At 44.1% G+C, this 66907-nt stretch overlaps 1 protein-coding gene and 1 long non-coding RNA gene across 2 annotated transcripts in view; one reads left to right on the plus strand and one right to left on the minus strand.

The window, feature by feature from the left end:
* Positions 1-16800: 16800 nt before the first annotated feature.
* On the minus strand, positions 16801-53733 carry LOC149919118 (uncharacterized). Its single transcript, XR_016464443.1, has 3 exons — positions 53504-53733; positions 19349-19410; positions 16801-18450 (listed from the first exon to the last, which is right to left on the minus strand). It is a non-coding gene; the product is annotated as an uncharacterized LOC149919118 (long non-coding RNA).
* Positions 53734-63089: 9356 nt separating this feature from the next.
* Positions 63090-66907, plus strand: part of AKIRIN2 (akirin 2) — a 16404-nt gene continuing 12586 nt past the window's right edge. Inside the window, exon 1 of the mRNA XM_031610897.2 lies at positions 63090-63707. Within this exon, the coding sequence (XP_031466757.1) occupies positions 63509-63707 (199 nt within the window). The 5' untranslated portion in view covers positions 63090-63508. The remainder of the gene's footprint in view (positions 63708-66907) is intronic.

Raw genomic sequence — 66907 nt, forward strand, 5'->3', positions numbered from 1 at the left:
CTCATTTTCCAAGACAAAAGACTTTATTAATGCATCCCACAAGAAATCCAAACCTGCCAAGCTTTGTTTTATTTTGTATGTCTCAAAGTCAGAAATGTCTGCAGTGAATTTTTATTGAATTCATTCTCTGCAAGAGATCCTCTGAGCAAGACTTCAGCTCTTGAAGAAATTGTTTTTCCTGAGGAGAATGAGGAAGGCAGTGAAAACAGAAGATGAGGGTGGCCTGGTCTCCTAAAGTCTGGGTATATTTGTAGGGGGCACCACTCTCATACACTTTATTGAGGGATTCAAAGGATGTTTCAGTAACCATGAGAACAAAGCTCAGGGGTTTTGTGTGGAAACTCAAGGTGCAACAGCTCTAACATGAAATATACATTAGCCACGAAATCGGGTCATTATGCCATATATCTCTGCAAGGCTTTTCATGAAAATTCATGTCTGTTTTGAGGCAAGCCTGGACTTTAGAAAGACAGAGTTGCTGTACATGAACAATCCCAGCTGGGCAATCAGTGACAGAGAGACAACATGCTGGATGCCACATTTCCTCACTAACTAGTCTGGTCCCAGCAATGATGAGATGCCAGCAACCCCTCCTGCTGGCACTGGGGAAGAGGCCTAGAGCAGATACCACATGTAGAGGATCCCACCCCAGCATTCACCAATAGTTCATGCAACATATGGTCTGGCTTCTGAGCAGGTCTTCTTGTGTCTGGGGGTACCTTTGGTGACCCCTGTTAATAACAAAAGTAGGTCACTGTGGAGGCCATCAGGCACATGAACATGGCAATGGCTAACATCCTGGAGGAATTAAACATGGCCTGTGTCTCCATTTAGAAGAAGCGGCTTAATGAAGGGTAACAACAATGACTTCAACTGTAGTTAACCAAGGTTTGAATGGCATGGAGGCAGTAGGATCCCACGTGGACTTAGCCCCATGCTCAGGGAACAGTGTAGAAGAATTGGGAAGACAGGAGAAGGCAAAGGGGGGGGGGGATCATGGGGGGCACGCTGAGGCTACTGCCCAGTGCAGACTGCAGGGAGAACTCTGGAAAAGTGATGGGCTGCAGTCCCAGGGTCCTTGGTGGGGGGAAACAGGTGGATACCTCTTCCTCACTCAGCCTTCAGCCACTGCTTAGCTACCCACGCGTAGGACAAGCAGGATATGATAAAGGCAAAATATTTTTGAAACACATCTGAATCCTAGAGGCTGAGTTGAACCCTCCAGCACACCAATAAGCATTTTATATCAATATAAGGTGCATGAAAACTTACCTTTAAAAATGAAACTGCTATAGATATCACACAATCTCTTGTTCTCTATTTCTTGACTGCAGGATTTCTCCCCTAAACTGATTTTTCTCAAAGTAGAGCATGGCTGAGGCCCAATATCAAACAAGCAGTAGATTTTTCTGTGTATTCTAAACAAATTACTCTGTCAAGAAAATGCCCCATTTCAAGATTGCATCTCTCAGAGTCCAGTAATGGCAAAACCATTGATAATGCATCAGCACCCACTGAAGTAGAAATAACTTTTAAGGGGGGTGAGGAAATCTAAGTTAATGCTGTTTAATAATGCTTTTATGCTTACTGGAACTTTTCCACGAGAAAAGGACTGTACCCCAGTGCAATACAACTACCCTCACAGGCCCAGAAGCCACAAGGGTCATTAAGGAAAATAAAGCAGGCTAAAAAGTCAAATCAGTTGGGGTCTGATTTATCCCACCTGACATCACTCATCTACTAATTCAGCTCTTCCTTAAGATAAGCACTTCCAATTATTCCCTCCTAAAACAGATGAGAACAGCAGCTCTCTAAGAGCTGCTCATCTCTGCTTGCTTGGAGAGGAGACTTAGGCATTTACTTCAGATGAAGTGTTCAGTGTTTCAGAAGTTACACTTCAATGAGAGGAAACTAGGAGCTGATGCCATTGGAGAACTGGTGAGGCTGTGATTTTTAAATGTCTCATTCAAAACACTCCAGCAAAGAATAAGAGACTCGGAATTCCTGGAGAAAATAGATTGAACAAGCACAGCTGACTTCAGCCCTGTATCATGAAGTAAGTAGTGGGAATGCAAAGACGTCATGTAAGGAACTCTGTCCTCCAACAGCACATAGCAGAATGAGGGACCAGGGAGATGTAAGCAACTGGTGAATGCATTCCCTCACTCAGTTAGCCAAGATAGCAAGATTTGCTCTGGGCTGAAATAAAATCAATTTTCTGATGAAAAAATGACAAAACATTTGAGTTAAATTTCTATTGAATGTTTCACTAGTGTCTGATTTCCACAGAGATCTTGACTTGGCATTGCAAAAATTCACAAACAGGTACAACTAAAGTATTTAGATTCTGCAGTACTGCTACCGTGTTGTACAAACCCTGGTTTCCTAACACTCCCACACTTCAGCATCAGCAAAGCCTCTGGCTAGAGCATCCTTTTCATGAGATGTCACAGGCTTGCTGATGCCCCCATGGGTGATCCGTCTTAGCAGAGATGGTCACGTTGTAGAGGTGTGTCTCACCTAACCTAAGTAAGTAATGCCTCAGATCTGGAGTACTCCAAGATTTTGTCAAAAACACAGGCATTTTCTGCTGAACAGTTTTGCCCACCTCCCTTTCACTTATTTTGAAAAATGTCATAGGAAAACATCCATTTAGCTAGGTCTAATTTGTACACAGGGCAGATCTCTGATTATGAATGTGCAAATGGAAATCTGGCAGAGCTTTTCACTAGATTGAGCCACCAAAGCACTTTGTGCCTCCAGTTTCAATTAATGTTGGCAGGAACTGCCAATGTGTGGCACTAACAGGGCTCAGAGCTCTCCAGGTCAGCAAGGGCCCAGCTAATTGCAAGGTTTACTGTGGAATGGCGGAGATGAGGAGAGGTGGAAGTTCATCTATTGCACTTCCATAGCAGAGCTCCATGCCAGGCATTTATAGGCCTATCCATTTCATATACATATGTGCTATAGATACAGTGCAGTTTCCATTATGCAGTCCTTTGGGGTTGATGTGAAAATCACATGGCCTGATTCTAGGTAAGGTGCTAAAAATACCATCCCACAACATCTTGGTAGCAGCTTTAACACTGCTTTGCAAAAGCCTATGAACTCCTGTGAAGAGCCAATGTTAAAATTTTCTTTTGGACCACAGTTCAGGGAGAAAAACAATCATGAATCGTATGTTATTTTTTAGTTTTCTTTCTCCCAAAAGTGTAATGATTTTTTGCTAGCTAGACAAAGCTTTTACACATCAAAACTAATTTTGAAAGAAAAACATTTTTTTTAAAGGACAATAAGTACACTTGAGGTTTAAGAGCAATTTGAAGACAGAGATAAAGACACAAAAAAAGATAAAATATTCTCCAAAATACTTCTGTTCCTGGCTCTAGAGTGGCACCATTCACTTGGAAATTAAGTGGAAAAGAAATCTTGAAGAGCAAAGAAAAAGAAAAAAAAGAAAAAAGAACATAGCGTGTGCAGTGTGAAAAGTCCATAGCCTGAAGGTAAGACTCAAGCAAAAATCCTCCCTATGGCTCCATTTTAAGATCTGCTATAGGATTGATCCTTTTCCATCTTGGATGATGGGATTTTGGCATGGAAGCAAGTCCTGAGATCTCTGCAGGCTCAGGGCAGCTGGAACAGACCTCACAGACCTCTGGTTGATGGGTGGTCTTGCAGGTCAGGCAGCTCCCTGGTCTTGTTTTCCTATGCCAAGGAGGACCCCTGTCACTTCATTGTGGCATCTAACAAGCAAATTTGGTACCTAAAGCCTCCCAACAGCTACAGCTCACAAGATTTTTTGGATCCTCTGCATCTTCAGAGACCAAAGAGACTTGGATGCCCTGGCAGTTACCAAGATACCTACTTTCAAGGAGCTGCTGTTTACCAGAAGCACATGGTCGATAACTGCTGTTGACAGTCAATTGGTTTAAGCACACAACTGCCTGACATCTGAAAAATTTGGCCCCACTTCTGAGTTGAGCTTCCTCAGCAGCAAAAGGAGTGAACTGTCCACCCATTCCAGAGCTGCTGGTGAATGTATTCATATTCAAAGAAAATATGGGAGCACTGAAGAGCAATTGTTCTTGATGAGAATCCACTGTCAGCAGGGTGACCAATCATACCTTACTTGTCAGCTCTTGGGGTTGTTCTTGGACGGTGCAGATCTCAGGGATGCTGCCTGGACACTAGAGAAACTTGTGTCCAGCAACAGAAGCTGTGAATGGTCAGAGAAGCAAGGTATAGTCCGTGCTGAGACTACAGCTCAGCAAGCAAAAGCAGTTTGCTTAGAGGTAGTGGCGGGTATTTAGGCTCCTGTTTGGTGGATATATTATACGTGCATGGACATGGGACATGTTGGGATGAGATTAGATTTGTCAGGGCTGCTAGAGCTGGAATTATGACTGTGAGCTTGGTCATGGCTGTGAGATGAGGCTGGTAGGATCAGGGTGCATGCCTGTGCACAGCCAGCTCAAAAACGGTTGGATGAGTAGATGCATGAGTCTGCATGTATTTCCCATGTGCACAGACATTATGCTGTCGTCACTTGGCCCATGGCATGACAAACAGAGCCTTTAAAATGAATCCACACACACACAGATATTTATGTGCATGCCTTATACATAAGGCACGGGCCAAACAACTTTCCCATGCAATTCTGAAACGTACCCTTTTAATCCCTTTGGTGCCAAGGGAACATGGTTGACTACAAATGGTGACAAGGAGAACTGCACAATCCAGTCCATACATACAAAAACCAGCAGGCTGAACCTAGATGCCTGTTTGAAGGCATACAGATGAATCAGTAAAGATATTAGAGTGATTAGCCAACTGCCTTAATTGATATGTACAAAACCATATGTGCTTATAAGCTTACAAATGCTAACTCACACTTATCACCATCTGTACAGAAATCCTCAGTAAATATCCTTTTCCTAAATGCAGGTTTGTCATTTTGGGCTTAGGGGAAGCAAAAGGCTATGCCCTGAAATATCCATCACGACTGGCACATCTCTCGGAGACCAGATTTGTTTTAGTGACTATGGTAGAGGTTGGTTGTTGTCCAGGAGAGAACAAAGACGTGAGAGAAATGTAATCACCAGCTTTTCAAGCAGAAAAATGAGAACAAGTTCCTGCGACAAATAAGGAGGAAGGCCAGTTTTACATCCGCTTCCATTCCTCTGCAGCTTTCTCCCGGTTCTTTCCTGGTCTTAAATGAAACTGCAAGAGAAGGCCAAGGAAGACCAATCCAGCAGTACCAAAATGACTTACAATTCCACAGGCAGGTCACTGGTCAACAAAACTGCTGGAAAAGCAGCAACGGTGGGAAATGATCAAACTTTTTTTCCCCAAATTTATCACTGTGAGAGAAAAAGCCTTTGCTGCCCTTATCAACACAACTAACTAGAGTGTGAGTCCCCACCATATTGCTTCAGAATGGTTCACATCTATGGTTTCTCATCAGCTTCAAGCTAACTCAGTGCCTTTGTTAAAACTCAGGTGGGTGGCAGTTAAGCAATCTGCAAGAACTAACTTGGAAGAACAGCTCCACTGCCAGTGTAAGGATTTGGTCTGACTTTTATGGTGTGCTTTTATGTCCATAAGCCATCTCTGTTGTAGAACCATCATGCAGGAAAAGATAAGTTCATGAAAGGACCAATTAAATCACCAACTATATTTGCTAGGTGAGTCCAGAGACAAGGAGAACCAAAGGTGCTTCTCACCTAACTTCAACAGCAGAAATACGTATGTTCCCATGTGAGTCTGGTTTCTTCCTAATTGCTGCAGACCAAGCTTTTCCAAGCTCTAAATTCTGTGGCCTGTTTTAGTTTTTGCATTAGGGTGAGTGGAAATTTCATCAGTTATATCGGCCAGATCTCATCCAACTACAGAGGGCCTCTAAAGGGCCTGGCTCTGGTGCATTTAGTGTGTCCCACATGGAATGTATTTTCTGTTAGAATTTGTTCTGCTCTCTGAGGTAGTTCAAGCAACAGTAGTGAAAGAAAGTATTTTTGCTGTCTTATCTTCACTGGCCATACAATCAGCTTTGCATATGTGGTTATAAATGCATTTTTTTGTGTGTTTGCAGGGTCAGTCATATTGCAAAAGTGGTTGGAGCTGAAGGTTGAGGTGCCATACTCATCCATGCCAATGTCTGTGTTTTTCCATCCCTTGGCAGCATAAATACGCTCCAGATCATTCATGGTCAAGGACAATCTGACATATTTCTGCTAATGTAACCAAAGCACACAATTGCAGTGCTGATGCCAACTACATGACTGGCCCTAGGGAGATAGCTGACATCCAACACAGCATAAGTCTCACAATATCATTTTGTCCCTTTGATTCAGCAGAGTGCGTTTGGCACTGGTTTTGTCAATTACCAGGTGTCCTGTAATGTTATGGGACAAATCCAGGAAGATATTTAGGAGCTTAAATTCTGCTTATAATCAGGAGATAAAAGGGAAAAAACACGCACCTCTGTGACCCTAGGCTAATTTACTTTCTTAAGCAGCACAGCTGAAAGTTTTATCCTGACTGTCTTCACAGAAAGATCCATCAAGTTTTCCTATACTCAGGTCTGCCATTTTTGGCTCAGGCTTCATGGCAGAAGACTATTAAGAGAGAAAAATTGATAAGGATTCTCCTGACACTTCTGAAACACAGAGGACATGCTTGTGTGACAGGGACAGGTGAGTTACTCTCCTTTTAAAAATCCTGACAGCGCTGTGCATTAATAGTGCCATAAATATTGTATCTGTGCTGCAAAGGAAGCTGAGAAATTGTTATAATTTAGTTGTCACCATTGTGCTGGCACTGTGTTGTGGCTGGGTGACCTGCAGGCACAGAATAATAAGGAGGGCGATTCATCAGACCCCACAAGCGACAAAGTGAAGAGCGAGTATGTGAGGGGTAAATGCTTTGATCATATTAGACAATACCAGCTGAAAGGAGGGTTGGATGGGAAGGTGTGTGTGAAAAATATGATTTTTAGACAGGTCCCAGTAGCTCTCAAATGACAGGAAATCCCCAAGTGCCAGCAATAAATGTCAGTCACTGCCAATTTAACAGGCACACCTGAAACAACTCACTCCTGGCGAGCTGGCAAGCACAACAGGGGAGCAAATGAGTAAAACTGACCTGGGGGCCCAAAAATGCTCTTATCACACAGGGTGTTTCTGGTTGATGCACCTCAGGACCAGCAACGTCTGTTCAAGCAAAGCTGGTACATGGGTCAGATTCTGTTGGGCAAGCTGTGCTATGGGAGTAGAGTTACCAGGTCACGTTTGGTGGGCAACAGCACCTTGTGCACAGAGCCAGACCAACACAGTTTTGTGCCTCCTGAGTCAGAGCCAAGAAGCCATCTCAGGTCTGAGCCTGCATGGGTGCTTTGTCCAGCTGGGGTATCCCGCCTTTCTCATCTCCCTGTCCCCTACTGCCTCCAAATATAGAAATTTGAACTGAGGATTTCATAAGCCCCTGAATAAGGTAATAGGAACAAATCAGCTGTGATGACTACTGTGAAAAGGAAGCAGATGCACAGGTGCTGAACAGAAGTGAACTTAGCCTCCATCCCATGAAATCAAGGGAGTTTGCCCTGGTACAGAGGTGCTGGTTTTAGAGAAGGTGTTCAGCATTGCAAGCATACAACAACATCATGTGAAGGAGTGAGGTGAAGAGAAAAAATGTCTTCTTCCATCCACCCCAGCCTAGGACCATGCCTGCCCTGGTACCTGGGGACACATGAGAGAGAGAGCACAAATATGCAAGGAGAGAGATGAGAAAAGATTTCATGAGAAAAAATAAGGCTGCAGTGCTCAGGTGCAGGGCTAAGCTAGACAAGCTTACTAACCAGACCTGCTTTACATTCTTTTCCCCACTTCCTTTTATACCCTTTTTGACCTATTTCCCCTTTGTTCTTCCTGCTTCCCATTCCCCTGTACACCCCTCACAGAGCTCTGCAGTTCCTGTATGTTCCAATTGGAACCTAGCTGGTTCCCAGTGCTGCCAGCTGCAAAGTCCACATTGATCTTTTGGCAGTGACACTTGTAGCTTGATAGCCCATCAACTAATGTGGCTGTGGGTTTGTTTTTTGTCATATTCTCCATTTTTTCTTTGCCAGGTCTGCGTCTCAGCATTTTTTTTTATTGCTTCTTCTCCTTTTTCTTCTTCTTATTCAGATTTAGCAGTCCCTATTCAGATAGCCTTGCTGGAATAAATCTTCCCACATTTCATCTCTTATTGATCAGCACAATTGTATCTGGCATTGTCTTTGTTTCCAGCAATTGATCAGCTTCTCTCTCTGTAAATGTTTGTTTTTCCCCCCTCTCTTTTGTTTTTCTGATTTTTTTTTTTTTATTTTTTTTTTGTGAATCCTTTAGTCAGACAATTTTTCTTCAAGGAATAAATAGTCTCTAACTCCATTTATCTTTCCATCAGAATCTGATGGCAGTTTTTAAAGGTGTTTAGCAAAGCTTGCCTGTGATCCTAAAACTCAATATAAGCAGTAAATACAGCATATAAATCAACAACAGGAATATATGTCAGTAGTTGTGCCATAGAAAAAGAGGACCATAATGAACATGAGAGGTCATCCAAATCACCCTCATCCTAAGGGGGGATCAACAACACTTTTATCAACCCCAACAAATATTTTTTAACCTGATTTTAAAAACCTCCAGTAGCTACAATTTAAGCTCTATACTTTGTGTCCTACGGACAGGACAAGAGGTTATTCTTTTTCTCCTTAGGGAGAAAAATTTTTAATATTTGAAGACTGTTATTAGCCCTTCATTCTTTAGACTCTGCTGACCTAGTTAGTCTCATATTTCTATGGAGCCCAAGCTTGTGAGATTTGTGAACATTGTTCTCCTCTTCATTCTTTCCAGCCAATTCACATTTTTTTTTGAAGTGCAGCATCTGAAACTAAATGTAGAGCTGCAGCAGAAGCCAGGCCAGCACTGACCAGACCAAGAGGAACTTTTCTTTTAAGCTGCGAGCTAAAGAACTGTCTGTATTCCCCTCTGTAATATTTACCTCTTCATATAGATAACGCTGACTCTTATTGAACCTGTAACCTATTGAAAACAGAATCTTTTCTGTGAATGTGCTGAAAATTGAGCAATCACCATTAGATATTTCTACAGATGTTTATCCCTACCCAAGTATGCTACCTTACACTTTTCTTTTTTGAAACCACCCTCTTTATTTACAGATTATGCCTCCCATTTGGGAGGACTGTTTTGAATTTTCAATCCTATCAATATGTTAGCAGTTCCTCCCAGGTTCATATCACATACAGATTTAGCAAGCATACATATTCTAGTCCATCACTCCAGTTATCAAGTTAACACAGAATAGAGCTCTGACACCATCATAGCATCTCTTTAAACATCTAACATTTTAATCTAGAAGAAAATCTGAAGTCATGATTGCTGATGTTTACAGGTGGTACAAATAGTACCATACTAAATAATAACAAGGCAACTACACAAAAGAATCTGGATCATTTTGTAAATTGGATTCTGAGAAGCATAAATTTTAATTGCTAAAATGCAAATCACAAACATCTTTAGAAACAAAGAATGCGGGTCACACCTGTGGGATGAGGAACTGTCTTTTGGAAATTGTGACAAACTGATTAACTCACTGAAAAGGGATTTTGAAGCAATAGAGCAGCCAGGCATGACAACCCTTGCCTAAGCAAGCAGTGAATCAAGGAGCAGAAAAATCCTCCTAGGAAGGGACCTTGTAGATTCAGCATCTCTCCTACATATAAATTTCCCAAGTTAAACTTACACTGGCAATTTCTCTTTTGAAAGTCCAGCAAATGCACGTTTCACATATTTTCCTACCTGAAAGATACCATGTGATATCTAATGCATACCATTGCATAGGATCTGCAGTTAATGTGATTGCTTACTCAGTAAACAGAGAGGAGATACTTGTGCAGTTGTTAGAGCTGAACTCAGATTTGTGTAATCAAGGCAAAAGATGGATGTGTGGGACAATGGACAAAAAGCTGTTATTCCCAGAGAAGTGTGCAATGATCCACTTCAAATGATCAGTGATCCAAGGGATGGAACATCTCTCCTACAAAGACAGGCTGTGAGCTGGGGCTGTTCAGCCTGGGGAAGAGAAGGCTCTGGGGAGACCTGACAGCAGCCTATCAGTATCTGAAGGAGAACTACTAGAAAGAAGTGGACAGACTCTAGCAGGGCATGTTGTGACAGGATAAGCGGAAATGGTTTCAAGCTTTAAGAGGGTAGATTTAGGTTCAACATAAGGAAAAAAATTTTACAGTGAGGGTGGTGAGGCAGTGGTTGCCCAGAGATGTGGTGGATGCCCCATCCATGAAGACTTTCAAGGTGAGGCTGGATCAGGCCCTGGGCAAGCTGATATGGCTGTGCGTGTCCCTGTTCATTGCAGGGAAGTTGGACTAGGTAATCTTTAGAGGTCCCTTCCAATTCTAAGGATTCTGTGATTCTATGAAATGTCCAAACCACTGGTCTCCATTTCTGAAAGTTTTGAATCGAGAGGCCTTCTTCTGTAGACCAGCTTACACATGTATCACAAGTACCCCTCATCAGAAACTAGTACAGCTTCCCAGCTGCGGAAATGTGGGTGCGAACTGTTCTGTGGTCATTAGTATTGCACAGCTGAACAGAGATCACTCTGTGACTTGCTCAGAGAAAAAATGAAGAACAGAATGAAACTTTTCAGGGCCCGAACCAAGAAGATTCAGGGTGATATTCTGATATTGCTGAAGGTTTATCATTGGCTTTATTTATTCTACTGACAGAGTAGTCAAAACAAAAAACAAAAAACAACAAAAAAAAAAAAAAAAAAAAACCACTAACAAAACAAGTATTCTGAGGGTTTGTGAAAGCAGAACTCTTCTCAATTCCTTGATAATGACTTTTCACAAACAGGAAGGAAGATTGCAGGGAAGAGGTGCAGTAGACCCCAATAGTAGCACTATCCACAAAAATGAAAGAGCAGCAGAATGCTTTCACTGGTGTTGGTTTCCATGATAGCCGAGCAGAAAGGCAATGTCAGTCCCAGGAGTAGCCTCAATAGATCAGTAGTGCCACCCAGCTCATGAGCTCCAAGGAAAGCTGCCTTAGAATACTTCAGAGTCTGGTATAAGACTCTTCCTACGCCAATGCGTGTGATTTTGCAGGGTTATGCAAAGTTGTGCTCAGAAACACTGTCTATTTTGGAGAGAGTGTTGCAGAGGAGCTCATCTGTTGAAAGCCCACAAGCAGTTTTATTCATGAAGACTTTAGGACTCAGGACCCTTGGAGAACTCTGGAGAATTTCAAAAAGCCAGATGATTTCTCTTCGCTGTTCTATGACACTAAGATCTACAGAGCCATTCTTCCTTAGCTGAGGGGAGCTCTGAGGTCTCCTTTGTTTCCACATTTTTAATGCCTAATTGCCCGAACTGGCCCTATACAGAACAGTACAGCTCTAACTACTTTCTAATGTATTTAAATGTATGCAATAAAAGTGTGGCTACAGTGCAATTAAAGTGCCATTTCTGTTCATTTTAAATGTCAGTGTAATTTAAGTTCACAGATAATAATATTCATAAATCTGTAGAACTTCCTATGGATTTGCTCAGGCTCCCCACTTAATATTTTTGGAGATTTCCATATGTGAAAATTTCAACTTCTGTTATCACTAGTGCTTGATTAGATAGAAGTACTGTCTTTGACCCAAGGTTTGCCTATGCTGAATATCTGTTGCAGGCTGATATGTGCTCTATCGTGTTAGACTTCTTGTTCATCATTTTTTTGGTCAAAAATCACCTGACACTTTACAGTTCTTTAACCTGAAAGCAACTCTATTGAGATGGAAGGATAATGCATTCTCTCTGTATTCTGAAAATGGACAAGTATCCTTGAAAAACAGCTGCTGGAAATGAAAATGGAAAGCCAGCATCTGCATCTTCCTGAGAAAGATGCTGAAGCTGTAAAATGTTCTGGTTGGGTTGTGAGGAGTTTCTGATTATGGCTGTAGGCAATAATAGGACTTCAGGGTGTTGGTCTCAAGATTTGTAGCTGAAAGGTGTATAAGAACCTCAGGCCATAGACACTAAATATTTTACCCCCAATAAAAGTACTGCCATTGTAGATCAACAGGATGCAGTCCAGAACGCAGACTCTAAATCTACTGTCCTATCAGCATGGAGGCCATGAAACAGGAGTGCCCTCGATCGCTGCTAGCAGATTCAATGTGTTAATGTTCAGTCTTCTTGCCACCTCAGTTGCTCTACTCCAGCACCATCTCCATCCACACCAGCTACTACCCCCCAAAGTGCAGTACTCAGAAATGTCCTGGTTCTGTTGCTTGCCTTTTTGAATAGCTCTTTGCTCCATTTCTTAGGGGCAAAGCTCAGAAAAATGCCTCCAGGGCAAGTTCAACCTAGAGAGAAGCTTGTGCAACAATTAACTTACAGAATGAAAAATAACATTTTCCTGTACCTCTCCCCATCATATTTACGCATCCTGAAGTCACATCTTCATTAGTATTTTCCAAGATACACCAGCACTTGGTAGTTTGCATCTTCTATGTTATCTGTCAAACTTCCTCACATGCCCAAATCCCACGTGGCATGCACTGATTTTTCCTTCAAGTTGGCACACCCATCATGAGTTATGAAGCCCTTCTGGAAAGGGGAAACTAAAGAAAAGCTAGTGCTTTTACTGCTGCTGATATGATGACTAGGACTTCTGGCTTAGGTAGTTGTCCTTTACTGTTTAGCGAGTGGATTTCTCTAGCAGCCTGAGGAAAGAGCAACCTCTAATCTCTGTCTCAGGAACAAGTGGAGGACCTTCACAGAGAAATAATTCCCCAGGAAGAACGGGAAGATTTCCCAGAACATAATAAAGGGCATGGTAAAAAAGGAAAGGAGAAAATGAGAAACACTTCTGTGAAGGAGGAACAGACGGTTTCTTGTGGAGGGCATGGCAGCTCCCTCATGGCCATCTCACAGCCTACAAGTGAACCTCCTTGCCTCCAGTACTTTTACAATTCACAAAGAAAACCAAGTTCAAGGGCTATTATGGACAGTAAATGCTATGCAAGAATAAAACGAACAAGCAAACACACAAACAGACAAAAACACAAGAGGAAACATCGACTCAGCCAACAGCATGGAACAGGCAAGTCTAGATCTATTCTGCTGGGACACTACTGACAAACATGACAGAAAAGCAGCAGTATTTGGTTTCATATTTCAGAACCCAAACTTAGTCCCTACATGGGCTGCTGCAGAAACAAGTCTGGGAGAAGTGTCTGCTTGGTTTAGTCACATCCTACTCAGGAGCTTTACTCTGAAATCACTGTGTGAATATAAATGTGGTTGCAGCACCAATATACTTCCTCACTGCTGCTTTGAACTCACTTGGGAAACGGCTGTCACTTACTTGCAAAAAAAAAAAAAAAGAAAAACACAGAAGAAAATGAGATAAAACAAAGCAAGTAATGTGGATTATTTCACTGGCCCATAAACTCCTTAATCCTGTTGCTTCCATGTACATAAGCATCCCAGAAATCCAATGGTTTTATTTCAAAACACCAGTGTGATTCACATTAAAGCAGTTTAATCACCAGGGCAGGATTAATTTCCGCTAAACCTGGCTGTTCAAAATTTGGGTGTCAAGCTGTCTCAATCCTCCATGCAAACAATAAACAGATGGGTAGTTCAAGACAATCGTGACAGTAGTTAGAGCCTAGGCACCCAGGCAAGGCTCCAGGCTTGGGGCAGAATAGCTGGAAGACTGTGTAGAGGAAATGGACCTGGGAGTATTGGTCAGTGCTTGGCTGAACATGAGCCAGCAGTGTGCCCAGGTGGCCAAGAAGTCCAATGGCATCCTGGCCTGTATTAGAAATAGTTTAGCCAGCAGGAGCACTCCGTACTCAGAACTGGTGAGGTCACACTTTGAGTACTGTGTTCAGTGTTGGGACCCTCACTGCAAGACAGACACTGAGGCCCTGGAGTGCATCCAGAGAAGGGCAGTGAAGCTGTGAGGGCTCTGGAGCACAAGTCCTATGGGAAGCAGCTGAAGAAACTGGGATTGTTCAGTCTGGAGAAGAGGAGGCTCAGGGGTGACCTTATCACTCTCTACAACTGCCTGAAGAGAGGCTGTGGTGAGGTGGGAGGTGGCTACTTCTCCCATGTAACTAGCAATAGGACTAGAAGGAATGGCCTCAAGTTGTGCCAGGGGAGAATCAGGCTGGACGTCAGGAAATACTTCTTCTCCAAGAGTGGTCAGGCACTGGAACGGGCTGTCCATGGAGGTGGTGGAGTCACTGTTCCTGGAGGTGTTCAAAAAACGTTTAGATGTTGTAATGAGGGACATGGTTTAGTGGGAAATATTGGTGATAGGTGGACGGTTGGACTGGATGATCTTTGAGATCTTTTCTAACCTTGGTGATGCTATGGATTTAGGAAATCGGGTCAATACCACAGGAAAGTAAATGTTAGGTTTTATGGGCTAAAGACAAATCCTTTGGGTAGACCGTTCTATGCATCATAAATAATGAATAAACAACCCGCTACCAAAGCAGACAACCGTGGAACAGTTTACACAGCCTTATAAAACAACATTTTTCTTAGGCTGTTTTGCCTTATAGTAATGCCAGTGGGAAAGAAAACCTGTAGACAAACAAAAATGACTCAGACATATTTTCCCTGAAGGCTTCTGGATCCCAAGGGAATTTTTTCTTTTCAATTTAATAAAGAGAGTCTGAATTCATATAGAGATCCTGAACTAAAATTTCTACTTTGCTGAACTTGCATTCAGCCTTGCTACCTACGCCTCTGATCTTGGTTTAGGATGACGGTTAATTCAGATAAGTCCAAAAAGAGATAGCTTGGTAATTGCTTATGCAAAGAAAACCTTATCTGTTTCAAACATAAAGTCTGACAGAAAACTTACAGCTATGAAGGGTAAAATGCATTTTATCCTTGTTTATACTACTTAAAGCTGGGGTAGGGGGAGATGTAACACAGGGTGTTTGTTTTGCTCTGGGAATGCAGCTCTTAAAAGAATTAGTCATCTCAGAGAAATTAAATAGAAAAAAAATAATAAGACTGAAAGGAATTATTCGTGCCCATGTAAAACAAAACATTCTTCAATTAAAAAAAAGAAAAGAAAAACGAGGAGCTATTATTTGATTCTAAAGCTCACTGATGCAAAGTAATGCAAACAGCTCAAGGATTTCCAGAGCTAATGTGTCCTTCATGAGTAGAGAAGGACAGGGCACATACCCAGGCAGGAAAGCTGCCCTCTTCACATGTTAGCAATGCCACCAGAAAATGCCACCTACACAGCTGACAATACTAATATTCTGACCTTAATTCCTACATTCATATTCTGAAGTTAACCAACTAAATGAGTTTAGGTTAATCATCCTCTAGGAACTCCACAGCAGGACTGGGATATGCAACACATGTGCAACATAGAAAGCTTGTCTGACCCAGAGCTACAAATATGCCTTAGAATGTGTGTATCTTACATGGTGTGAATTAATAACAGCTTGGGCTACAAGGAGATGGTCACTGTAGTGGCCAACTCCAGTTTTGGCATCACACTCACCCAAGTGGGTGCCTGGATCCACATCATGAATCTATTCCACAGAATCAGAAAAACACAGCTGGAGATGAAGGAGAGGGAGATGACTTTTCCATTTCCAACGCACTGGGAGGTGGAGAAGAGCCAAGAGCCCAGAGTGGCCAAGTGCCTTCTGGCTTTGCTGTGTGAATACAGGGACAGTGTCAGAGCCAGAGAAGGGTGGAATCTGCCAGGAAGGAATGGTCCTCGTGGCCATCACACGGGGACCCCTCAACTCCTGTCCCACATGGAAACGATGGACCTTGGGGCTAACCAAAGAGCCTCCCTTTGCCTCTAGTGAAATCAGCACGAAAACTCCTTCCAAATTCAGCCAAAAGAGTACTCCAGGCACTGCTGACAGTCTCCATGCACTGAGAGATACCATAAGGAAAATCACTTTTTTATTAGCTATTTACATTTGCAGGGGTCATTTAAGGGTTGTACTGAAAAAGCACCAGTCATGAACAAGTAAAAATGGACACAGAATGAAATAAGACCCTGTTGTACTAAAGGATGTACAAGAATGAAAAAGACAGCCATTATCCTAAAAGCACAGATAATAAAACATTTATGGCCTATCTTTGGATTCTTTGTCAGTGATCTTTCGGTCCATGGTGGCCCATGAATCCTCCTCATTAAATGCTCTGTCTATCACTGGAGCTCATATTCAAAAGGATGCTACTTAAAATACAGACAGGCTCTAACCACTGCTGCAGAAAACACCAATTGTTCCCTCCACATCATCTGATGCTCTGGGCACACTTGGGGAGCTCCGGACCAGTCTGACAGGCAGCAGTTTCTGTCCTTTATAAGTTCAGTATTACAGAACTTTCCCCTAAAATGAAATGCCTTGCTACTTTTGGTCACTTTCAACTTCAGCAATTGAGTTCTATCTTTTTCTTAAATTCATGTTGAAACCTTCATAATTCTTACTTTGGTAAGGAGAGAATGTATTTGAGAGAAAAGCAACAAGCTCAACCTTTTCCACCTGCATTTGAAGTTTAGAAAGGAAGAAAGGAAAATGCTTGCCCTGTGACCAGGGCTCTTCAGTAGATGGCAACTTGCCTCATCTGTGTTTTTGCTGCTTCATGCAATCTTTTGGCAATACCACTTACATTTGAGATGCAACAGCACTGAAATATCAAAGACTTTGCTAAAGAAAGCAGCCATGGACACAGTTCAGTAGAATTTATTTTTATAAAACACTCTTTGCATGAAGCAATCCACGTCCAACAGCAGGACATCAGACAGTGATTTGAGGTTATTGTTCATATACATAGTTTGAAAATGTAGGGTTGCATTTTGGTGTAAGCACACGACAGGGAATTCTGCCTCCTTTCCCAGCTCTATGGCTGTGAGGGGTAACCAGCAGAGCACAAGTTTGCTCCTTGGATGACAAGAGCAGATTCATGCCAGCCGCAGTCTGCCATTACCTAGTGATATGTTCAGTGATGGTGGTGGGATTGTTCCTCAAGTCCAGTGTACAATTCTGTGACAACGTGGATTTGCGTGTGGGAGAGACGGCCTTCATTAACAGTTCCAAACGTGTTTCTCATCACCATCCATGGATTCCCCACCAGTCTTTGCACCAAGAGCCATCTCCCACTTGGCAAGGTCACTGGGCAGCCTAACTCTGCACCATGCCCCAGATATGGGTATGGCCAAGGCCAGATGAACATAAAACATGCTGTAGGTAACCAGCTCCTACAGAATGCCTAAAATGACTTGCCAGCTTTGAGCAGTAAAGCAGTGAAGCAGCTGCTGCTGGGTGCAGCATGGCAGGTGCACACCACATCACAGAAGAGTTGGATGAAATTCTCTTTCCATCAAAATCCCCACTTGGAGAGATTTTCCTCTAAGGCAAATATGACTTTGCATTCAGCCTGCTGCCCCCTGGGGAGACTACACCTGAAGTTAGCTAGGAGATGCTGTTACTCTCTGCCTTTCGTTGAGCAGGTGGCATGGCTCAGGTGGTAGCATATCACCCCTCAACACATGGGTAGACCCCAAGGTAGGCTTGGTTTATAACTTGATGCCAAGAGGAATATCTGAATGAGTAGTGTTCTGTAAGAAATAGCTGATAACTTCAAAATCTGGTCCATGTTCGTGAGCAGAATAAAGGCCAAAAGACGTAATTCAGAGAACATAACTTATTCCTGTGCCTTCCTGAATGGGATGTTAGCGTCAAAGGTGCTACAAATTGAGATGCCAAGCGGAGGCTAGGTCAGTGTCTGGAGATCCAAGGCAACAGCAGTAGCTGGAAATACAGCAAGAGGATGGCTGGGCTGTTGATGAAAAAGAGTTCGTTTCTCCAGAAGCTAAATATACAGTGTGTGCCACCTGCAGCTGCTTATACTTGAGCCAAGTTAAAAGAAGTGGATCAGGAAGCTTGAGGTGGCTCTGAGCTTCTCTTAGCCGCCAAGAGGGGAGCCCAATGTTGAGCAAGCCCTGAGCAAGCTGGGGAGGCTCTGAAGCCCCAGCTCTGTCCTGCCAAAGCTGCACATATTTATTCTAGTATGCAAGATCAGGAGTACAAGATGGCCCCTTTTCAAATCCAGCCTGACTCGATGTCATTTCAATAGCTTGGCACCAACCTGTACCTCTGTGGCCTTGAGGAGTTCTGTCGCCTGTATCAGCAAAAGATTAGGGCCGGGCCTGTGCTGGTCACCAGTACTGGAGGGATAATTACCATCCTTCATCAAGGTTGCAGAAGAGTGGCTGTGAGGCAGCAGCATCTGGGGTCTAAAGGCACTTGAATTGCAAATGGCATTTGTTCCGCTCCTCTTCAGCAGCCCTCTGGTGTGTGCGCAGCCACCGCAACAGCCACCTTTGTTAGCAAAAACGAGTGAATTCAGCATTCATTTTAGAGCATTAAAACTTCAGATGGCTTCCTCGGGGTGGCCGTTACGTGACGCAATTACACTGTTGCCGATTCTTCACTTTTTTATTCTTGCATGGTTTTCTCTGGGGAAAGTCAGGCTGAAAGCAACAGCTATTTACAAACATTACAGCCCTGACTCTGGCTCTTTGCCAAGGATTTCCATTAAGCGAAAGCTATGTTGAATAAAAAGGCTGTGTCAAGGCCAATATACACCAGGTGGGGTTTCATTACATATCTTGGCTTTTATTGCCCTCATTTGACTGAAAACAAATAACATTACCGCTCCTTAACAGAAGATTTAACCTGTATACAAGCCTGCTTTGATTTTTATTGTTTTTCCTTTTAGAATAAAGTGTTCAAGTTATGCATAGGTGTAAGCACCAGCAGACACACCTGGGAGGTGTGCAGGCCTGATGGAAGCAGCTTGGCTGCACTTCAGTCAGGATGCTCATGCACGGATAGAAAGCTGTTCTGTTTTTGGGAGGGTTGCAGTGTTCATTTTCTTTTTTTTTTTTTTGTTATCTTCCCTCTCAGTTTTCTTTATTTTGATTCTAATTCTTGCTTTCCTGTGAAATCTTCAAACTGACCCCCTGGCCTTCTTAGAACTATTCTTTAACCAGTTGTGCTTGAATTTTCTGCTTTTAACACCAGCCACACAACACCAAAGGCACCAAACGCACCCTCCCCAAGCACCAGTACAGCACCCTCCCCAAGCACGAGTACAGCATGACCTCATGGAGACAGAAGCACCTCCTATATGCACTATTGGCAACACATGGGGTCCAGGCTGCACAGCAATGATAAGGTTCCCTTCTAGGGCTGGCAGTGCATTTTGAATAGTCACCTTTGAAGGTGGTAGAACCAGGGCATGCTCCCAAACTGCAGCGAGGGGTTTCTCCCATGCAGCTGAAAAATAAACACAAGGCAATTGTGAGGGTGAGGAAAGAGGAGGGGAGGAAGGCTTGGCCCAAGATGTCCTTGTGCCTGGTCTCCTGTAACAGTGAGAACGCCGCCATGTCCCCTTCCAAAAACCACGATCTCCTGAGTGATGCTCCAGCTCACCTTATACAGCTGCACCTCAGGGACCAGCACTGTTTTTAACCTTTAGGAAATTTACGTTAGTAATGAGCAAGTACCACTTCTTCATGTCAGCCAGTGGGACTCTACTGTAGCCTCTTTTGGGCAGCCACAAGAGGGCAATAGGACCAAACTTACCTTCTCTGGGATGAGATGTCCCGCTCAAACGAAAGTAAGTGCATGCAAAGCTCTTCCTGCGAGCTGCTGGACACTCAGCAAAGTACAAGTGCAAAAAGCTGCCTAGAGACGGGAGAGGCACCAGCAGGAGGGAGGCACTGCCAGTTTTGATGGACAAGGTTAGTGGGAGCTGCTTGCTCCCCTCTGAGTTTCACCATGGCTTTCAGGAGGTATCTTCCAGCACTGCCAGCTAGAACTAGCAAGCACACGGATTGATAAATGTCATCAACATACTAAACCAATTGTGTCCTCTCCCATCCTGATAGCTGAAGTAGCGTGTTCTCACCGTAACAAACCTTAGAGAGAACCAGATGAACATTCATTTTGTGTAAGTACCCATCATAGCAGGGTTCAGCAATTTGCTAGATCGGAATAACGAAGAAACCTGCTATTTGCATAGAACATTGCTGTATTTTACTTCTGAACCTTCTATTTAGCAACCTTTAAACAATTTCTAAAGAGAGGCAAGGAAAAGAGGGAAAGCTGTACTTTTGTACATGTTACACACAGCGTGCTGTGAATATAACAAAAAGCAAGGCTGTTGAATCCACGTCAGCTCTGTGTGAACAGCCATTCTAATAGTACTCATTACCAAAGGGAAAATTAGTTCGTGCTGTTGGAATTGTTATAAACAAGGGTTGTCAAAAGCTGAGTTTATTATTCTGAAGCTGGACTGAATTTAAAAATGTTACTGAAGATTTTTCCAGTCGCCTAATAATTTTATTAGAAACCACTTAAAAGATCAGCTGAAAATGTGGTAATGCCTGCACAACACAAACAAGGCTTGCCCTTCGGCATGCAGAGCTATTGTGGTTTTATGCTAAAGATTTATGTAAAGCAGCCATGGAGGTTAGTGATGCTGCTGACCTCCATGTGAGAGCAGTGTTACTAACAGAGGTCAGCCCCAACAATACGCTGCTGATTTCTGTAAAGACAAAAACCCCACGGGGTGAATATTCAACAGATTAAAGGAGACTGGAGTGCACCAAGGACCGGCTGTCTAGCTCCAGACAATTGCCTCAATCCAGAGCAGTGATACAGGAGGTGTTAACACCAAGTAGTCTGTTTGCAGAAACACGATGGTCTGAATTTCTGCCCTCACAGACGTGAGTTGGAGGTCCCAGCAGAAGCTGGAGGGTAAGGTTTCTTCACAGTAAGGGTGACAGAGCACTGGAACAGGCTGCCCAGAGAGGTTGTGGAGTCTCCTTCTCTGGAGACATTCAAGACCTGCTTGGATGCCTAACTGTGCAACCTGGTCTAGGGAGCCTGCTTTGGCAGGGGTGTTGGACTTGGTCTCTAGAGGTCCCTTCCAGCCTCCAGAATTCTGTGATTATGTGATTCTGTTAAGCATTCACCTTGGCTGACTTGGGTAAGAGCTCCCCACAGAGAAGGCACTGCTTTGGTTTGAGATGTTGCACCAACAAAGAAGAGTGCCAAGCTTCCCAGCTCCTTGCAAAACCCTTTCTTTGGAGGTGGATTATGAAGCAGCACAGAGGAGCTCACACCAGCATGGTATTTTGGCTGCAACATGGTAACTTATGCAAAGGAATGGAACAACACACAACAGCTACCCATTCCCCACAAAAAGCCCCTCCAGAGCCAAGGGGGGGTGCAACAGCAGTTTTCCTGTTTTTCTGATGTTGGAATTCAGGATAATCCACTCACTGAAAGAAAAAAAAAACTAAACTAAACTAAACTAAAACAAACAAACAAACAAAACAAAACAAACCATGGGAGCCCCAGAATGTGCCTGGAATTGTCAAGAGCCACATTGGCATGGGCACAGCAGCACCAGAGTCCCTGCATGGAGTGGCACCAGCTCTGTGCATGGACACCAGCCCCATGGGGTAACACCAGCTCAGCACGCATCAGCTCAAGTGACTGCAGCAAAGGCATTGCCTGATGTAAGGGATACAGCAGGGACAGCTGAGGAGGATTTCATTCCTTCAGCTGGATGATGGGAGGTCAAGACAGGCCACTGACCTCGTCAGCTGATCTCAGCAGGGAGAGCCTTGCATCGCTGACCGACGGACACCAAGCTGCCCCTTCACATCGGTGTCTAAGATTTCCTTGAGCACTGAGTTATGGAAAAGGTTTTGCTCCATTTCCCTCTATGGCTATCACATCAGCTCATGGGTAAATTGCTGTGACAATTAGGGAGAATAATGGGAAGACGTGACGCCTTTCTTTTACTTCAGTGCTGTCTACTGAAAACTGGAACTAAAAGACACTAGGCAGCTTCTTTCCTGCCTTTGGAATTTCATAGAGGGTGACATTAGAGCATTAAACAGGCAGAAATAATTATACTTGCACAGACTAAATTAAAAACAATGGGAGAAAGTGTACTATTTTCTTTGTAGCAGCCCTTGCCTGCAGCAGTTCTGTATGTTTCAGATAAATAGAGTAGACGCTGTGAAACCTTTTGGAAGCTAATCAAAACCTCTAACACGACAATAAAATCTTCTCACAGCTGGAGCCAGAGAGCAGCATTAATATTTACTAACCATTGAGTATATTTACATGAAAGAGAGGATTCTCAGACTATCTTTGATATGCAATTAAGGTATACACATGGACTGGCAGGAGCATCAATCTTTTTTATCATGTGTGTTAATGTTTCTGGTAACAAACTAATAATTATAAATGTACTTGGAAGATTCTTGCATTAGGGAGAGTTTTGTTGCAGACTTTATTCTCATCTGAGTACATCTTGAACTCAACTGTGGTTTCTGAATTGCAGGACATAGAGGACCAAAACCCAATGGTTTAATTTTGTATCAACAGTGTCAACACACAGCTTGTCAACTAAGATAGAGTGCGTGAACTACGAATGTATTTCACACTCAAGTAACAGTAGCACTCAACTGATGCGCAAGGCCAAAAAAAAAAAAAAAACCGGTTTGGTGACCAAAATACATACGTTCCAACTGGGAAATATGAAATTATATTCCCTTAGGTTCACACTTGCCTTTGTTGTCAGAGCCCAGTCTAAGATCTGCAGTGACAATGACTGAGAGCTGTGAGTAGATCTTGTAGCCCACCAGAACAACGAGGGCTGGTGAGGTCCCATGGCTCTGCAACATCGTGCACCAGAGCACAAGTCTGGGTCAACCCAGAAGAATCAGAGGTTTTTGATACATTAACCACGTAATTAAACAGTGGATGTAAGCATTAACAAAGGAGGAGGGAGGTGCATCTTGTCATCACAGCTCTATCCACATCTTCTGCATAGTTGTAAGGGTTTTGCCAAGGAGAACTACATGTTAGGGATGTTACATGCTAGGAATGCTGAAGAGACAGTTGCATTTGTATTGTGTTTTTATCATCTGGTCTAACATATGTTAGTGGGCTTGTTTGTACACACATTCTATCGATTTACCTGAAGATACAAGGCTGGACTAAATTGTCCAAAGAAAGTGATATTTTGCATAGAGAAACCTTTCTATGGATGTGAAAACTTAGCTTGTAACCGGTGGCATCAGTTCATAAACTTTTCCATATGAAATGACACTTGTTTAATTATAACAGTACAGTACTGCATGTAGCTTAGGTTCAGTATCTCTCCGTGAAATGCTCTGGATATTCATTCCCGCTTGTTCCAAGAAGCATCCAACTTTAGGGCTGTTCTGATAAGAACCAAGAAAGACTTTGGTACTTTATGATCTCAGGTTAATCCTATCATTCTATGCATGCTGGTTTTCAATATTATGTATCTGTTATTCATTTGAATTTGTGCTACAGGATTATCAATACAATATCCTGCATATCCCAGATCCAGAAAATGCTGAAAGATGGGAAAATAAAATCACAGCATCACAAAATATCGGCAGTGTTCAAAAAATGAAGGATTATGTATGTCATTGTGCCTTGTAATATTTGAACTATAAAAAAATTGGTATGGATCTTTAAAAACACTGGTTATGGATCTGCTGGTCATGAGCGATTCCTTCAGCATCATTCAAGGTTCTGTTAACAAGATGCTGTCAAACATACTGCTAGCAAAGTCTTGGGCTTTATCACTAGGAAAGGAGTTACTATGAGGAAAAATGGAAGAAATCCAATTTATTTATCTTTTTTGATTCTTTCTCTCAGCTAAGCTAATGCAAAGCCACTAGTATCAGAATCATGTTACTGGAATGAGTTTCACTTTCAAGTTGTCAGAGCTGCCATATTACAGCTGCCAGCACTGCAGGAAGATATTTATTGCATGAAAAACAACAGTTCCCATCGGATTTGGAAAACAATATAATTGCAGTATATAATAGAGCATAAGTTTCATAAATGCTGGAGGTGACTGGCCTCTCTCCCACTCTGACTCCATTTCCTTCTCCCTCCTCCACTCCCCAGGGCTAGGTCTGGGACCACTCCAAGTCAGCAATGTTCTCTGCATGACAAACGTGCTGATGGATTGGAAGGATAACAGCATTAATTGCCAGCTTAAGCCTAAAACTGCAGAAAGGAATTGCTAGGCAGAGCTTGGGGTCAGTTGCAACCAGCTTTACCCTTTTGAAGCCAGGAAGAACACTGAACATCCTCAGGCTACCAGCATGCAGGGCAGGGCACCTGGTGCAGACCCCAGACTGATGTGATCACCCCAGAAGACAACATCACGTTGTTTTCATCTCCCCACACCAAAGATACCGATTTTTGTTCAGGGATAAGAAATGAAGGTAAGGCCTTGGAAGAGATTCACAGGTTTGGCTGAAGGACAAATAAATGACCATCACTGAAAAGAAAGCAAGCCTGAGTCCAGTTTGTACTTTGTCTTATCTTCTTTTCCAGCATTAACCAACAGTCACTGCAAGCCACATTTTCCAGAAATAAATCACAGAGAGAAAAAAAAGAGGGAAAAAAAAAAAAAAAAAGCAAGAAATGGAAAAGTATAGCACCACTGAGCTGGTCAGAGATAAGGAAAGCGACAGTCTAATTTTAGGCAAAGAGAAACGTTAAGAAAATTAATACACTCCTTGGGGGAAAAGAAGGAAAGTAACAAGGGTTGTTTAGACTGAAGGCAAGCCAAGAATGAAATCCTGGCCCCTATGAACAGCCCAAGGCTTGGCAGAATGTTTTCCAAAGGGTTTGGAAGCACAGGGAGAATTCCCAAGCCTGAAAAGACAAGAGAAATGCATGGAAGTGTTTTAGCTCTGAGGCTTAAGTAGGGAAGCAACGCAGAGGGTCCACAGGAGAGTGCAGTCCCAGCCACAGCTCAGCTGTGTAGTCCTTCCCCTGCAGTGCCAGCCAAGTATCTCCTTCCCATTCCTTCACACTGGGACTTGCATGTGACACGCACAAAAATGGGGATGCTGGGATGGTTTGGCATCAAGATATAGAGACCTCAGCAACTGCAGATAGCAATGAAGTCTGTCCCAAAGAGAATAAAGAAAACAGATACTCCAAAACAGAGGGCACTTCTGGGGAAAAAAAAAAAAAAGTGTTTATGGGAATGGGGAGGTTTAGAAAAGTTGGTTGTGGAAAATGTGCGAGAGCCTTCTTATTCAGGCTTCACTCATTCTAATTTCAGAGGCATGAACTTTTGCAGAAGAAGATAGGCTTTTCAGAGATAAAAGTCACCAAGACTCTAAGTATAATTTTTTAAAAGACAGAACTTTGTTCTTGCAGAGAAGCAAAACAAAGCACTCTTAAATGTGCTCAAAAGAAGTAGGTGATGATTGCCTGAAGACTGAGCAGTCTCTATCTGCCAGACTGTTCTAAACAAACCTCCAAGTGCCAGTTTTGCTCCTCCTTGTGGCTAGCATTTACAGCCAAAGAGGAGAGACAGCTGCTAATCAGCTTTTGCTACTGGCACACTTCTAAAAGTTGTATGAGCAGGTATGAGTGCACAAGAGGTCTGAGTGTGCCTAGGGCTGAATTTATGCTGACCCTAGACTGCTGTCATGCACACAGTGAAGACGAGCTCTGCAGCTGCTGACAATGAGCCCTGAGAGCTGTCTGTTTTGTCCAATGGCTGTTCTTTTTTATCTATGCACCAGCTAGGAGCTTCTCTGGTGAAGGGAGTTTGCCCGAAGCCACATTTCACAGTTATCAATTCTATTCAGAGGAGGCATTAGTAAAAGGGTCAGAGGAGCTGTCATGCTAGCTCTGACCAGTACTCAAACCTTTGTAGTGTTTTGGGTGTCTAGTGGCGTGGGACAGCTCGAAGTCTGATACATGTATTTATATCCTCACCTTTCAGAGTTTGTATCTCTGTGACTTTAGAGTGAGGTCATTCATATCCAAGCTCCAGAAGGCATGGCTCTTTGTCATCACATCTTTAGCTACGTTGCATCAAAAATGGCAATGGTGGTCTCCCATCATCTCCCCAGCACCTTGATATTCCCAGAGCGGAACAGAAATCATTTTATTATTTGCTGCCTGCATTTGAACAGAATTTCCCTATGCTGTATGTGGCCTCAAAATCAGCGGCCTGATAGCAAAATAAAAAAGTTTACATTGTATCATATTGACCTGGTGAGATTTGCCAATCATGCTTTCATAGCTGCTCTGACTGCACCCAAAATCCTAAGGTTCCCCTTTGATCGCAAAACATCTGGTTTGGAGAGCTTGTCACAGCATGCTGCAAGGATGCAGCTAATTCATTTCTTAGCCACATGATCATGCCTAATGCAGCACAGAGATAATAAAGTGGTTTCACTCTGAAGCACTGGTTCCCAGGTTGGTACAATGGATAAAACTGATTAAATCTGGGACACATCACTCCATGGGGCAATTCATACTGTCAATGGGACATTAAACAGTAGGACTTGTCAAAGCTCATACCACCCACAGCCCATTGGAGTGTCTTTCTGTAAAGGTCCATGTCAGGCCACAGGCCTTGTAACTCATCGTAAAGAGCCACTTCACAGAACATTGGGCAACGCATGTGTTATCTAGAGCTGTACCCATGCCCAGTTCACAGAGAAAGGCAGGGAGATAACCCACTGTGTACACAATGCTGATACCACCATGTGTTTCACAAAATCCTCTATCATCTTCCCAAGAATAACTACTGATGGGAGTTACTAAATCTTGACTGAACCAGCATTTGCTTCACTTGTTCACTGGATCATTTGGACATGGTTTCTAGGAAGACAAACTCCTTACTGCTGCTGCTACTCAGGCTGGTCTCTTGTTAAAAAATGGATGTTCCAGACTGCCCCCACCAGCTCTGAGCTGTCTCTGCCACCACTGTCACGTTAGGAAGCTTCTTTGTGCACCTCAGCACCTCTACAGAGTTCACTGCTTTTAGAACTGGTTTAAAGGAGGCTTGCAGGCAGCTGTGATATGAGCCATTACCTCACTGAGGATATAACTCTAGTGCAGCATTTAGAGAATATCACACAGCCTGGCCACACTGCCCTTGCAGCCCAAAAGCACCTTGTGTGTTTCTTCTCCTGACGCAAAGAAGCAAGGTAATAAAATACCATCACCCTTCTATTGCTTTTAGAATCTTCACCATTATTCCTACCTATGCATACAACCTTTGTTCACTGAAAGAACAGGCAAGATTTCTCTCCTTCTCTTCTCCCCTGACTCTGAGCCCAGAGCTCAGCCATGCAGGAACTGTCAGAGCAGGGCACTTCTGAGAGTGAAAGACCAAGGGGAAAAAGAAAGCCCATGGCTGGAGGCTGTTAGAAAGATGTGATTTCTCCAACCTGTTTGTGTTGAAGTCTCAAGGGCATTTAAGCCACGTGGTCTAAGTAGTCCAGCTGCTGCTGTGCTACTACAGATAGAGGTAGACTCCGGTATTAATGGGTATAATCCTGCAAATTTGCAGATTTCTTCATCTCTAAGTATTGCTCAATTGCATGCACACTACTGTAGTGCCTATTACCAGTCCAAGGCCTCCTTTTGAGATGCTTCTCACACAGCATGCTACACACTGGGATGGACTATTACCTCTGATGATTGACATGAAGGAAGAGAGCTTAGACAGTCATTAGAAAAGGCCTTTGCTTCAACAAAACGCTTGTCTATTCTTCCTTCCTAAGATGCAGCTTGTGAAGAGTGTGTGAGAGAGAAACTGAGAGAGGGAGAGAAGAAAAGCAGGGGAGAACGAGGAAGGAGAGAGCAAGCTTCTTTTCCCCTCTGTAAACTGAAAACTGTTTTTAATTTTTATGTTTTTTTGGCCTGAAGTACTGTGCAATTCTTTTTGAAATAAATATATAGTCTGTTGTTTGATAAAAAGAAGAAGCTTGCTCTCTAGTGGCTGAATTTAAATAGCTCAGAAAACACAGGCTGCAAAAGAAAGGGAGTTTATCCAAAATGTACTCCGTTTCTAGTCTTAGTGCCCCTAAACATTTGCTCTTTGCCAATATTTACTACAGAATAACTACCTACAATCAGTGTGATTGTACTAAGGGAAAACATAGTGCATGGTATTAAGACCTAATCCCATGAAGTTCCTTGTTGGGAAAGGAAATTACTTCAGCCTCTAAACGCTTCCTGACCCAGGAAGGGGCAGGGATGGGGTCTGAAGGATAAGCTGGCATGGGCTTCATGCTGATGACATGAGGCCTTTGGTCATGTCAGAAGCCAACCCTGCACTATGGTTGTTCCATCCACCACACTGTTTTCAAGCTGGGACTGGCTTGCGCCATCAGGTATCACAGGATGGGAGGGCGAAGGCCCGGGGGCCACTGATGTCAGGAGAAGGCTTTGACTTTCCCCAGGCCTGTAGCAGGACCACAGACATTGCCCAGGCTCCTGCATCCATCCCCAACTGGATGGCACTTTGCAAAGCAGTATCAGGATGCAGATGAAAAAGCACAGTCTGCACTTCTATCTCTATCCCTGGTCTTTCACATCACAAAGATCCAGCCTGCTCCCCAGTTCTCCTATTTCCCATTGTGGAGATCTCCAGACTGCACGTAGACCCCAGCATCTGGGGTCAGGACAGTTTCTGAGAAGTGTTTCTCCCAGGGCAGTCTCACTGCCTTGGAAAGGTCAGTGGCAGATTGTCTGTTTGTCACTGCTGTGTCACATCTCTGCTTGCAGCTCTTCTGTCAGAAGGAGTGGAGTGCCACGGTGCTGTCAGCATGATAGGATTAAGCAAGTAACAGTAATGAATCAGAGGTTTTCTATTAACAACCAGGGGGAAAAGGGGAAAACAAAGAAACAAGCCAAAGCTTCAGTGAAGTCCAATCCCACCCATTTCTTAATTTTTTAGTGTGCTTAGAGGGGAGGCCTTATTTTCAACAGCCAGATGGAGAAGAGGTTGAAGCAGATGAAAATGACAGCCAGGTCTCGAAGGCCTACCCGCTTCTGAGGCCCATTCCCAGGCAGAGTAATTGCCAATCAGAAGCAAACTGCTTTATAATTAAAGCGTTGTATGAGCAAGGGGATGTCTGGGGCTTGTGCTTAATTGCTGTACATTGCAAGGAAGCACAGAAGCACAGAGAGAGGGGCTGAAGTCAGTTAGGGTTTTGCACTGAGCTAATCCAGGGCAGTGGAAGAGCAACCTGCCAGACAAACCTTTCTGTACCCTACTTCAAGAAAGCATCTACACCATCTCCTCTCTGCAGTCCTACCCCTTCCACAGACCTGGGGCAGGCTAGGGCACAACCAAGCCCTTAGGGGTCTCATTCCCAAAAGAAGAGCCCTGCATGTGTTGTCACTATGGATTGTGCAAGTTTGGGCCATGCCCCATCACTTCTTGCTCCTCCTGCTCCTGGCCTGCTGCCCAGTTCTCATGCCATGCTGAGGAGCTTTCTCCAGCACATAAGACCCATGAAGTTCCCGTATGAGCATCCTTCTCCTTTCTTCCCAACATTGTTCTCAGAAGGTGGGCCTAGGAGTTTGGCCAATATGCTGGAAATCCAGAGCCTGCATGATCTGAAAATCCCCTTTTGCAGCTTAAAGTCAGAAAGAGACCACCGTTATTTGATCTGGTCTCTAATACCTGCCTCATCAGACCTCCCAGGACTGATCTCTTCTTGACTAAGAGCTGTGCTTGGGAGTATTCCATCCCACAGAGAAGAAACTCTATTTTTGGATATAATAGTTGAATCTTCATATTGAAAGAAACCATGCATATTCCCTACAGAATAAAAAGCATTCACACAACAGTCATATTTCGCCATTATGGCATTGCAGCATTTGGGATTTTTTTTAAGTTTGAGGTTAACAGTACTGTAAATGAGGAACAGAAAACCAGCTTTAGAAATCATTTCTTAGTTTAACCAGAGATGAGGAAGTAACTAAGTTAGTTACCAGGGCTGTCTTTATCTTCAGCATTATTTCCTATTATGAGTCAGTTCAGAAAGGCAGAGTATCGGTGGGAACCAGATCCAGGTTTTGGGGCTCTTGGCAAATCCATAGTGTCCCCAGTGACCACCATCCTCTTCCAGTTTCTTCTAGCACCAGCTGCCATGCCATGCTCTCCATGTACCATCAACTGGACCACACAGAGCAATTTCATGGACAGAAAGCATAAATCCATCCTGAAAGAGACCACTAACCCATCCCTCAGAAGCAAAGTAGCAGTAATTACTGAACACAGAGTCAATCTGATGTTGAGACTAAGCAAACCAGAGTTACACTTTTGGGACTGGTAAAACATGACATTCTTCTTGGAAGCCTTTACTTCAAACAGGCCTGATGGACAAAAATGTGTATCAGTGCCCTCATGCAGATATCAGAGTCTTTCGAAGGTGTGACAGCACTATATATTCCCCTTTCTCCCCATCGTGCTTTGCTGGAGGCTAAGCATACTACTTATCTGTGACACTGGACTGCATTCTCCAGCTGCTTTGCTCCCCTTGCATGGAACAGAATAGAGTGTAAAGACAGAAATTTACCACTGTGACTCTTCTGATTTTATACACAGTCTCAGGCTCAGTAGGCCTCCTGAAAGTGATAAAAGCTCCACCTTTAAGAAAAACGTCACAAAACATTAAATTACCTGTGAAGGAGAAACCACTTCAGCCTTGGCTGATCGTTCCAGAGACTATTGCCCTCACTGTAAGAAAACAAATCTTATTTTTGTCTATATTTCCTTACTTTCAGCTTCTATTCACTTTTTTTTTTTTCTGTTCATCTGCTATCAAATATCTGTCCTGACTCAGGTGGTGGCAAGTACAGAGCAGTCCACTTCTCAACCTTCTTTCCCATGAGCCAGACGGAGGATGGCCTTGGAGCCTTCCCATTGCACTGCTACCACTGCTCATCAGACGCATGCTGGAGCACATGTTTGCACCCAGCTGAACAATCAATCTCCCTATGACCTGACCTCTTTGCTATCTGCCCCTTAGCCATTCTCTGGTACTTGTTGCAGATGTCATCAGCAATGTGCCTTTGTTCCACAACATCAATAATGTTCAATAGAAGCACAGTTTCTGGATAATGATTTGGTTATGGTTTGATTTCAAGCAGTCACTGGAGACAAATTTACTGCTTTTAGAAAGGAAGATAGCACCTTGGAAGCAGTGATACTAGAAGGGACATGAGACAAAGAAGCAGCTCCTTTGGATGCTGTGGCTATTGCTAACCAATCTGATCCCTTTTAAAAGATGAGAAAGAGTACATATTACCTACTGTGGAGGTAGAAATCTGGCAGGGTTAGCCTGAAATTGGGCTCACCTACTGGCATCCTCTCAGGGCCAACCCTCCTGCCTACAGGCTGTTGAGAAAATTGGATGAGGAGAATGTGCCCAGTGAAGTCTCCCCTCACCTCTGAGGCCAGACACACTGTTCCAGCTGAAAAGTGAAGCCCTCTCAGCTGCTGAAAGGCATCTCATGTACCTCACAGTGCATTCAGAAGCTGGCAGGAACGGCAAGTGGATCAGGAGCGAGGGGGCTGTGTTAGTGCAACGTGACAGGAGTAGGAATTACGCAGCACCACGCTTTGATGTCTCCCCCAATAAATTCTCAGAAACAAGTTTTCTGATTTCCTTTCTGGCACTGTTACACAACTAGGTTAGATTTTGCCTATGGACAGCTCAACCCAGACTTTACCAAAACCTAAGGCTCTCTGAACAGGGCATGCTGGAAGATAGTTAACGTAAGTTACATTTCAGCAAAGCTGAATGTTACATAAAGCAGCTTTCTTTTGAGCAGGGTTGAATCTGAATGAACTCCTCTTTTGACTCAGCTTTCTTTCCCTGGAATCTAAGACCTTATGTCCCTGTTTTTTTTAAAGGGACTTAGTTCCCTTCTCACTGAAAGTGAAATCAGGGCTGATTAATTCTGTTGACTTGGGTGTTGTACTGCAAACAGGAGATGTCTTTTAGGGTAGCTCAAACTTCTTTTAAAAGTGTATCTAAGGAAGAAAAGTGAATGATGAGGTTGTTCTTATGTATTCTTAGTGTTGCTAGGGAAACCATTTCCTGCCTGTATTTATCCCAATTCATCTCTGTTTTTTCAGGGAGGGGAGGAAAACCTTCCAAAATAAACAGACAATACTCTGGAATGAAGGTGCTTATTAATGAGACAGGGTACCCTCGAGATACACAGCATGGGATCTGGTACTTTTCCAGTCAAGGCCACTAGTTGAAATGCATCCCAAATTAATAGCTACTGGAAAAAAAAAAAGATATAACGAATGGTCTGTATTGCTGGTGGTCTGTGTCTAGTTCCTCTTGGACTGGGGTGTATCTGGAAAAAAAAAGGCATTAATCAGTACCAATGTGTGCAGCTGCTCCTTGAAATCCCTTTCTACCTCAAGTTGGTTCTTCCAGACTGGACTTGGCCCACATCTGAAAATCACTGCCAGGGCTTGTCAATGCTGCAAGAAGAGAGACGCTTTGCAGGGAGGGCCTTTGCCAGTGCACCTTGTGGAGGACCTGAATCCCAGGCACAGGACCCACAACACAACTGCCTGCCACAAACTGACTTAACACATCCAGGATCCTTGTTTCTTGGAGGTATACTCAGTAGATGCTTAGAAAGAGTAGAGATGGAAAGAAATGTGTATCACTGCCATAGGATCAATGGGAGTGGCCACATTTGAGAAAGGACATGTCTCTTTCCCTCTTCCCAAGGATGAGTTAGTTCAGTGCTGAAGGGGGGTGGTTAGACTCTTGTTTATGATATTAACCTAGGGCTCGGTTTCTCACTTTTCACATGCTCTATCATCTCAGTCAGACCATGCATGAAAAGTGGGTAATAGCACTTCTCCTTCTCACAGAGTGGTAAATATAGACAAGACTGAGGCACAGAAATATCTTCTTGACAACTAAAACCATACTTACAGAGACATCTTACCCTGTGCTGTCAAAAATGACAGTACTGTAATTATCCTCCTGCATTCTGTCCTCAACAGACAATACACCATTCTGTGCTCTGTTAGTGTCTGGCAGAAAGAAGCTCTCTCAAATGAGATCTCCCTTTCTGGAGATATGGAGGTCCACCCTGTCGCAGAGAAAAAGTAGTTCTGGGGCCCTTAGCTGGAGATAGCATGCAAGTCCCGTGCAGACCTGATTTACATTGCAAAACAAACAAACAAGCACAAGTGCGAAGACCAGGTTACCACCACAATCTTACCACCAGCATTTCCTTTGGGGCTACTACGGAGTAACTCTGAAGGCAAAAGTCATTGGTGATAGGGCCAGAAGGAGGGGAAGCAGAGTGGAGAAAAAGCTAAAGAGTTTTGCCTTTTCTAATCTTTGTTTAGGTGTTCATCTCTCTCTTCTATGTTTTCCATGTTGCTGCCTTAAACATTCCTTGTCGTGTCAGAGCAGGAGTTCAGTGGGAAAACTCTCATCAAGAAGATTATACGCAAATACATTAAAATCAGCACAGATTGCTGGAGATGTATGTTTTGGATCCCGTGGGTATGTTTGGCCTGTAGCTTTTCAACTTGTTAGGATGAAACCCTAGCCCTGTGAAAGCCAGGGGCATTTTTCCAGTGGCTGTGGTGGATTCTGGGGGCAACTCTCTATGTTCAGTACCCAGAGAGGTGGTGGATGCTCCATCCTTGGAGACATCCAAGGTCAGGCTGGACAGGGCTCTGAGCAACCTGATCTAGCTGTAGGTGTCCCTGTTCATGGCAGAGGAGTTGGACTTTAAGGGTCCAACCTTTAAGAGTTCCTTCCAACCCGAATGATGCTATGATTCTATTATTCGACCCGAGTGTTGTTGCTGATCTGGGAAGGAGGTGGCTTGCCTTGTAGGCAGCTGGGGTTTGCAGAACCTCAAGATGGGAAATGATGATGGGATGATGAAAGTTTGGAGAACACCCAGAACATGCTGCAATTTCTTCTTATTTCCTAAAAGCGTGATCTAGTGCAAAACCAAATCCCTCTGAAACCGATGCCCAGCCTGTGAAAGACGTGCTCTCAAAACAGTGCAGACTTCTGCAAAGGCCTTTTCTGCTTTTGGGAGATCTTACTTGATTTGTCTTGATTGCCAGCAAACATAGACTCAATCTCATTAAGTCAGAAGAAGTGTGGCGACAGTCTTTAAAAGATCAACTTGTAAACAAATCTAAATTAATAAGATAAAGTAGTTTTATGGAGATGGGCCATTCATTTGAAGATGAATTTAACCCAATCCCAGGTTGGGTTAAATTTGCAGTTTCACCACACCCGTTCATGTAAGATAGCTCTGAGAGATAGCTGAGCACTTACTTAAACCCAAAACAAAAGCAAACACAGAGCTGTTCTGAATTCTGGGCAGATCAGATTGGTCAAGGGTGGAGTTGCTACATATTTTCTTGGAGGATGAGACTCCCTACCCATGCCCTGGGCTGGTGATTGTTGCCCCGGGGGCAGTGACCCAATGCTCAGCAGGGAGCATGAGCAGCCAGCGGCAGGAGTGGCAGGGAGTTTCTTCAGCTGGCTTGGTGAAAGGGAAGACACGAGGTGCTGCATCCCAAGCATCATGCTGAGGTAGGCCTGGGTGAGGGGAAGGAGCAGTGAGGCAACATGCAGGAGCCGACCTATTGGACTTGGATCAGAAAACATAACTGCCTTGTAGTTCTGCTGGCTCTGGGTGAGAAAAAACTCCTGCTTGCTAACCCAGGCAAATCTGGATATGCACACAGCAATTCCAGCTTCAGAGGCCTTTTGTCAGCTTATTTCTGAGTAGACTGTAGCTGATAGCTGTGCCACAGGCACCACTTTTGGAGGCCTTGGCTGCAGTGCCACCACTGTCTCAATGCCAGGTGCTCAAGAGCATACCCAGAGTATTCGGCTCTTGAGACCTACAAAGGAAGCCTGGCACATCCTGATGCCTGGCTGTGTCTTAGGAAAAAACAGGTATGCTCTTGTAAGTAAACACTATTGACCTAACCTTATTGTATTTTGCACCTCCTGCTTATAACAACCTGCACAATGTTCAGGTCTCAAAGATATCTGGATTCAAAAAAAAACATTTGGAATGATGTGTTTGATCCAGTTATAGCACAGATTTTTGTCCCAACTGTTTATTCTAATGTAATACTACAAATACAGTGTATTTTGAGTATATAGAATTTAACTATTTAAAAGTTTCTATTTTGTAGTATTTAGAGTCTGTCTCTTGACAGCATTACCACTGTAACTTTCTGCTGATTGGTCAGTGGAAGGTTGAAGTGCCATTACAGTTTCTTGCCAATGTGCAGAATGATGCTGTTAATTAAAGAAATAAAATTCATGTGTGATGCTAAAGATCACCTCTGCAACTCTGAAAGCACACTGGCCTTAAATCAGCTATGTAATGATGGGATAATTTTTTTGGCCTCTTGAAACTGAGGCTTGTACAGTCCATTATAAGAAGGAAATGTCATCTTATGATTTAGCTGAAGATGATGTCAGACAGTATGGTCTACACTTTAGGCCAGATTTCCAATAACATTTTGATGTGATGTCTCTGACTGTATAGACTTGAATGGTCTTTGCCTCCCAAGCACCCTTAAGCACAGGGTGCTAAAATAGCTGGAGATGCCATAGGAGCAGCTCACAGTCTCTCTGCCCCATGCACCAACTCTGCTGTCAAAACAACAGGTGGCATTCCCTGTATTTGCATGGGTAACAGCTGTGCACACAACACCCTGACCAGATCTGAGCAACAGAGAATAGGAAGTTCACCCTGCTCACACCCATATCTCCGAGGGAAAAACATCAGGAAAACTGAGACTTCTGAACATGCAAAGGCAGTAGGGTAGAGTTACTCGGGGTAAACACACACCTGCAGAGAGACAGGCTGTTATATCCTGAGCATCAGAGGTTTAATGCAAAATATTGCAGGAAACAAAAAAAAATTTGCATCACTTAAGTACTGCAAATTTAAAGCTTCCTTTGAATAAAAGTAGAGGCAATAAAACTTTAAATTTCACATTCCGTTTTTGCTGGTTGTGCATAATACTAGCACATAATGGAGGCATAAATTGTTTTTGAAAGAAGATACACAAACTATGCACCAGCCATGAGATCTCAGGGGACATTTCACTTGCCCTCTGTCTCCATGACTTCTGCTGGGAAGCCCATTTCACCAGTGTCCTGAATGCAACTGACCTATGCTGTGTGCCTGGGAAATCACTGATAGGACCATACTCCAGCCCCTGTGTCATGAGCAGGGACACCACCTACCAGCTCAGGCTGCCCAGGGCTCCATCCAACTTGGCCTTGAGTGCCTCCAGGGATGGGACACCACAGCTTCTCTGGGCAGTCTGTTGCTGTGCTTCACCACCCTCAAAGTAGATAATTTCTTCTGAATATCTAATCTAAATCTCCATTCTTTTAGTTTGAAGCCATCACCCCTTCTTGTCACTACGCTTCCTGATAGAGACCCTCTGCACCTTTCCCGTAGGCCTCCTTTAGGTACTGGAAGGATGCTATAAGGCCTCACTAAGTCCAGAGCATATGTGAATCTCTGTGGCAAGGAGGTGCTTGCACAAGATCTGGGGAGGAGGAAAGACAAAAACCTGCAGAGAGGCACCCCAAGCCACTGCTGGATGAAGTGTCAGAGCAAAGATCACAGAAAATGGGAACATTTCCAGAATGGGCTCAAGCTGCGTCATTCATCTCTGATACAGTTATACAGCTGCTGCTTAAGCCAGTCCTTGTCATGCCATGGTTCCCTGATAGTATCAGGAACTACATGCACATTTGTCAAAACAGGATGACATCTAAAGATAGCGTTGAACCTAAGGGGAAGGAATTTAAAAGAAAACAAGTCACCATGGTTACAGGGTAGGGTAAGAAATTTGTTCCTTATTTGTGGATATCTAACTTTGGTCACTTTTGCCAATATGGACTCCCAAAAACGCATTCATCTGTGCACAGACAGTGAAAGGAAAGTGAAGATATTTTATTAGTCAAGGCTGCATGAGGCAGCTGCTGAAGATCCAGTACTGCTGCAGAGGCCCAGGGCTTGGCCCCAGCGTCAGGAGCTTTTGGTTACAGCACACAGCACCAGGAATGCAGGTGAGCACAGCAAAACCTCCACCCCAAGACCAGGCAGCTGCAGCAACCCTCCAGGCAGCCTGGCCTAGCCTTTGCCACAGCTCCGAGCCACAGCTCAGTGATGTGCCAAAGCCAGCCTTAGAGTGCCCTGTGCCAAGTTAAATGCCACACGGCGCAAAGCTGGGATAAATCTGCCCTGGCTGTTCACATGAGCTTAGAAACACTGCTTGGTTAACTTGGCATGAGCATGCCTGGCGCTAGATAAGGCCCCACTTGACTCACCACCATTCAAGGCATAGGGAAAAAGTAGCAGGGATGCTTCACCTCTCCCACTGCTCTGATGTGTGGCCTCCCTGGCAAATCAGTGGGCCCAGGTCTGACCTGGAGAAGGGTTTCTCCTGCACCATACAGTCTAAGAAGTTACCTAATGTCTCTCTACAGCACTTTGACATCACAAGTACCACTATGGCTCTCATGTATAGGACTGCTGGCACAGATACAAGCTGGCTGTGTAACAAAAGAAAAAAAATACAGAAAAATCTGTCTGCTCAGGCAAATGAGTCCTAGAGAGCTTTTTTTTTCTGTGAGGATGGCTGAGCATTGGCACAAACTGCCCAGGGACTGTGGAATCTCCTTGAAGTTTTCATATGCTGCCTGAATGCAGCATACCTTAGGCATCCTGCTGTGGGTATCCCTGCTTGGGCAGGGATAGGGTCAGGTGGAGCCAGAGGTCCCTTCTAACCTCAGCCATTTTGGGATTCTATCTTCTTTTTTTCTGCCTCCAGTCTATTTTTTTTCAAATTTCACAGGCACTCAGGTTCCCTGGTATCCACTCTGGCTTCTCCATTTTTGTCTTTCGAAAGAAAGCCCCTACAAACACTCAAGATTCTGAATTTTTCATTTAGTGTTTTGGGTGGTGTGATGGTCTCTCCCACAGCAACCCATGGCAGGCTATGACTAGATGGGGTTTCCTACACTGTTTGCAACACTCTGGAGGTGGCAAATTGATATAAAAGCTTCATTTCCACCCTGAGCTCATAGTGTCATACAGCCAAACTGTGATGAACTGATGAAAGTTTGTTCTGATGATGTAATCCTGATTGTGTTAGGTAACACTGAAGGGTGGCACTGCCATGGAAACAGATTTTGCAATCCTCCCTTTCCTAGCTTATTCATGCATTTAAAGTTAAATTTGGCTGTATCAATCCTTTTATTTTCAGTAAAGTCCATCTTTGTGTTTCTGACTGTTCTCTGTTCCCTTACTGCTAAGGAATGGTATATCCTGCAAATTTTATTCTTACTGCACACAGGTAACAGACAAAAGCAACCATTGATAAACAGCAGTAGTGATAAAATTACTACATAGAATAGAGAGTTTACAATTGTGCCTCACTCTTCAACCAGTGGTGGGTTTCTATGTGTGTATGTGGAAGGATACTAATGGTGCTTTAGCCCTCTAAAATGCACATCTATTAATGCCAGCCAGTTCTGGGACTGCTCTGACGTCCCACATCCTTTCTCACAAATGCTAAATCATCATTTCTGCTATCTAGACATTAACAATTTTTTTTTTTTTTTTCAAAACTCAGCTTCAGCTTCCACTTCAAAAACCCCCTCAGGCTTTCACTTCCCACTCTTCGGACATCATCCCTTCAGTATCTCTCCATCCATCATAGAGCTCAGCCAGAGGAAATCCTAACAAATGAAGAAACAGACAATGAACTTTCCCAGAATATCTTCCTCTGTTACAGATAAGTCAGGCTGCAAAATGCAATGGAAAATGACATAATTTTTGCTATGCTTTTCATTTGCTAAACACCTTCAAAACATGAGTTAAAGCTACAAATGGTTGTACTATGTATATTAGAACTGAAGGGATAATTGAGATTATAAACAGCTTTTATTGCTTACATGTGGTCATTGTGTAATGTAAAATGCCAAACCAGTTTTATCAATACATCAGAAGGCAATGGGTATTTTGCATTTTTTCAGAACTATGTTGCAATACACTTTTTAGCCAGGAAATTTATCAAAAGTATTTACAGTTGGTTGAAAGTTCAAAGGGGCAAGATAGGAATTCAGATTAACTGGAAATCTAAACAAATGTAAAGGAAAATAAGGATCAGATTCCAAAAACCTTCCAGTCTACATTGGAAGCGTAACAAATGTTCCTGATTTGTGCTGGTTGTTAAAGAAGTGTAAATTCCATGATAAATTGATGTAGCTCCTGGGATGAATAAAATCAATAATGTAATAACATTGAGTTAATACCAAGCTGACATTGATTGAGAATGAGTGCATCGAATTTGAGTTCTCCTTCCATGCACAAGGAGATACTAGTAAATCAGAGCCAGATTGCCAATTAAACTTTGTTATTTCAGGGCAGAGTAGAATAGAATAATGCATGATGAAGAGAGTATGTTGAGAGTAAAATTATTCAGGTGGAAGCTGAGTCTTTAGTGAGCCTGTGACTCCTGAACAGGAGCATCTGAAGAAGTCAATAACACTCTCAGTAGGCTTGAGGAATATAATATTTATGATATGTTTTCCCATAACTATTTGTATACAAAGGCAGTGGAGCTGGGCTAGAAGCAAAAGAACTTTACTTCAAAGAATGGGGCTCCAGTTCACAAATGGGACTTTGCAGTTTATCTCTGATTTAGATATATATTATTGCATTCACTTTGCATGCAGTCAAATTGGAAATAAACTGTAAATCAGGTTTAAAGAATGTTTCCTTTATTATGATAAATGAAAAATGTTTGTTTTGAGGTGGAGGATCATAGAATGGCTAAGGTTGGAAGGGACCTTAAAAATAATTGAGCTCCAACCCTCTGCTGTGGGCAAGGCTGCCACCTCAGACCAGGCTGCCCACCAAAGCTGACCTTGAATGCCTCCAGGGAAGGGAGAATGTCTGTGAAAGTTTGGAGTGCTGTGTCTCTGCAGCCAACTTTCAGAGCAGTCATGAGGAGGCTGCTGGAGCAGTGTAAAGATAGGAGTGACTTGCCCACAGCCAAACCTTGGCTTTCTCACTTCTAGCCCTTTTCTTCAAGCAAACACAATCAAAACTCTCTTTTCCTACAGCTGTAAGACTCACACATCAGCTGGATGACTTCTCTGATAAAATATTTAGACATCTGTTAAGAGAGATCACAACCTCACCTTCCAAAGAAAATATCTCCCAGGCAAAGAAACGCTCACTGCCTGCCTCTGTGAGGGGATCCTTCATGCCCAGAGTTTGTGGCAGCCCCAGCCTTTCTGTGATGGCTGTGTTGGGATCTGCACTTCATGGACCACTATGATAAATAATTATTTGACCAAACTTGTCAAATCAGCTTCTGCACTTACACTAGATGTACTGGAGTGGAGGTTTTCATAGGATGACCATCTAACCTTGCTTCCAACTAATCCCCAGCAAGCTTGGTCACCAGCTTCAGTATCAACAGGAGATGAGCCCTACATGCTCCTCCAGGTTTCATGTCAGACATCAGGGTCCTCTAATTGCAATTCATTGCTGTGTATACTTCAGAGGCTGATAAGTAATGAGGGAGAGAAGATGTCTGACACAGATGCCCTTGAAATAAGCTATTCTAACAATATCATGTTGGGATCAAGAGAAGCACATTATCCTCAGGTTTGTGTGAATGAACTGGGGTTATTTGGCAGCTCTGTAACTCATTCAGCTTTTTTATCCTCAGAGTGAAACACCAAACCCATTCATTATAGTTGGCTCCAGGGCTCCTGGGAGCCACCCTGAAAGCTCTCCATCTTCAGCACAGACAGCTAATCTGGACAAATCATTTCAAACAGTTTAAGAAACCATCTGACCTCCCCCCCTCCCCCAAGGAAAATAACTGAAGGTCAGAGGGACATCTTGGTGTGTATCTGTGGAGAATATAAATTGAGTTGTTTATTCCTTCTCTCTGGAGATTGTGCAAGGTTCAAATTCAGTTTATAAGCTTATCACCAACATTCATTTTATACAGTACCTTAAACATAAACTCCCACTCAGTCCGATCAAAGCTTTTCAGCATGAAGCAGTTGAGCCACAATCAGATCCCTTGTTCAGTAAGCCAAGTCAGTGTTCTTAATCAGTATAAAAACACGAGGAGTCAAATGGTGGTTTTTAATAAAATGGGTTTGATCTGTTTCCAAGGAGGTGGCAGAGGTCTATGGAAAGAAACATTTCTTCCAGTTCCTAGAAAATATGTGCAAGCCTGGCTGTGAGGGACCGCGTGGCTCAGCGATGCCTATGCTGATATGAAGGGCACACCCCCAAACCCTTTGCTTTAATGCACCTCCAGCCTGAACTCTTCAAGTTTCCTACTCCCCAAAACTCATTTATCTCAGCTCCTTCCACTGGAAAATAATCAAAGCCTCCGGGCTTTGCCAGAGATCAAAGAATGATTGATCCAGTTGTCTCGGTTTCAAAATCTATTGCTTCTTTAGATTCTGTTGCTACTTATTCAGACAAAGCAGCTCTATGCTGAAAGGAAAGTCCACAGCAGCTGTGGATAAGAGACAAGGCGATGTATAGGAAGTGATGCACACAGGACATCCTGGACATTCGCTCAGCTGGTTTAGTGAGTGCCAAGGTAACCAAGGAGCACTGCCCCACTTATAGCACATCTGTCTGGAAGCTAATTCCCTCTTTTGAACTTAGTGACACAGAGTTGATTCTTTCAGAGTGTGAGAGAAACTCCCTGAAGCCCACAGCCCTGCTAAGAACAGATAAAGGAAAGAACATGTCCTGGACTGTTTGATCCAGACTGCTGATCATCCTGAGCAAACTGGGAAATGACTCCTACCAGGGGTCAAGACTTCATTGTAATTTGGAGTTGTCACACAGCTTGATCTCTCGGCATTATAAAATAGAAAAATCAGGACAATGCTGTCCTGTAATTGGGTCCCTGATACTCTCACAATATTTCTAAATTTTCTGTGCTACAAATTATGTTTTTCCCCAAAATTTCAAACACTGACTGCCCGAAACCATTTTGCTGCCTTGAGACTAGCTCAGATGTCTGTCTCTAAATGGCTAACATAAAGATCATCAGGAAATATTCATGGCACAGAGAGTAAAATCCAGAGGGGAAAACAAGGCTGTAATGAAATAAAATGATTCTTTGGATTAGCTCTGGACTTCAAACATCTAGGGCACAAAAATTAATGTGAATTAAATTCCAATCCATGCAATTAAGTTACAGTAAGAGGGCAGCAGGCCCATTTTAGATTCATGTGCTGGGAAAAAGAAAAATAAATAATTAATGAAGATGCACTTTTGCATTCATGACATCCTCTCCTCAATCCAAAAGGCTATCAGCAGTCGTCAGCATTAAAACCAACATAACTGTGATTGTTTGAGCAAGATAGCATACTGACATGACCTATTCACACAGAAAAGTCATCAGCAAACATTTCAGCTTTGAAAACCACTCAAATTTGGCAGGAGGAGCCTCTCCCCTGGAACTTGCTTAAAACTAAGCACCCCCTGCAAGCATCAATTCTGTTGGATACATCACTGTCCCAAGCAGTTTAATCGCTAAAGCCATAATATCTTCTTAGGGACATTCAGGTTGGGTATCAGGAACAATTTCTTCTCAGGCAAGGCAGTGGCACAGGTTGCCCAGGGAAGTGATGGAGTCACCATCCCTGGAGGTGTTCAAGAACCATCTAGAAGTGGCAGTGAGGGAGGTGTTTAGTGGGCATGGTGGGGATAGGCTGACAGTTGGACTTGGTGATCTTATAGGTCTTTTCCAACCTGAATGATTCTGTCACAACTTGGGCAGATTCTTCTCTTGCTGAGAAGCCACTGGAAGGCAGGAGGGAGATGTTCACACACAGGTTAGTGCAAGGAGTGGACTGATCGGATGGAACTTCCAACCTGCTAGTTGGAGTGGGGAGGAAGATGGCATGTAATAGAAAATCTGTGTTTCCATTTACTTATATTTTATAACACATACGGTTTATGCATCTGAAAAGATGCTATCATTTTAAAGAACTTGTAATAAAAGACAGCGGAAATAGCTGAGCCATCCTACCCATTTACTGTGCATTCTAACAATCAGACAAGCAGAATGACTTCCAAAAATTTACTGTGCTGAGCACTACCCCATTCACAAAATGAAAGCAGGAAAAAGAAAGCAGCTGAAATCGTCAGATATTCTGCCCTTTTGAAAATAGAAGCAGTTTCTTTGGTTCCTAAAGACAGACTTGTGATCAAATTTTTACACCCACTTGTCAGAGCTTTAATTTATTAACCTAGCAATTTCCTGTGAGAAATCTCTAGTTTCAGGAACTACATGGATCATCTCCACTTTTGAGATCATCTCTGTATTCTATTTCTGTCTTTATGTCACTATCACTTTCATAAATAGAACTCAGTCCTGATTTCTGGTTGATTTTCTTTTATTTTTTTCTCCAAATCTCCAGCAGAGAAAGTGGGATTGGGTAGATACACATGGAAGCAGCAAAATCTTGAACCTCTCCCCAGGATGCTGGCTGTCTGTTGGCAATTTGTTCTCTCTTCAACCATGCCACACCATATGTGTAAGTCTACAGAAGTTTACACACAATGTCTACAGTGTATAAGTTGTCTAAAGGAAAAAGTAAGAGCATTACTAGCGAAAGAAATAGAAATGAAGCAACATTATCTCTCATTTCTGCCTTGTTAACTGTCTATCAAACATGCTGGTTGTACACCCACTTCTCTTATCACCACACAGTGACAAACAACAGATTTTCACTCTGCAAGCCTGACAATCTTCCCCGTACCACTGGACTCCCATCTTGGCTCAGTCCGTTTCCGTCTTGGTGATCACATCCAGTTTCTTCTTGTTTGCTAACAGATGCATTTTTGTGTTCAATTACAACAGCTATGCTATTGACCCACTGATACAGGACAAGAGTTGAGTCAGGAGATTTCTAGGAATAGTACATTTTTCTTGTGCTGCTGAACTGTCTCTCACTGGAATGGTTATGAACAAGGATTTGAAGAACCCATTTGCTATTGTATTTACAAGCAAGGTGCACCCTGATTCTGAGTAATCTGAGAATTCTGAGTGAATGAGATATCTTCTCATTTACATTACAAAAAATAAAAAAAACAAATGCTTTGTTTGTTCAGTTCCTTGTAATATAACCAGTTTCATATCCATGTATATAAAATATTGCTCACCTGCATTTTTAACTGTAGTGTACAGTGACAAAAAACGTTTTTACAGAGTAGTTATCTTACTGTCATTGAAGAAGGCAGCTGACAACAAGGTTACAGCCTTGCTAACAAGTATTAAAAACAATCAATTTTGACTCACTTTTAAATGTTAGTCACGATATTAATTGTACCCTGTGTGAGATAATGACAGGTATGATCCAGAGCCATTGAGAAACAATGAGGGGTTTGTCATCAGCTTCTAAAGGAATAGGATGGAGGTTTCGTTCTTTCCTCATTTTTGTATCATCCAAGTGACAAGAACCATGCAGGGCAGCAACTGAAGTGGTTCAGTGTAAAGACCCCTTTCTTCCCAAATCATGCTGGTCACTAGTTGTTGACACATTTAACTAGTGACCTAGTTGTCAGTAGGATGATGAGAAAAGTACACAGTGAATGATTTCATCTCCGTTTTACTTCAGCATTTCTTGCGTGTTCCTTAGCAGCCACTGCCTATTGCTGCCTGAAGCAGGATACCAGACTTCATCAGTCTGGACTAGCAGAGCAGCCTCTGGCTTTTTGTAATAACAGAGGGTGCATTTATTTTTCTGTCTGCCAGGCTGGATGCAATATCCATGAGAATACTCACTAGACTGCTTCCTGCTTGCAACCTCCAAAGAACTAAGCCCATGCTTCACCCGCACTGGTCAAACATGGGAGTGGGCTGCCTAGGGAGATGGTGGAGTCCACATTCCTTTATGTATCCAAGAGATGTGTGGACATGGCACTAAGGAAAATGATCAAGAAGTGGGACTTGGTAGGTCAGGTTGATGGTTGGACTTGACGATCTTGTGGGTCTTTTTCGAGCTAGATAATTCCATGATCCCCATGTTTGCAGCACTGTGCCCTAGCCTGCCTTCTGCTGTGTGACTCCAACAAGCGTTGGGTTGGCCAATCTTGGAGAATGCAGCAATGGGATGACAGAAAGAAGACAGGGAGGTATAGGAGGTGTCACACCCACCGTAGGATCAGCTGTGGAGTTAGAGCCTACCCAAGCTTTGTCGTCTGTGGGGCTGATTGTTGTTTTCCTCCCATTCTACAAGGAGAATGAGCTGCCTAATGTGTCACAACCAGAGAAACTTGTGCGCCTGCATTTAAATGTGAACAGAGAGTCTTCTCAGTACCAGCTAGAGAATTTGAACATAGTCACATTCCATCATGCACAAATAATTATGCAAGAAGCAAGGGTCACAAGACCTCTGGTGAAAGAAGGCAGAGGAGGAATAGTCTGAGAGAACATAAAATTCAGATCCTAAGAAGAGGATTAGGTTGTGTTTATGTAGTTAGGTGGATAGTGTGAAATGTGATTCAGATGTTTCCATGAGCATGATCCATATAACTACGAACTGGATAAAGCTGCCAGATTTCTATGCAGCTCAGTCGTGCTTTAGGGAACTGTCCCACGCCTGATGCTGTGCTGGAGAGGAAGAAGGTAATGTTTCCCCCCCACACCAAGGGAAACTTAGTTTGTCATGCAACAGCACCCATATTTTCCCAACCAAAGGCTGCACCAGCCACTTTGCCAGGAATGGGAGAGCCACACCCCACCTACAGAAAATAGAGAGGATTGCAACAAACATCCCTTAAAAAAATGCACAGCTCGTAATGGCTGCAGGCCACAGCAGGCCATTTTCTATCCTTCAATTAGAGATCATCCACATGACTCACCAGTGAGCACTGCAGCAAAGGGACCTGCAATCTGCAAGGGCTGTATCTAAGTATTCATTGACAGGACTGGTAGCACCACTTTTTGGAAGATTACCCAACTTCTCTTTATAAGATCCCATTTTAAGTTTGCTTACAGCTTTGCCAACCTTTTATCAGTTCCAGCTCATATCTCAAGCCTCATGCCTGCATATGATGCATAGTTTGTTTGTTGAGTTTGGTGGTTTATTTACATTGAATTTGAGGAAGATATCTTTCTTTCTTTCTTTCTTTCTTTTAACCTGTTCAGTTGTTTCGAAGAGTGAGATCTGTAAAATATATATATATATATTATGGTTTTTTTCCTGTTTTCTTTGTGAGGCAGATAACTGAAGTTTGTCAGGTTAATGGTCCTAGAGCAGTAAATTTGCCATGAAGTCCATGCTAAAGGACTCCTGGTGGTAACCAGATTGCAAATAAGAACCATTCCAGCCTGCAGTAAGTGAGCAGGTGAGGCTGGTCCTTCCTTACAGTAGCTACTCCCAGATGCACCAGAAGCATGGAAGCACTATTACCTTCTTGCCACTGTGAAAGCCCAGCAGTAGGGCTGTTCCAAAAGATGCTGATGAGAGAAGGCTGAGGAATCTGAGATGAGCTCTGAAGCAGAAGAGAAGGGCTTGATGATCTGGGGCTCCATGAAGAAGCTGGGGACACAAGAGTGTCTGCAACTCAGAGAGTACACCCTGAAAGGGTGACAGGGAACAGACAGCCTCAACCTTTTACAATGATCCCCATTCACATGTGGCACCTGCAGACTTTTGGTGTGGTATTACAACAACATCATCATGAACAGGGTCTGGCCATCACAGGGAGTGAGCATTATCTGAAGAGAGCATAGGCATCAGACTTGGGAAGGCAATCTACTGTGGTCACAGAGTGATCCACTCCTTTCTGGAAAAGATGAGGTCTGCTTGGACCACGAATGAGACAATGATCTGTGAGCCTATCATTGCTATCTGCCTCTGTCATCAGCTTTCTTAAAGATTAGAGAAGTCCTGACAGTTCATACAAACTAATTTAGAAGAGGCTCTAACTAATTTTGTGAGGTTAATATGTTCCACATGCTCCAGGCAGATACATGAGAATGAAGAGCATGTGGCTGCTTTTTGGACCTGGGAGATTGCTATACCAGAAAGCCACCATCAATCAATCAATTAGAATTGATTAATTAGAGGAAAGATGAAGGACAGCATTGATACTGTAATCCTGTTTTCTGAACAATGGGTCTGAGTATGAATAAAGCCATTTCTGAGCCATGGCCCTCTAATAGGACAAGGTGTTTGGAACAGGATCAGAGACTGCATGCGGTTGGAATAGCATAGAATCATAGAATGGTTTGGGTTGGAAGAGACCTGTAAGATCATCTAGTTCCACCCCCCTGCTATAGACTTGGCCTTGAATTCTTCCAAGGAAGGGTCATCCACAACTTCACTGTGCAAACTGTTCCAGCATCTCACCACCCTCCCAGTAAAGAATTTCTTCCTGATATCTAGTCTAAATCTTTCAGTTTAATGCCATTTCCCCCCAGCCTGTCACTACACACCCTTATAAAAGAGCATCCCACTGCATAGACCATCATCCATATATGGTTGGACTAGATGATCTTGGAGGTCTTTTCCAACCTTGATGATTCTATGATTCTAGGGGAATTGGAGGAAAAAAGGATGATGGTTTCTTCAATGAGACCAAGCAACTATAAAGAGGGAACAGTAATAAAAGGAAGAGGTAGTAGAAGAGGGAAAGAGAACTAGAGGGCTAAAGCTCGAGGAGAGAAGGGAATAAAGCAAAAAAAGAAATACTTAGATGATGGGGTTATGTTAAGCAGAGTGAGGATAAGTGAGAACTAGTCACGTTCTCACTTTCTATCATTACTGACTGGAACAAGACTAGAGATGCAGGAACTAGTTTGTCCTTCCTCCCAGACTCAGTCTCACCTGCACTGTGCCACAGCAGAGGATTCTCCAAGCTGCAATTGGAAAAAAGCAGAAACAAGTTCACAAGTCCCCCATTGGGGTACATGCTGGTCCCCATACCTGTATAGGTGTGTGATGGGATCAGCCTGGGCAGGTATTTACAGCACCAGAGGGCACCAGATAGCAATGAGCAAGTGGTAGCTAAGTCCTTGGGGCTACAGAGCTGATGGGTAGGAGTAGGAGAGCAGAAAGTAGGAAGGGCTATAAGTGTCACGGGGGTCTGGGCATACACATCAAGAAGCACAAACACAGATTTTTTCATTTGCTCTTTCTAGCCAATTTGGAATAAATCTCAGGATATATGGCTCCTGGGATTTCTCTCTCTGCCCTGTCAAATGAAGGAAATGAGACTACACTGTAAATTTATCTCTACGTCTTCTGAACTGGGTGTGCCTATAGTGCATTTACCCCAAATGTAGCCTTGCACAAAGTGTAAAGTACTTTGAAGAAAAGGAAACCACCAGAATACTTCACTTTGCAAGCAGGGTGTAGAAGCCATAGAAGTCATCAGAAGTCAGGGAAAAACTTTCTGCATAGTGCTGCCTCTTGCAGACCCTCAGCCCTTTGCAAAAGACACTGTCTGTACACCAGGGACGTTTGTCCCTGAAGCCATTGGCCTCAGTTGTCCTCCTACCCTCTGTTAGCAATTGTGGTGGCCTGAAGGCCCAGAGGCACTGCTGGTGACATACATCTCTGCACCAATGCCATCACTTCAACTCTGGAAAAATCAGGCTTCCTTTTTTCCTTCTGTGTCCTTGTGCTTCTGAAATTAGATTTCCTTAGATGTAGGGCAATTAACATGAGTCCTCTCCTCAAAAAAGGCACTTTAGTCAGGCTACAGACCTAATTCTTCAGCTGCATGACAGAGACAAGCACTACATCTTTCATACACAGCTTAAAAAACAAGTCTTGTGGCTCTAATGAGCTCTTGAAGAGAAGCAGCTGTAGCTGAAGCAGACTCCCAGCCTGCAAAGCACTCGGGGGAAGAGAAAATACCCTACCTGGCATGATTTATGGATGTGTTCAGAGCGAGACTTTCAACTCTTCCCCAACTGCACAGCTATCTTCTCTATCTCCTCTACAAAACATCACATCTAAATCCCCATTTAGCCTCTCTCGCGCAAAGCTTTTTAGTCAGGTCACTTCATTTTTAGCCTTGTGTTTTGTCACAGTAACTGTTCAGAGCAGGGGAAGCCTGCTTTGCAGAGGTCACCTCAGTGTCTGCCAAATTATCTGCTGTAGCTCCGATAGCTCCTCGCTTAAACTCACTTTCTTTTTGTTCTGTTTCACAGTAAGCTGGGCCACCAAGGGGGAGAGGATGTGGTTTACCAATCACACCAGAGATTAGAAACACCTTGTTTTGGAATGAAAACTAACAAACACATGAGGATGCTGCTGAATAGCAATAAGCATTCAGGAAACCTTGATGTGTCATCTTAATCATCTTCCTATTCATGAACACACTTGAAAGATCTTGCAAGGTTATGATAAGGAGTCACTCACCAGTGTTACAAAAAGACAAAGAGTCCTGTTTTGTCCAAGCAGCAAGCCACAACATGCAAGCAAGCGCTGTGTGCAGAACTTTCCACCTCCATGTTCCCATCCAGAACTGTATTTACCCTTGATAAACAATGAACTATGTCCTACAGCTCTGCTGCATATTTCAGTCTCACAAGGGCAGGAGGAAGGCCACGGTGATCCTAGAGCTCTGTCTATGGGGACAGCGGGACTTAGGCTGGATCATGGGCCCCGTGCTTCATGCACCTCAGCCTTGGGCTGTTTCCCCAGGCCCTTGTTTTCTTGAGGACATAGCAACAGCTTATGTATGCTGCCCTGCAGTTAGACTTGGCTAGGTCATGTGTTTCTCCCTTCTTTTACCAAACACTGTTCCTTTACACCCTGCTTAACCTTACTTCAGTTCCTGTTTCTGTGCAGGGCCCATACACCATCACAGAAGTGAAAGCAGCTATTTCTGTTTCTTTCCACTGCTCTGAGCACTGTCTGAGAGCCTGAAAATGAATAAGGGTTATAGACATGTCTGAGAGGTCAGGCAGGCCTCCGGTTCCAGTACAGATCAAGAGATGTACTGACCCCCCGGTGCAAAACTGAGCCCTCCTCAAGCAATGGGAGCTTGCTCTGCTGCCAGCAATGTGTGGCCTGGTCCCAGAGGAGCTGTAGGCTCAGTTGGGGATTAACCTCATCAAGCACAGGCTGTCTAGTGAGATCAGACCATCATCAAGGCATCCTCAGCACACAACTTGAGAAGAAGAAAAAGAAGTGCTCTTCACAGCCATTTTATATCTATTTTAGGCTGAAATAAATTGTTCCTGGAAGGTGCCTCTTTGTCTCCACGGGGAGTGGGGACCAGCTCTGGCTCACTGGTGAGCTATCAGATGGCTGGGGTTGGGTGAAAGGAATCCAAACCATCTTGAACAGCTATGTTTGTCTGGGTATTCTGCCAGTCTGTGCGTTGTATCTAGAATTTCCTGGTGCTGTTACTTCCAAGGCATCCAGAGGGGTGTTAGGTGGTGCCTCCCCTACTCTTAATGGTATCTAAAGATTTAAGCCCCAAAAGTTCCTTAAACAAGTCATTCTGTGAGCACTGCTTCTGGCGACTCCTAACCATTTCCTAGGGATTTGTTTACAGCTAAGTTCTCTGATGCCTAGTAACGTACAAATGCCAATTACAACTTCTCCCACACTTGGGGATCTCATAATGATCCACTCCCACGCAAACTGCCTGATGTCAACCAAGAGTTTTGCTGGGGCCTTTCCGCCAGCGGAGGCGTATGCAGTGTGTCTCTTCTAGAGAGCCAGCTCTTTGCCTGATGAGAATTAGCCTAAGAGTTCAAAGATCTGGGTGGGATGGCAGAAATATCCAGTTAGACTTCAGCAAATGCAGCAACCCTCTTAAAAGCACAGGAAGTGCCCATTTGCCATGTGAAAATTTAAGCTAAGAATGCAAATGTTTTTTCCTCTTTGCAATTTCCAAAGAAAAATGTTTTTCACCTCTACCTTTTTTGCCGTTACATCATGCCTTTGATGGCATGGGCTCGGCATATGGTAGGAAGAAGCAGTTGTTTTTGTTATTTAGATACAAAGCACCTTACAGTATGCCGGTAACTGCTGAGTTGGGTGGAGGTTTCCTAGTGGAAAATTGTGCCTCCCTTTCCAAATGAAAAAAAAAAAAAAAAGAGGTACTTGGAAAGATAAAGGGCAATTCAGTCCTTTGTATATTCATATCATAAAACTGAATAAGAAGTAATTACCATATGTGAGGCAACTAGTTCCAACACCCTCTGCAACCTGAATGACATCTTTCTGTGTCATCAAAATAAGACTTACTTGCACAAAACACCTTATCTCAGTCACCTTAGCTCATACATACAAAAGGAGAAGACTAAAGTCTTCTAAATCACATATATCTGCAAAGAAATGAATTACAAGGGCTGGAGTTCCATTTCTTTCTCCAGAACTATTGGCACAAGGACAGGCATGTGATTTTATCCCTAAACAGGGTGTTCCTTAGGCTCCTTGCCAATTTAATTGGCTTATTCATATCCTTCCCTTCCAGATTACCCCAGGGTGATTTACATGTTGGAGGCCTATAAACACTGATGATTCAGTGCATGAAAACCAAAAACATTGTTCAGTGTCTTACAGGGTCCTCACCAGCTTTTGCCCCCAAATTAATTGCTCTTACTGGAACAACCTAACCTATAATCAAACTCTGACATCATCCTAATGCTATACAGAAAAAAAAAATAATAATAATAGTTCTAAAATACAATGAGACTAACGTCATTTATTTATGTTTTGGAGTTTTTTGTTTTGTTTCATTTTTGGTGGTGTTTGTTTGTCTTACTGGTTTTCAGGTATTCTGTAGGAGCAACCACCAAGAAAAAGTGACAAATGGGGAGATACAGATGCTCCCAATCACTTTCTTCAATCTACTGGACATTTGGAAGACAGTCTTCTTTTGATTTGCCTTGAAAAAGCCTCTTATGCTAAGCTCTAAAGAGATGCAAACATGAAGATAAGTTCATTTCCTCTCCCTACAAAACATAACTTTTCTTACAGCGGTTCAGTAGCTACTTCCTGTGGTGTTATTTTGAATGAGTACATGGACTCCCATTGAACGGAGAACCTTCAGATGTTGAACCTGAACTCTGTATTGAGGAAATGTTCTGCAGGACAATTCAGGCCAACTTTACCTCCAGCAAATAACAAAACAAGCATAGGTTGTATTCAGGAACAAAGAAAAGGCTGAGAAATGTTTGTTTTGTCATTCTGTTGATTAAAACCCTGAACTTCCATGTATCTTTTTCTTCCTGCAACATGAACAGCTTTGATAAAATGCAACAGAAAGCTTTACAGAGCATACTTCTCTACATTTTTAATACATGCTATGCTTGTTTCAGTGCTCTCACAAGAAATAGACACTCGGTCTCCCTTCCAGGGAAGATTATTTCATATAATCTGTATAGAGCCCATGATCAAACAGCCCCCATTTCCTCCTTACACTCTATAATCCTGCAGTGTCTTTTTGTAAGAAAACTCCCTGCTTCTAAACCAACCCTACTAACAGCTACACAGCCACAAAAGCAAATCCACCCCTTCCTCTACATTTCCATTTCTGCTTCTAAAAAATTCTCCATGCTCAATGCTCATCTCCCAAAAACCACCAAAGACCATCAACTAGCACTTTTTAATCCATTTCCTAGTAAGATCTACATATTGTCTTTAAAAGCCATCACTTACCTCACAAGGAATTCTCACTATTTGGGTACCTGATTTCCCAACATCTTTGGAATATCAACTGCTAATAAAGTTTGTATTCTTTAATAACAGAGTTTATGCACTTAAATACCTGCCAGAGGATGAGCACATCTGCACCACGCCAGCTGAAGTATTTCAAAGTCCAGCACTTTTAAATCAGCACAAATGCCTTAAAACAAGTTTCCCTGTTTGCACTGAGAGTTGTGGTTGCAGGTGTTACGCACATACAAGCTCTGCCTAGATATTAAAGCTTGCACACAAACTCATTCATATTTGCATTCACTGACTGTGTTTATCTATGAAAAATCTGCAATACATTCGTCATGCCCACACTGACTTTATATAACATGTTCATGCAGAAGTTCCAAGCAACATCACAGAATTATTACCATCCACATATGTAAATGCAAGCAAACCACTCCATGAAGCTTTTAATATATAACATAGGGAGAGCAAGTAGGTAATGAAATGGTGGGAAGAATGAGGGGTGAACACCCTCGAATTAAAGCATATATGTATATAATTTTTCTAAATGGCAGGAATGCTTCACTCCTACTGAATACCTTTAAAACAATTATAGCATATGCAAGCTAGTAAATAAGATTCAGATCTCATAAGAGGTCCACTACAAGACTAGTGTATTTGAGAAGTTGCCTAACAGAGAAATAAGCCCTGCACTCTGCAGGAAACTGGCAACCCTGAGAACGCCACCTCTTTGATCCACCACGAGGAAAGATAATAAGGGTGCATGTACTCACCCTCCTCTGGTTTTCACTTTCTTCAAGGAAAAGAATTCTGCTGATTCAGGGCTCTGGCCATGGCCCGAGAGAATTTCGTTCTTACACTCCCTGCACATCAAATATCTACTTTTTAAAAAGTTCTCAAGATTTTCTGTCTCTTTACTTAATGCAGGCAATTGTAGTAACAGGCGTTTCTTTGTTGCTTGTCACTGAAGTATTTTAAACACTTTATACTTTTGTGTGAAGGAGTCAGCTCTGGCCTTCAGCTCTTTGTTTTCTTTCTAAACCTTATTGAACAGATTGTGCTACTCTGAGATCCTCTCAAGGACAGAATGTTTTCTTTTGCCACGATAACTCCTCTTCTGAATGTCTACAACTTACAACCAAATGCAAAACCAAAGTCCTCTCTTTCATTTATTCTCACTTAGGTTATCCTCATGGCCTTTCAGATGACCATGGATGCATTTTCCTTGGGAATGCCCAGGTGGCAGCTACATATTCACAGCTTATATTGCAACAGGGGCTGACTGCTGCAATAGGTCTGTTCCCTTTCAGTGCCTTCCCTAAAATCCTACAGGTGAGCCACGCAAGCACAGGTATTGCGTAGAGAACCAGCTCCTGCTTCCACTGGAGTCAACAGCAAAACAAAGCAGCCAAGGAGTCAGAGCTTCCCTTTCTTTACTCTTATTTAAATGTCAACCAGCGTTTTATGTGGTTGTTTATTAAATAATAATAACACAATCATGCCCAAAGGCTTCAATTAGGACTGGAAGTCGCTACAGCCGGGTTGTGCCAATGCCAGGGAAGGGGTGGCAGGCTGGGAACAAGCTGCTCTCAGCATGGGGAGCAGCTCTCCTTGGCTGTGTGTGGGAGTTCAGTGAGACCTAGGCTTCCAGAGTCATTTTTTTAATGTCAAGATATACGGTAACCGAGTAGGTATGCAAAAAGGTTTTCTTCAAAGTAGTTGAGCCCACAAAGTAAAAAAGAGAGTATGGAGATGTATATGCTAATTCTGACTAATTAAAGAAAAGCGCTGTACCGGAGCTGTGTAGTCTTCATGAGCTAGTAATAAAACAAAGGGTTGTTTGCCTTCCTTTCACAGCAGTGTAACCTTGGCAAAGCTCAGCTTGCCACAGTGATGCTGCTCCTTACACCAGTGAGAGCACAGGATCAGGCCCGGACCCCTCAGGAAGGTCTGGGAAGCTGATAACAAAACAGAAGGACAAACAGAGGCACATAGGGAAGGCAACTGAAGGGGGGAATGAGAGCAAGCATGTTGCTCTTGGCAGAAAGCAACTGGCAAAAATTAATTGTGTGCTCGGTCTCATGCTCAGCTTTACTTTGTTATGAAATTGTGTTTGTTTTTATTATAGAGGAATATATTTCAGCAGATGAATCTGAGCTGGATAGGCTTTGTGGCAGAAGCATGTTTTATAGGAAGATCTGCATGAAGACAGAGTGGGTTTGTTTCACCAGATCAGACTTAAGAAAGAGTGGCATGAGCTAGAGCTGTCAGAAGAAAGTAGGAAGAAGTAGGGCAGGAAGTGATCAGAGGAAAGCTGGGATCAACCACAGTGTGTGGGAGCACACAAATCCCTAATGAATGATGCAGAACTTCCAAGGGAGGCCTGAAATCAAAGGGAAAAACAGCAGGCACCCATGGGGCACAGTGGTGGTGAAATGCTGCTGGTTAGTGAGGAGATACTATATCTGCTACAATAGGGAAAAGAGACACCTCAAACTAAGTGAAAAGGAGAAGTTCATTACAGAATCGCGGAATGGCTTGGGTTGGAAAGGACCTTAAGCCCACCTATTTCCAACCCCTTGCTGTGGGCAGGGCTGCCACCCATCAGATGAGGCTGTCCAGGGCTCCAACCAACCTGGCCTTGATTGAACACCTCCAGGGATGGGATATCCACAGCTTCTCTGGGCAACCAAATATTAAAGATTCCCTGGGAGAAATGGGTCTTAGAAATACATAGAGGAAGAAAAAACACAGCCAAAAAGCAGCGTGCACCTGAAGGAGAAAGAGAAACAAGGAGTTTGGAAGATGTCAACTTCTCCATGGTGCTAGAGAAACAATAAGAGATTTCCAGCACAAGAAGTCCTCCTCCTGCATTTTGTGAATGGAAAACATGCCCTTAGTTGAGGGGTATTGCATGGGATTGGCAGAGGCGGAAAGAGGTGAAAGTGCAAGAGTGGATTGATGAGAAGCAGAGAAGTGGATGAAGAAGCAGATGTGGAGAAATAACATGGAGCACATCACCTGCCAAATCAGTGATGCAGGAGGGAATCTGCTGAGAGAAAGGAGGTTTTTGAAAACATAAAGGGAGCCAGATACTACCTGAAAAAAAAAAAAAAAAAAAAAGAGAGAGAGAGAGAGAGAAGAATGGAAAAGACAGTTAAGATACTGAAAGAGAAGTTTAACTCTTAGTAAATGATCTGAGAAAATGAGAGTTTTAAATAAAAGAACTCCTCAGTTCTTCATTTTTCTTTGCAGAAAAGTGAGTTTTAAAAAGCAAAATTTTCAGCCGGCTTCCATTCAAAATTTCCAGAGAAGTAACAAGTTTGCAAGTACAAACTTGAGTGGACAGTGAGGTGGGTTGAGAACTGGCTGACTGGCAGAGCACAGAGGGTTGTCATTGGCGGTGCAGAGTCTGGTTGGAGACCTGTAACCAGCGGTGTTCCCCAGGGGTCGGTGCTGGGACCGGTCCTGTTCAACATCTTCATCAATGACCTTGATGAGGGGGTAGTGGCCACCCTCAGCAAGTTTGCTGATGATACGAAGTTGGGAGGATTGGCTGACACGCCTGAAGGCTGTGCTGCCATTCAGCGAGACCTGGACAAGCTGGAGAGCTGGGCAGTAAGGAACCAGATGAGGTTTAACAAAAGCAAGTGTAGAGTCTTGCACCTAGGGAGGAATAATTGCATGCACCGGTACAGGTTGGGGGATGACCTGCTGGAGAGGAGCTCTGCGGAGAGGGACCTGGGTGTCCTGGTGGATGACAGGTTGGCCATGAGCCAGCAGTGTGCCCTTGTGGCCAAAAAGGCCAATGGCACTCTGGGGTGCATTAAAAGGAGCGTGGCCAGCAGGTCGAGGGAGGTGATCCTCCCCCTCTACTCTGCCCTGGTAAGGCCTCATCTGGAGTACTGTGTCCAGTTCTGGGCTCCCCAGTACAAAAAAGACAGGGATCTCTTGGAAAGAGTCCAGCGGAGAGCTACAAAGATGGTGAAGGGCCTGGAGCATCTCCCTATGAGGAAAGGCTGAGTGATCTGAGTCTGTTTAGCCTTGAGAAGAGAAGACTGAGAGGGGACCTGATCCAGGTCTATAAATATCTAAGGTGTGGGGGGCAAAGTGGCGAGGCCAGACTCTTTTCAGCAGTGTGCGGAGACAGGACAAGGGGAAATGGCCAGAAGCTGGAGCATAGGAAGTTCCGCACCAGTGTGCGCAAGAACTTCTTTACAGTGAGGGTGACGGAGCACTGGAACAGGCTGCCCAGGGAGGTTGTGGAGTCTCCTTCTCTGGAGATATTCAAGACCCGCCTGGACGCCTACCTGTGCGACCTGGTGTAGGGATCCTGCTTTGGCAGGGGGGTTGGACTCGATGATCTCTGGAGGTCCCTTCCAACCCCTACGATTCTGTGATTCTGTGATTCTGTGATTCTGTGAAACCAGGCATCCATTTCTTCAGTGCGTGCTCCAAACTAGAGGGGAAGGTCTTGCAAGTGGACAGAATGGAAGGCATCTAACTCTCCTCCTGAATCTGAAGAAACATCTGCATAGTAGCCTCAATTTAAACACACTTCTGAGCGATATCAAAGAGATATTGCTCCTGTACCTGGACTGTGTTGTTAATAGGAAATTGTTAATAAGCCTCAGTTGCAACTTTGTCTTATGCTAGTTTGGTCACTAGCACACTGGCATGGAAGAAAAGCCTGATTGTCACATCTCAGCCCTGAAAAGTTGCATAAGGTCATGGAGGATCTGGGCTCCAGTCCACCCAACAGTTGAGAAGTTGACAACTCTAACTGAGCTTAACTTCAATGGCTCTTAATTCATGGGTTCGGTATTCAGTATTACTCATGTGGTTAACATTTGGCCTGTAATTTCTTTCACCATTCCAGTTCAAAATATTTTTAGTAGACTTGACTATGCACTCTAGCTAATATGCAATACCTTGCTGCTCCTTTATCAGCATAATCACTGAGGAATAGTTGTCTCACACAGATGTAACAAAAACTGTTGAAAAAAGTCTTTGTAGAAGAAAAGTGCTGTTTTCCTTTCTGCTAAAACACTGTGGCAGTTTTCTAAGGTCAAGAAGAAAGCAGAGCTCAGTTTGATGCAGTGTGTCTGTAAAAACTGTCAGGGAACCTATTATAAAAAGTTCAAATACACTTCACAAAGGACAAAGGAAGGAAAATAAAAAGACACAGTGCAGGTGTTGCTTTGTTTTTAAATGTTTGACAGTGAAGTGTAAGGGTGTGCAGCACACAAGGATGTCGCATTGGTTCTTCAGGTCGCAGCAACATTTCTAGCACCTCACGGAAGTGTCTCCTCATATCCAATCATCCCAGTGAACTATAAGATGGTGTAATTCACAAGAGATGGAAAAGTGCACTGTTCCACCCTTTGACAGCGTTGACACCTTCCCAAAATTGCAGAGGCAATTGCAGTAGTCAGAGCTGCAAAGTTTTACTCGCTGTTTCCTAATTATTCTATATCCAGGTTCACACCGTTCTTGCTTATACACCAGTGAGTTAAGTAATTTTCCTTTTATAGCCTCAATGCATTGTCCCGAATATAGGTGAACTAACTCAGATGGGTTATTATCGCTTCTCCTCCTTGCAAGTAAAAAGTTGAGTTTCACTGGGACTTTATTGTTGCCATTTTTTACCACAAATTGACGGCAAGCACTGGCTGGGTCATTCAAAGCAACCATATCCTACATCCCCTTTCCTTAAAATATTAAGCCTTAGGTAAAGAACATTTGAAGATTTGGGTTTTATTTTATTTTCACCCACACTACTGCTGCTGGAATGGAAGAATGCACTGGAATCTCATGGCTCAGACAGTTGCAAGTCAATTTAGGGGAGAGAACTGCCAGTTCCTATATCATCCTTGTCGCTACCACTAACAAAGACCTTAAAATGCTCCTAAATTTATCTCCTCCTTGTGCTTCAGAGAAAAATCAGAGACTTCAACAGTGATTTGACTGGGCCAGCCATTCACAATCCTTAATCTTCTTGCAATAAATAAGCTTTCCATTTTTCTGGGCAGTTCAGTCACCTTTTCTGGACAAGTTCGGGTTTTAATTAATCTTTCCTGAATGCATATGAGCAGTATGTACAGTATTTCAGATGAAATATGTGTTTTTTGATGCCTCTAATATTGGCAAATATACTTTTATACTTATGATAAAAATACCTTAAATCTAAGAAACATCTCTTTTGAAACATCATCTATTGAGGTTACACCAAGCTGCAGGTTCAATTCATAATTTTTATACGCTTTAGCCAGCATAAATCAGTAACTAAATAAGCACAGGTGACCTTCACCAACTCTGGCTTGCACTTCAGTTCCTTTTTATCCATTCTTTTGCTTGCCATGTGTTTATATAGCAAAGCAGATTGAGAAACTCATTGAATTTTTCTTTTGGCTGTTTTTCCCATCTTACAACACCCACTCTAATCCCCATTTTCTCATCGTAATCAACCATTTTTTCACTTGGCACCGCATAAACACTCCACTCAAGTCCTGACAGAACAACTTTTCTGCATTTTGTTTACACAATCAGCAAACACAGTGACTGTCTGATACATCAGCAAGAAATCTTCGATACGTATGGCCAAAATGGATTGGAATGGCAGACTACATACACTTTAGGTGGCTTTTCCTCACTTAGGGCAAGACAGAACAAGGCCCAGAGAAGAGCTCAGCTAACTGGAGGTCACATGCTTGTGAGCACAGCCTGTTAATGAGAAATGAGACATTGTTAAATGGGAGGAATGTGATCAACACAAAAGAAAATAAAAGGACTGCGATGTGACCTCTGCATCAAATGAATAGGATGTCTTGAGGAAAAGGAAGGGGAAGCAGAGTCAAGGTGGAATTGAAGAGAATGAGAGGAAGACAGAGTAAAAACTGTGGAGGAATGGAGCAATAGAAGAAGGAAGGGAAAGAAAAGATAAAGACTAACATTCATGCAACTATATTTTCCCCGCAGTCCCAAAGCAGTACACAGAAGGGTTGCTTCTCTCCTCCAGTTCAGAAATGCAAAGGTCAAAATGTTGTCCTACATCTGGACCTGTTCTTTTAGCAGGTGTCGTGCTTGAAGTGCAGATCCAATAAAATCTAGTTGTAAATATGCTCTCTCATTCCCAGCATTAATAAAATTTGTGGATGGCACTTATTTTTAAAACATGCCTATAACATACAGTTTAATTTTAAAAGCACCCTATGCAGTACATAATGGGACATTGCAAATTGGTTATATAATAAGTAGAAGAAAGAACAACATAAACAGTGGTTTGCAGCCTTGACCCTATGGTGTTTCCTGCCACAATGAAAGTAAAAACACATGTTCTCTGACAACCATCAAACACTTTGTCACTGCTATTGGACACTTTGCTGCCTTAGGGTTTGTCTACATGCAAAGCTACATTGGTTTAGCTGGGTTTAATTTACTGCAAAGGGCTGTGTGAATTCTTATTTTGACTTAAATCAGACTTATTTCAGTTCAGTTGAACAAATTAAAGGTCAGATGAAGCCTGAGTAACTGTTGATTAGGACAATCATGGTTCTAATCAATTGCTTACAATTATAGTTGCTGCCTAGCAAAGCTTGCTTTCTAGTAGCTTATCTTGATGAAGTTTTGCTTGATTCCCTAGACTGTCTTAATTGACTGCAATTGCACCTGAATGGTTCTCAGAATCTGGTGTCACTGAGTTAATGTAAATGAATCTTTCCTCCTGCAGAAGGCAGAGAGCATGTGTGTGTGTGCACATGAAGTACATACACAAGACAGCACTGGGAAAATGCTGGTTTTTCCAAAAATTAACTGAATTTTTTCAATACAGGTTGACCAGACTGTTCGTGGATGCCTCACCACCAGAGACACTCAAGGTCAGGCTGGAACGATGCTGAGAGATCTGATCTAGCTGTAGGTGTCCCTAATCACAGAATCACAGAATGCCAGGGATTGGAAGGGACCATGAAAGATCATCTAGTCCAATCCCCCTGCTGGAGCAGGAATAACTAGATCAGGTCTCACAGGACCTGCATCCAGGCAGGTTTTGAACGTCTCCAGAAAAGGAGACCCCCACAACCTCTCTCGCCAGCCTATTCCCTCTGTTACCCTTAATGTGAAGAAGCTTTTCTCATATTTATGTGGAATCTCATATGTTCCAGCTTGCACCCATTGCCCCTTGTCCTATCATTTGATGCCACTGAGATGAACCTGGCTCCATCCTCCTGACCTTCACTCTTTACATATTTATGAGCATTAATGAGGTCACTCTTCAGTCTCCTACAAACTAGAGACCCAGCTCCCTCAGCCTTTCCTCGTAAGGGAGATGCTTCACTCCCTTAATCATTGTTTATGGCTCTGTACTGGACTTTCTCAGTCAGTTCTGTCTCCTTGAACTGAGGTGACCAGAAATGGACACAATATTCCAGATGTGGTCTCACCAGGGCAGAGTAGAGGGGGAGGAGAACCTCTCTGGATCTACTAACCACACCCCTTCTGATACACCCCAGGATGCCATTGGCCTTCTTGGCCACAAGGGCACAATGTTGGCTCATGAACGTTGCAGGGGATTGGACCAGATAACCCTTAAGGGTCTTCCAACTCAGATGATTCTATGAATGCTGCACCCAATGCAGACATTTCTCAGCACACAGATGATGGCAGAAGTGGCTGTCTCAGCCCTGTATGGGCTCAGAGCACTCCAAACTAAGAAACTGCCTCATATGCAAGCAGAGTGACTTACAAGTTCCTCAGTTCAGCCTCAGTCTTGCTTGGCAAAGCACTTGGTAAGTATACTTGAAACTGCTGCATGTATACAGGGAAATTTATCTGCTTAGGAAAATGCAATGGAAATTACAAATTAAATGAATGGAAAACCAGCCATCATTATTCCCAAGAAGAGCATGCACAGGAGGAGTTATACCGGTAGAGTAATAGTAGGACAATTACAACACTAACAACATCGGTACACTTCTCCAGCCTTGTTCTGTTTTAGGAAGGCTTGCCAGCATTCTCCTTACTAAGAAAATATTCAGAGTATTTCTGTGCAGAGGAAAAGATAACAGCAGAAGAATCATTCTGGTATTTTCTGTAACTAACATTCATGCAACTGTATTTCCCCCGCAGTCCCAAAGCAGTACACAGAAGAGTTGCTTCTCTTGCCCAGTTCAGAAATGCAGAGGTCAAAACATTGTCCTACATCTGGACCCGTTCTTTCAGGCCAAGGCAATTCAGGTAAACCTAAGGAGAATTTCTCCTCATTGCCCCAACATTATCACTAGCTATCTGTCACAGAGAACATACATCATTAGTAATTACTATCTTCGTGGGGCAGAAGGGCTCTGCCAGGTCAACCCACCATCTAAAGCCTCGGTTAGGCTAAGAGCTGTGCAGCCATGCTGCTGGCAGATTGGCGTAGACTGTGGGGTGCTGCTGGGCTTCATGATACACATACTGCACAGAGAACACACAAAGCAAGAACTTGCTTCGAAGCAATGCTTTTATTTTTCAAGTGCTAGCTTATTTTTCATTAAAACAAACAAACAAACCAAAATCATTAAAATACTGTCCATTTCATCTTCTAAGGACATTTTGATGTTAACACTGAAATTAAGGCACATAAAAGCTGAGGTTGTGCGCACTTTTAGGCCTAGCACCTCCTGTTCACATTTCCACTGTGCTGAACTGTGACACAGTTTACTTCAATTAGGAACAGGAAGGAGCTCAGCCCTTGCCACATAAGGCTGGAGCCACAGCAAGGAAGCCTGGAGCTTGGAGGCTGCTCGTAGCACGGCCGCGTTGAACGAGCCCTCAGCTGCCATCTCAGCCGCTCTGCCCCCGCTCTCCCCCCACACGACGGCCGCAGAGCGCACTTTGCCCTTACTTCAGGCACAGACACGAGCCCTGCGGTCACATCGGCGCTGCCGGACCTGCTCGGCGCTGCCGACACGAGTAACAGCAGCCCCGCAGCCTGCCCGCAGGGCCTGACGCGCACAGCGCGTCTTCTTCTCCCTCGGCATACCCCCACCGCCTGTGGAGAACCCCCACCCCTCCCCCGGGGGGCCCGAACCCCGCAGGCACCACCATCTCACTGCCACCCACAACCGCCCTACAACACACCCCGCCGCCGCCGCCGAGGGGGGATTTAAATCAGAACCCGGAAGCCGGGCCGGGTCGGCGCGGGGCACGCCGGGATTTGTAGTCCCGCCGCCCCCCGCGGGCAGCCCTTCGCCGACCAGCAAGGAGGGGGCGGGGAAACCACAATTCCCCTGAGCCTCCGCGGCCGCCGCCGCCTCAGGTGCGCAGGCGCGGTGCGGGGGGCTGGTTTTTGAATCCGCGGCGTTGTTATTGACGCCATATTGCTGGTGTGGGAGTCACAGAGGGGAGCGCCGCCGCCGCCGCCGCTCGGGCCCCGCCGCCATCGCTCGTCATCGGCGGCCGCGAGCCGGGTAACCGGGCCCAGCTCCGCGCCCCTCGGCCCAACGCCCGCCCCGCGACCCTCCGCGGGCGAAATCGGCCCCGCCGGAGCGCGGGGTACGGCAGGACGGGCGGCGAGAGGGGATCCGGCCGGCCGAGCCGCCGGGGGCCGGGGCCGCTCCCTTGAGAGAGGCCGATAGGGAGGCGACGGAGGCCCTGACGCAGCGGCCCCCTCCTTCCCCTGCCTCCCTTCCTCCCGCCCCAGACAGCGAGGAAGGCGCCTCCGGGCAGGGCCGCTCGCCTCCGTCTCCCCGTCCCCTCTCTCCGAGCCCCGCTCCCCGGCCCGGCCGCCGCCCGGCGCCATGGCGTGCGGCGCCACTTTGAAAAGGACTCTGGATTTCGACCCGCTGCTCAGCCCGGCGTCCCCGAAGCGGAGGCGATGTGCGCCATTGTCAGCCCCGGCCTCGGCCGCCGCCTCCTCCTCCTCCTTCGCCTCCCCGCAGAAATACCTGCGCATGGAGCCCTCGCCCTTCGGAGAGGTGTCCTCCCGGCTCACCACAGGTGATTGGGGGGGGGAAACCCGGGGGGCTGCGGGCAGGGCGTGGGGGAGGAGGGGGTCCCGCGGCCCCCATCGGCCGTTTTACGTCGGCTCGGCGGTTGGCGGCGGCGGGGGCCGGGGCCGGGGCCGGCCCCGCTCGGCTTGGCAGCGTCGCGGCGGAGACACAATGGAAATGGCCGTTTGCGGCAGGAGAGGGGGAGGAGGGACGGGGAGGAAGGGGGGCGGGTAACGCCGCTGCGGGCGGCCGGCCCTGGGAGAGAGGGGTCGGGGCGGGGGGGCTGCGGAGAGGGACCGAGCGAGGGGAGGGGGCGCGGGGGGAGCTGGGCGGTGAGGTCGGGCGGCGGGCACGGAGGGGTTCCTTCTTTTATTTTTTTTCTCGTTTTTCCTTTTTTTTTTTTTCTTCTTCTTCCCATTCCCCCCTACTCCGCCCCCCCTGGTGCCGGGAGAGCCGCAGGGCCGAGCCCGGTTGCGGAAATGCCCGGCGGGGCGGGGACCCGTTCGGAGCCCCCCTGCTCTCGGGGCTGGGAGCGACGGACCCGGGGGGCCGCCGCCCCTCGCCCAGACGTTGTGGGGGGGGTGGAAGGGAGGGGAACGGGGAGGGCGGCCCGTCATCAATCACCCGCAAAACGCCGCCGGGAAAGGCCCGAGCGGATAAAACAAAGGGGCGATCCCGTGTGCGGGCCTTTAATGCGCGTCGCCGCCCCGAACGTGACCCATTCTGCGGCATCCTTCAAGTTTCGGGCGGAAAAAAGCGAGCGATGAAAGCGGTTGTGTGCGAGCGTGAGCTGCCTCTAGGGCAGATAAAATGAGAGCGAGCCGTCTCGCCTCGGAGACGTTGGGCGAGAAGGGTGCCCGTGCTCTTAACGTGCGAGGTGGTTCAGCCGGTGGCCCTGGGCGCCGCGGGTCTGCCTGTGTCACGGCGTCGGGGAGAAATCGGCTCAGCTGGGCAGTTGGGCACGAAGAGAAGAAAGGAACGAATGCTGGCTGGGTGTGCGGGATTGCAGGGGAGTTGGACTAAATGGCCCTCGGATGTCCCTTCCAACTCTGAGGATTCCATGATTTTATGACTGATCGTCCCTTCCCTACTGTTACTTCAGTGGGCAGCTTCCAGTAACGCACTCACTTTGTGCTTGCAGCCAGTAGTGGTGGCAGCGATGAGGTATTAGATCTGTGTCCTTTGTGTGCAGGAAAGAGCCCTCTGTAATTGTCACAGCTTAGCTTTTTGCACTGCTGCCTTCCGTGAAGAAGTTTGCCCCAGGAAACCACTAGTGTTGACCAAGCAGATGACCACTGTGCTTTCAGGCTGCCATCCACGTAGGGGGAATTCCTTTTTTCAGTATTCCTATTTCATGAAACTACATACAGTATGCAGTAGGATACTTTTTTTTTTTACAGATTTTTTTTTTTTAGTATCTGAATAAAAGGAAAAGCTCTGAGGGAGGGGAGTGTATGGAGGGCATACAAAGTACTCGCACTTGGCATGGATGCCTTGCTATTTTTTTGAACCTCTAGGAAAAGATCTCGAATGAGTCAGTGGTCTGCGATGAGCGCTGTGCACTCCCCAGTACAGTAAGGCTTTATATACACGCTGAGATAGGTCTTCAAAACCGGAATTCATTTGATTCTTTCTAGAAGATGTGTGCCTTCATTGCAGTGATTTATTTTGGTTTGTTCCTCTGGGATTTGAAGAGCTGAGATTATGAATATTTAATAGAAATATCATCTGGCCAGTGCGTGTGTATTGCTGGAAGGAGATGAATCAATAAAATTTTCTGCAGAGATGATTACTATGGCAGTATTTGAGGTTATACCTGAATTCCTGTCATACTGTTAGTGATTCTGGCCCTTAAGAACAGAAATGTCACTGAAGTTGAGTGGATCCAGGCCTCATCTCTTGATAAAATCAGAGATGGGGGCTGTAACCTTTGTGGGAAGGTGGTTCTGTACCTGTGAGGATGTTTTGTGTGAGTCGTGGTACAGTAAAAGGAAAAGTGATTCAAAATGTCTGTGAGCACACTGAGTGCTCCTGAGCAAGGCTCAGTGTCTCTGCAAGTTGTGCACATTTACATGGCCCTTGTGTAAAAGCTCCCTCTGTTTTCTGTTCCAAGCAAAAGAAATTACACAGCGAGAGTGCAAATGTCAGTGTGAAGGAGCTTGCTTACTTTTTCCTTTCAGTTGAATTTAGGGGGATCGTGGCATGTTGAAATGAAATGAAATATACCCAGTGGATAAAATAGAGCTTTTAAAGGAGCCATTTGAAACATTCTGTGGGATTTGCCCCATCTAATTTTGTAAATGCATATCTGACCTAATAATTTGTGGGATTCTGGATAGTTGTGTGGAAGAAATGGATGGCTTATTCTACAGCTCTGACTAGGAACAAGGCAAAGGACACTTGAAAAGTATTCACTGCTCTCCATTGACCGTAAAAAGGTGGTGACACACTGGAACAGGTTGCCCAAGGAGGTTGTGGATGCCCCATCCCTGGAGGCATTCAAGGCCGGGCTGGATGTGGCTCTGGGCAGCCTGGTCTGGTGGTTGGCAACCCTGCACATAGCAGGGGGTTGAAACTCTATGATCATTGTGGTCCTCTTCAACCCAGGCCATTCTATGATTCCCGATGCCGATGTGTACATTTGGGTCGCATAAATCTTGCCTTCTCTCTGAGGAGAATTCCAGTCAGATTTTACAAGTCTTCCCAGCTGAGTCACTGTTTGGTTTTGGTTTTTTTTTTTTTTCCTGTATTGAGAAATGCATAACAATAGCCAGAGTTCACTCCAGTTAGGGTTTTCTCAGGCTCTTCCTGTAATGCTCACAATTCCAGTACTTAAGAAGTATCTGAATTTGATTTATTGAAATTACTTTGATATGAAACCTAATGCTGATACTTTGTTTTAACTTCATGCAAAAGGATTTTTTCTACCTGGTGCTGTTTAACTTCACCCAGCAGAGAATATATCAGCACCAGAACTTAGCACATGGTTAATCATTTCAAACATGGATTATCTGGAAGCAGAATCTGAACTGCTAGAGGGAGGTGCAGAGAGCGAAGAACACAGTGTGGCAGTCAGATGAGAAAACAGCTGTCTCCAAGAGTGGTCATAGACAAATAAACGACGCGTCTGTTTGAGAGGCAAGGCTTATTCAAGATGAAACTTATATCTCACAAGAGTGCTTTAATATTCTGTGGTTATTTGAACAG

The sequence above is a fragment of the Phasianus colchicus genome, chromosome 2, assembly GCF_987193195.1.
Source record: "Phasianus colchicus chromosome 2, bPhaCol1.hap1.1, whole genome shotgun sequence".
In the NCBI taxonomy this organism is placed as follows: Eukaryota; Metazoa; Chordata; class Aves; order Galliformes; family Phasianidae; genus Phasianus; species Phasianus colchicus.